Source organism: Camellia sinensis, chromosome 7, assembly GCF_055761805.1.
Source record: "Camellia sinensis isolate YWXY chromosome 7, ASM5576180v1, whole genome shotgun sequence".
NCBI lineage: Eukaryota > Viridiplantae > Streptophyta > Magnoliopsida > Ericales > Theaceae > Camellia > Camellia sinensis.
In genome coordinates, this window is record NC_138967.1 from 120005921 (window position 1) to 120066868 (window position 60948).

General features: G+C 35.4%; 1 long non-coding RNA gene and 1 pseudogene across 2 annotated transcripts; one reads left to right on the forward strand and one right to left on the reverse strand.

Moving 5' to 3' along the window:
- Positions 1-31470: 31470 nt before the first annotated feature.
- Positions 31471-35400, reverse strand: LOC145795283 (uncharacterized). Its single transcript, XR_014335917.1, has 3 exons — positions 35062-35400; positions 31953-32095; positions 31471-31868 (listed from the first exon to the last, which is right to left on the reverse strand). It is a non-coding gene; the product is annotated as an uncharacterized LOC145795283 (long non-coding RNA).
- An 11089-nt stretch (positions 35401-46489) lies between these two features.
- LOC114297636 (tricyclene synthase EBOS, chloroplastic-like) lies at positions 46490-59795 on the forward strand (annotated as a pseudogene). The gene is made up of 7 exons (XR_014336800.1): positions 46490-46609; positions 48691-48958; positions 52010-52382; positions 53788-53985; positions 54089-54227; positions 57832-58107; positions 59265-59795. The product of XR_014336800.1 is annotated as a tricyclene synthase EBOS, chloroplastic-like (transcript).
- The last annotated feature ends 1153 nt before the right edge of the window (positions 59796-60948 follow it).

The following is a 60948-nucleotide window of genomic DNA, read 5'->3' on the forward strand; positions in this document are numbered from 1 at the left end:
GGGTTAGCTTTAAAAAATCAAATATTTTTTCTTTAACTTTTTAAATGAAATTATCATTTTAAGACATCTTAAAATAAAATAATAAACCAACCAAATAGAACAGGAAGAGTGAACTTAATCCAACAATCAGGCATGGCCTTAAAAGGGCCACGTGAGCTTTGACAAGCACTAGTTCCTATGAGATAGACAATTGGAATTCTCAATATAAATTAAAATTAAACTTATAGAGAGATAAACTATGAAGGGGGAATTTATTCGTGGATATCCCCTATTCCGTCCCAAATGATACTACTATCATAATGAAGATGTGATTACCAATTTCCAAACAAAGAATCTCTCTCTCTCTCATCCCGTGTATATCCATGTATTGTGTCTCAAATAAATTAGTATATCATTCGTATTATGTATAGAATAAACTAATATATTATTTAATAAAAATATAATAATTATATTTATCTTTTTTATATTATATAAAATAAAAGTTAAATAGAAATTAGTCAATCGAGATTTTCTTAATAGTTTAAAATTAAGAAAATAAAAAAATTAGTATGAGATATTGATTATAAGGTTTCTCATTAAAAGTATCATTTTGCTTATATAAATAGGAGTATAAGATTCACTTTATGTAAGTGAAAACAATTCACTTTTTTCATCTTTTCTCAATGTAAGATTATAAAATAAAAGTTAAATGAAAGCTAGACAATAGAGATTTTCTTAATTGTTTAAAAGTTAACAATTGTTTGAGTGAGAAGTTTATTTCGAATCAAGCAATCTTAGCGGTTTAATATTTAATTAGGTCAATATTTAATTTATTTCAAATCAAACAAATTTAATTACTATATTTTGATAAAACTGCTAAAATCGTAGTTAAACCAGCGAATTAGTCAAACCGAAAACGGTTCACTCTATTGGCTAGGTCAAAGGACCAACTAACTTATTCAAAAATTAATTAATTAAAATTTTTTAATTTTATTTTAATTTTGAAATTTAAATTGTCTTGAACTAAGACATACACAACACTACAATATTAAATGAGAGTAAGATTTATATAATGAAACAACTCATTTTCTTGATGTGAGATAGTAAACTATAAGTTAACAGTTGTTTGGATGAGAAGTTCATTTCTGATCAAATAATCCCAGTCGTTCAATTTTTAAAATGGTCAATCTTGGTTCATTTCAAATCAACCAAATTTAATCAATATATTTTGATAAAACAGTTAAGATTGTGGTTAAACCGGGGAATCAGTCAAACCAAAAACGATTCAGCTTAATCAGCTATAGCGATCCCGGTTTTGCCCCAACCTTCTTTGTGTCCCGGACTTGGGTTCCGTGGTTGAATATCGTATCCTTGTCTTGTTATTCTCTTTTGACTCTTTGTATTTGAGTTTTGAATTATGTTGGGCGTGTTTGGAACAAGTTAGTTGTTAATTGGTCTAGAATGTTGTTGCCCAGATTTTGGCTTCTTCGCTCGAGCGAGGCTTCTTGCGCTCGAGCGAGCCTTGTGTAATTTGCTTCTTCGCTCAAGCGAGGACTAAGGGTCTTCTGGTTTCTTTCCCAGATGCAGTTTTTCTGGGAAGATGTAAGTTCTTCGCTCGAGCGAGGCTTCTTGCGCTCGAGCGAGCTTTGTGGAATTGTTTCTTCGCTCGAGTGAGACTTTTTACGCTCGAACGTGCGTCTACGTCGATGGTAGACCTGAAGCTTTGCATTTTACGCTCAAGCGACGTTTCTTGCGCTCGAGTGAGGTTACTTGTTGTGTCTGGTCGCTCGAGCGACAACTCCTTCGCTCGAGCGAAGGTCGCGTATATCAGTTCGTAGTAGAGATATTTCACACCACTTTTGATCTTCTTCTTCCCTAAAAACCCTAATCCGGCACCTTCTCTCTCTAAAGCGCTCTCTCTCTCTCTCTCTCTACAAATACTCCATGGTTTAGGGTCTTTCTACCCTACTTCCTTTGTTAAAAAGATAGAGTTTTGCGTGGGCTTCCTTTTGATCCAAAAATGGTGGAGTTTGGTCATCTTCAAAGTTTCTTCGTTCTTCTCCTTTGAGCTTCTACACTTGAGGTAGAGATATTCTACTCTTTGATATGGGTTTTGACCTAGATATTTGTCATTTGTATAAATGGAGGGATTTGGGAGTGATTTGGGTAAAGGTTAAGGTTTGGGCTCTAAACTAAAGAGGAGTTTTTATGTTGATTTACCAAGCAACCTTGGGGGTTTGTGTATGAGGTTCTTTATTGTTGAAATGGTGAGATTTGGACCTATGGGTTGATGTTTTGGAATAGGGGGAAAATTGCCCTAAGTTGAGTTGAAATAAATATTTATGTAAATAATGAAATTGGTTTGGGAATTATGAAATTAGGGGAATATGTGATTGAATGGTGTAGTTTGGTTTGATAAATCACACACCTATGAAAAAGCTGATAATTTAACTGTTAATAGATTTGTTTATCTATTTAGACAATATCTATTTTGGGCTATTGATGGAGGATAGGTATGATTGTTGTAAAAACTGCATGAGGACTAGGTAAATTTGAACTAGTGATGTGAATATTGTCATTGAATATGACGGATTGATTAAGTTGTTGAATATGTGAATTTTGATAGTCATTGTATATGACATGCTTTTAAATACATTGTATATGTATCGTTGTTTGGGAGGAGATATAGGATGTACTCCATTGTTTGGGAGGAGATAGGGGATGGACTCCATTGATAATTAAGTCGGCCAGAGTGTCCAGGGTGAAAGTCCCGAAATTATGCATATATGGGTGCCGATTCTCTCGGATGTGATTCCGTAAAATGGCAAGAAAATGGAAGTGTTGAATAATGTTTGTTATTGAAGTGTTGATAAATGAATTGTAGTCTTGTTTTGAATTGTTTAGATAACAATGAACTATGTCAATGAATTGATTTGGGTAAATGAATAGAAATGGACCGAAATACGGATGTCGATATTGATTGGTCATGAAAATGGTGTAAGTTGGTTCACTAGTATTGAACATTTATCTGATGCTGATAGCTTAGTTAATTCTCATATATTGTTTAACATATCTCTATTGGGTTTTGGCTCACCCTACTTGGGAAATCATTTTCAGGTACAGGTGACATGCCATCTCTAAAGACATAGCTTGGGAGGCTTAGGGGTTGAAGGCTCCACTTTTGTGATTTCTTTTGTGTTGAATGTTTATTCAAGCCGAAGGCTTTACTTGTATAGAAACTAGACTCTTCTTTTGTTGTAACCAAGCGAAGTCTTGGAAAGATATAAGCCCTTAGGGCACTTATTTTGTTGTTCTCAATTAGAGTTACATGCTATAGTTTCAAGATGAACATCGATGAAAGTGTAATGCATGTAATATCTTTTGTAATATTAACTCTGATGAATGAAAATATAACATATCTATGATGTCTATAGATCTTGTGAATGAATGATTATATTATATTTTGAGGGCGTTACAACTTGGTATCAGAGCATACCGAGTTTGAATACTTTGGGTAGGTGGGAAGTGGTTAGTACCACAATGGGTTTGTCTCGCTTGTTAGAGACTTAAGTAGAGACTTAAGTATGATGTTATGTGCTTATATGATAACATATTTATGTGACTATATGGGTATGAGATTTAATTTCTGGGATGTTAATCGGGTCCATAGGTTTCTGGGAGTCTTGCTGGAAAGGCACTTGATCACTACCGTTTCTAACTAGAACTCTAGCGACGACACGGGACGGTCATTATCCGAAAATGAAATTCGTATGTGTTTATGTGATTATGTGCTTATGTGGAGTGAATTACAGTCGTCCATCGTATTAGGACGCGAGTGAGACAGCTTCAGCACATTTGTAAATGTGTTAATCTCTTTGTTACCTTCATTAGGATGTCAGGACGAGGTCGTGGCAGTAGGCGTGGTAGGCCTAGAAGACATGAGATGCCTCCATCGGATGAGATTTCAGCACAGGAGAAAGGAGTGGGTCAGACCAATGTGGCCGAGCCAGTAGGTCAGCAGGCCATGGGTGCCTTAGCCCATGAAATGACTAGAGTATTGAGGGAATCTATGGACATTCTTAGGGCTTAGAACCAAGCCCAGGCCCATGTAGCTGAAGCAGGGCCCTCTTTTCTGAAAAGGGAATTCTTTCGGTCGAATTCGGACGGGTTTTTGGGTGACCCTAAGGAGCCACTGAAGGCTAATGAATGGCTGGAACAGATGACGAAGATGTTTGAGATGCTCGGCATCAAAGACAGAGGTTTGAGGGTGACCTTGGTGTCCTTCTAGCTGAAGGGAGACGTGAGTCCGTGGTGGAAATATGCGCGAGGGCGCATTGGTGGGACTTGGGAGGCCTTTGTTGAAGCTTTCCAAGACAAGTACTTGCCTACTACAGTGAAGGAGAAGTTAAGAGATCAGTTTTCTCAGCTCAAACAGTTGAACACACCAGTGGCTGAGTTTAAGGCCGCATTTACTAGCTTTTCTAGGTTTACACCAGAGTTAGTGGCGACTGAGGAACGCCGTTGTCTGGAGTTTGAAAAGAAACTGAGGACCAGACTCATGTTCAAAGTTGCTGGGGCCATGATTAGGGATTATATGCGCCTTTTGGAGGCTGCAGCCCATCTTGAGACTATTATGCATGCGAAGGAAGAGATGATGAGAGGCTCCAAGAAGAGTCAGGATAGTCAGGGGGACGGTAAGAGGCAGAGGAGTTCTAACCCTCAACAGTCCCAGGGAGCGCATTCGAGATCTACCTTTCCAGTGCAGAGTTCGGGTTCTGAGAGAGGTGGTCAGGGAGACGTTACTTGTTTCAAATGTGGTCAGTTGGGCCACAAGTCTCCAGCTTGCCCACAGAGGGGAGGAGACCAGCGAGCAGCTTCATCTTCGGCTTGTTCTCAGGGCCAGAGTTAGGGCAAAGGCCAGCCGCTCACTTGTTATCAGTGTGGGCAGGCGGGGCACTTGAAGAGGTTTTACCCGCAGTTGGGTGGCACACCTGGTGCGTCTGGTTTGAGGCAGACACAGAATCACCAGCCAACGCAGTCAGCACAGGCCTCGAGGGCCAATCAGGGAACTTCTTCGGCTCAGTCAGTGCAGCAGTCTTATACTCCGAGAGGTGAGTAGGTTGATCAGAGACCTACGGGACATGTGTGTGTTATTACCGCGACAGATCTTGTACCGGCTCCATCAGTAGTGAGAGGTACCTTTTTGTTTTGGAACTCAGTTGCTAATGTATTGATTAATACGGGTGCATTCCATTCATTTATTTCGTCTGCATTTGCATCTGTTTTAGGGTTGGAATTGGCACAGTTAGCATCTCCTATTTGTGTTGTATCACCTATTGGGGGAGAGATGGTTTTGAAACAGGGGTGTTGGGGCTGTGATATAGAGGTCGTCGATCGTCGGCTCCCCTTTTCTTTTGTGTTGATGGATATGTTTGGTTTTGATGTTATTTTGGATATGGACTGGTTATCGTCATACCAGGCTGTTATAGATTGCTACCGTCAGAGGGTTACTGTATGTACCGTGAGCAGTAATTGTTTTTATTTCTTGGGAGACCAGGTGGATAGAGTCTTATCGCCGGTATATGATTCACGTAGGCAGAATGAACTTAGTTGTCTTCTTGCTAGCTTTACGAGTAGTGAGTGTGATGAGGCCCAGATTGAATTGCCAAGAGTGGTTTGTGAGTACTCGAACGTCTTTCCCGAGGATCTTATTAGTTTACCACCCCACCGAGAGATTGAGTTCTCTATTGATCTAGTGCCTAGCACGGCATCGATATCCATGGCACTGTATCGTTTTGCACCAGCTTCGTTGCGCAAGTTGAAGGTTCAGCTCCAAGAACTACTAGATAAGGACTTTATTCACCCTAGTACTTCGCCTTAGGGTGCACCGGCCCTCTTTGCTAAAAAGAAAGATGGGACCATGAGACTTTGTATCGATTACCGAAAGTTAAATCAGGTTACGGTTAAGAACAACTATCCTATGCCTCATATAGATGATCTGTTTGACCAGTTGAAAGGATCCCGTTGTTTCTCTAAGATAGACTTGAGATCGAGTTACCACTAGTTGAGGATAAGGGAGGAGGATATCCCGAAGATGGCATTTCGTACGCGGTATGGCCATTATGAGTTTCTGGTGATGCCTTTTAGGCTAACCAATGCACCTACTGTATTTATGGACTTGATGAACTGAATCTTCCGAGAGTTCTTAGACCGTTTTGTAGTCGTCTTTATAAATGACATTCTGATTTACTCACCATCTGAGGAGGAGCATGTGGAACACTTGCGAGTGGTGCTTGAGGTGCTTAGAGTCCATAAGCTATATTCTAATTTCGGGAAGTGTGAGTTATGGCTGAAGGAGGTTAAGTTCTTAGGCCATGTAGTATTTGGGGAATGGGTGACTATAGATTCATCCAAACTTGAGGCAGTGCAAGATTGGGCACAGCCTAAAATACCTTTGAGATCCATAGTTTTCGGGGATTGACCGGGTATTACCGTCGACTTGTGAAAGATTTCTCCAGACTAGCTTCGCCTTTGACTAGATTGATGCGAAAAGGGGTCAAATTTATGTGGAGTGAGACTTGTGAAAAGTCATTCCAAGAGCTTAAAGTTAGACTTACCACTGCTCCAGTCTTGATTATTTCGGAGAGGGGTTTAGGCTATTTAGTGTATTGTGATGCCTCACGACAGGGTTTGGGTTGTGTATTAATGCAAGAGGGGAAAGTAGTAGCCTATGACTCATGGCAGTTGAAAACACACGAGAGGAACTACCCCACTCATGATTTGGAGTTAGCAACTGTGATTTTTGCCTTGAATATTTGGAGGCACTATCTATATGTGAGAGGTTTAAGGTGTTTTCTGATCATAAGAGTCTGAAGTTTATGTTCACACAGAAGGACTTAAATTTGAGGCAAAGAATGTGGATGGAGTTCATAGAAGATTATGATTTCGAGTTGCATTATCATCCAAGAAAGGCCAATATGGTGGCTGATGCCCTAAGTAGGAAGTCCATCAGTAGTGTAGCTTGTATAGCTATCCGGGAATGGGAGATGTTGGGTGCTCTTGGCGAGTTTGATTTGCATTTGAGCGAGTCTGTTGAGTCTGCAGCCTTGTTTCCTGTAGTCGCACAACCTACACTTCTGAACTGGGTGTTGGAAGCACAGAATGGTGACTTTGAGGTAGAATCCCTCTGGGAGAAGATCTCCAGTGGGAAGGTAGAGAAGGGTTTGACTGCGTATCCCAACCTGAGTGTGAGATACCGTGACCGCTTGTTTGTACCAGAGTCTTGCCGAGAGGAAGTACTCCGAGAGTTTTACTATTCATGCCTTGCGGTGCATCCGAGAGGCACCAAGATGTATCATGATTTGAGTTGTCAGTTTTGATGGAGGGGTATGAAGAAGGATGTGGCAGTGTTTGTATCGAAGTGCCTCACTTGTTAGGAAATGAAGGCCGGACATCAGAGGCCAGCGGGTTTCTTGCAACCCTTGCCTATAGCCGAATGGAAATGGGAGCATGTCACGATGGATTTTGTTATGGGTTTTTCGATGACTCAACGGGGTAGTGATGTCATTTGGGTGGCAGTTGACCGGTTGACCAAATCAGCGCATTTTATTCCTATGTGCGTGAGAGATTCAGTAGATTACCTTGCTGACTTGTATATTCGGGACATAGTGAGGTTGCACGGGGTTCCTATGACAATCGTTTCGGATAGAGATCCACGTTTCACAGCTAGGTTGTGGCAAAGCTTGCAGAGTGCCTTGGGCACTAGATTGACTTTTCGCACGGCTTACCATCCTCAGACTGACGGGCAATCCGAGCGTACTATTTAGATCATTGAGGATATGCTTCGGGGCTGTGTCCTTAACTTTAAAGGGTCGTGGGAGAGACACTTACCCTTAGTAGAGTTTGCCTACAATAACAGTTTCCAATCGAGTATTGGCATGGCACCGTTTGAGGCCTTGTATGGCCGACCGTATAGATCTCCAGTGTGTTGGGCTGAGGTGGCTGATGCACCTTTGTTAGGTCCAGAGTTGGTTCGGGAAACGACGGAGAAGGTGACACTTATCCGTAAGAGGTTGGTCACAGCCCAGAGTCGCCAAAAGAGTTATGTCAACCGTAGAAGGAGACCTTTTTCATTCGAGATGGATGATCATGTCTTTTTGAAAATATCAGCTAGATTGGGTTTGATGAGATTTGGGAAGAGTGAGAAGTTATCCTCTCAGTTTATTGGTCCTTTTGAGATCCTTGAGCAGATTGGGAAGGTTGCATACCGTTTGGCGTTACCTCCACAACTTTTTGAAATGCATGACGTGTTTCATATTAGTATGCTTCGGAAATATGAGTCGGATCCATCACATGTGTTAGATTGGACCGACTTAGAGATAGATGAGGATGCCTCGTATGAGGAGAGACCGATGCGAGTCTTGGATAGGCGGGATCAAGTCTTGTGAGGCAAGACAATTCTCTTGGTCAAAGTGTTGTGGAGACATCACGGTGTTGAGGAGGCAACTTGGGAGCATGAATTGGAAGTCCGAGAGAAATATCTGGACTTATTTGTTGATGTTTGAGTGTATGTTGAAATTTTAGTTTTGTTTATAAACCATAAAAACATTGTATATGTTTTGGATTTTGAAGACATTGTAAATGTTGAATGCGTTTCTGGAATGTAAGTTTCATATGAACATTGTATATGTTGTTTGAGTTTTGGAAATGTAAATATATTATAAACATTGAATATGTTTGGGAAAAACTTGAAAATTGTTAAATTTCGGAATATGCATATTGGTAATATATGTTGAGCTATACTTTGTGGAAATGATCTCTTGAGAAGGGATAGAATGACCGGTGGTCGGGTCATGATAACGAGAATTGACTTGTAATCACTTTGAAAATGGGATAATCAGGATTTTGAAACTTGTACTAAAATTTCGGGGACAAAATTCTTTAAGGGGGGGAGGTTATAGTGATCCCGGTTTTGCCCCGACCTTTTTTGTGTCCCAGACTTGGGTTCCGTCGTTGAATATCATATCCTTGTCTTGTTATTCTCTTTTGACTCTTTGCATTTGAGTTTTGGATTATGTTGGGCGTGTTTGGAACATGTTAGTTGTTAGTTGGTCTAGAATGTTGTTACCCAGATTTTGGCTTCTTCGCTCGAGCGAGGCTTTTTGCTCTCGAGCGAGCCTTGTGTAATTTGCTTCTTCGCTCGAGCGAGGACTAAGGGTCTTCTGGTTTCTTTCCTAGACGTAGTTTTTCTGGGAAGATGTAAATTCTTCGCTCGAGCGAGGCTTCTTGCGCTCGAGCGAGCTTTGAGGAATTATTTTTTCGATCGAGCGAGACTTCTTGCGCTCGAACGTGCGTCTGCGTCGATGGTAGACCTAAAGCTTTGCATTCTACGCTCGAGCGATGCTTCTTGTGCTCGAGTGAGGTTACTTGTTGTGTCTGGTCACTTGAGCGACAACTCATTCACTCGAGTGAAGGTCGCGTATATTAGTTTGCAGCAGAGATATTTTACACCACTTTTGATCTTCTTCTTCCCTAAAAACCCTAATCCGGCACCTTCTCTCTCTAAAACTCTCTTTCTCTACAAGTACTCCATGGTCTAGGGTCTTTCTACCCTACTTCCTTTGTTAAAAAGATAGAGTTTTGCGTGGGCTTCCTTTTGATTCGAAAAAGGTGGAGTTTGGTCATCTTCAAAGTTTCTTCCTTCTTGTCCTTTGAGCTTCTACATTTGAGGTAAGAATATTCTACTCTTTGATATGGGTTTTGACCTAGATATTTGTCATTTGTATAAATGGAGGGATTTGGGATCGATTTGGGTAAAGGTTAAGGTTTGGGCTCTAAACTAAATAGGGGTTTTCATGTTGATTTACCAAGCAACCTTGGGGGTTTGTGTATGAGGTTCTTTATTGTTGAAATGGTGAGATTTGGACCTATGGGTTGATGTTTTGGAATAGGGGGAAAATTGCCCTAAGTTGAGTTGAAATAAATATTTATGTAAATAATGAAATTGGTTTGGGAATTATGAAATTAGGGGAATATGTGATTGAATGGAGTAGTTTGGTTTGATAAATCACACACCTATGAAAAAGCTGATAATTTAACTGTTAATAGATTTGTTTATCTATTTAGAAAATATCTGTTTTGGGCTATCGGTGGAGGATAGCTATGATTGTTGTAGAAACTGCATGAGGACTAGGTAAATTTGAATTAGTGATGTGAATATTGTCATTGAATATGACGGATTGATTAAGTTGTTGAATATGTGAATTTTTGTAGTCATTGTCTATGACATTTTTTAAATACATTGTATATGTATCGTTGTTTGGGAGGAGATAGGGGATGTACTCCATTGTTTGGGAGGAGATAGAAGATGGACTCCATTGATAATTAAGTTGGCCGGAGTGTCCAGGGTGAAAGTCCCGAAATTATGCATATATGGGTACCGATTCCCTCGGATGTGATTCAGTAAAATGGCAAGAAAATGGAAGTGTTGAATAATGTTTGTTATTAAAGTGTTAATAAATGAATTGTAGTCTCGTTTTGAATTGTTTATATAACAATGAACTATGTTAATGAATTGATTTGGGTAAATGAATAGAAATGGACCGAAGTACGGATGTCGATATTGATTGGTCATGAAAATGGTGTAAGTTGGTTCACTAGTATTGAACATTTATCTGATGCTGATAGCTTAGTTAATTCCCATATATTGTTTAGCATATCTCTACTGGGCTTTGGCTCACCCTACTTGGAAAATCATTTTCAGGTACAGGTGATATGCCATCTCCAAGGACATAGCTTGGGAGGCTTAAGGGCTGAAGGCTCCACTTTTGTGATTTCTTTTGTGTTGAAGTTTTATTCAAGCCGAGAGCTTTACTTGTATAGCGACTAGACTCTTCTTTTGTTGTAACCAAGCGAAGTCTTAGAAAGATGTAAGCCCTTAGGGTATTTATTTTGTTGTTCTCAATTAGAGTTACATGCTATAGTTTCAAGATGTACATTGATGAAAGTGTAATGCATGTAATATCTTTTGCAATATTAACTCTGATGAGTAAAAATATAACATTTCTATTATGTCTATAGATCTTGTGAATGAATGATTATATTATATTTCGAGGGCATTACATCAGCTAAGTCAAAAAGCCAACCAAATTTTGTTGTGAATGAATGATTATATTTAAATTTTATTTTAAAATTTAAACTATCTTAAACTGAAACATGCATAATACTATAATATTAAATTAGAGTATAAGATCCACTTTATATAAGTGAAAAAACTCACTTTTTATTTCTTTTCTCGATATGGGATTGTAATTATTTTAAAGTTAAATATTATGAGAGTTTTAAAATTTCATACAAATTTTTTCTTTTAAATTCAAAACGTCCATGTAAGATTGTAAAATAAAAGTTTAATGGAAGCTAACTAATGAAGATTTTCTTAATTGTTTAAAATTAAGAAAATCAAAAAAATAATTAGTATTAATTATAGGTCTTCTCAATAAAAAATTTCTTTTGCTTATATGAATGAGAGCATAAGATTCACTTTATATAAATAAAATAAAATAAAAAATTTCTTCCTTTCCCGATGTGAGATTGTAAAATAAAAGTTAAATGGAAGCTAAGCAATGAAGATTTTCTTAATTGTTTAAAATTAAGAGATTTCAATAATTTATATAAATTGGAGCATAATGTTCATTATATGTAAATGAAACAATTCACTTCCCCTCCCCCCGGATTTGAGATTGTAAAATAAAATATAAATGGAAGCTAGCCAATTAGAATTTTCTTAATTGTTTAAAATTAAGAAAATTCAATAAAAGGCTTTTCTATTAAAACTCCCTTTATAAGATTTATTTTATATAAGTGAAACAACTTACTTTTTTTTTTCCCGATGTGGGATTATAACACTTTATATAAGTGAAACAGCTCACTTTTTCTTTATTTCTCGATGTGGGATTGTAATTATTTTTAAGTTAAATATTATAATAGTTTTAAAATCTCATACAAAATTATTTTTAAAATCAAAACTATGTGGGATTGTAAAATAAAAGTTAAATGGAAGGTAGCCAATAGGGATTTTCGTAATTGTTTAAAATTTAAAAAATCAAAAAAATGAGTTTGAGATATTGATCATATGATTTTTCACTAAAAATCTCATTTTACTTATATAGATGGGAGCATAAGATTCATTTTATATAAGTGAAATAATTCACTTTTTCTTTCTTTTTTCGATGTAGGATTGTAAAATAAAAGGTAAATGGAAGCTAGCCAATGAGAATTAGAGAGGTATAGTTTAGGTTGATGAATTTATCATACTCGATCATTTTGTAAACTCATATGCATGTTAAAAAAAAAAAATCAAATTCATTCCAAAGTCATATTCATATGATTTTAATGTATTTATCTTTAATAAAAATATATGATCTATTTATAAAATTATATATATTATTTATTTTTTAAAATTAAATACAATAAAATTACGCAATTATAAATGATAGTCCCTGTAGACACCCCATTTTTGACCGACCTTAAGACTCAGACGTCATCGATTGAGCGCTCGGTGATTGCGTATGTTGTGCTCATTTCCAGGTTTCGAAGTTCTTGGCTGAGAGCCTCGCCTTCGGACCTCGGGACCCTTTGTACTTTGACTCAATCCGCGGACCAAGTTTTGTTTTCTCTTCCCGGAGGAAGGGAGAGGTCTTGTAGACCATCTCTCAATGGTCGTAGGCTACTTTTCGTGGTCGTAGGCCACTGTTCCCATTTGGAGACTAATTTCCGATTTTCGGAGCGGTTGGCCATGCGCCTCAGCTCGGGACCGCTTAACATTCTCCGTTTGGCACGATTTTTGGAACACACCTCGTTTCCTCTATCTAGAGGGACACTGTGGTCCGAGAGACCACTTTTGTGATCATATGCCACTTTTTTGTGCTCAACAGCCAGTTTTCGAGGCCTTTGGCCGCGCGTCTTGCCTCCCGAACTCTCGTTTTGCATTCATGTTGGTTCGTTCTTGGCACAAACCTTATTTTCCTTGTTTGGGAAGTGGTACAAGGGTGGAAAACTAGCTTTTTTCCTTGGAGATCACTTTTCTCCCCGCCAGCCGATTTTCTGGTTGGGAAACTGGTTTTCTTGGTTTTTGGGCCACATTTTCTGGTTTTCCACCCCACCATTGGCTTTCTTTTAGTGTGGAGACCACCAATTCCCCTGGCCGACCACTTTGTTTTCTGGGAAGCCACTTTAAGTGGTCGGCCGACCATTACAAGTAGCAGGCCGACCACTTTAAGTGGTCGGCCCCTTTCCTCCTGTTTTGTCAGACTGTGTGGATGTCAGCTGTGCCAGTTGGAGGGCACAGACTGTATCGTGTATGGAGGGATTGCATCCATGTTTAGCTTCTCCAAGAAGCTTGAACCTTTGTTTTTTTCTATGAGAGAGGGACTCCCTCTCCTTTCCAAAGGTTCTGAAATTTGCTTAAGGCAAAAACATATATCTCCCTCTCTATTCCTCTTTTGTGGCTTGAGAGTGAGTGTTCTTCATACATTTTGCCTACAACCCCTTAGCCAAGCCTCTTAACCTTGGACCTGAGATGCCATAGGACTTGTTTAGGCTTCCTAAAGTTGGTTTTGGTCCAGAGAAGCTGCTGGTTGTTTTGTTCTTCAAGGGTGAGACCTTTAGCTTTTTTAAAGCTTTGTTGTAGTTTGTTTATCTAGCCTTCTTTGCATGCTTTGTTTGGCTTAGTTTCAACTATAAAAAGCTTTATTTTCTAGTGTTTCAAATGTTTGTTTAAGGTCCTTTTGGTGCTGAGGGTCATCTTCCCTCTTGCATGCCCTATTTGGCCTTGTTTTGTGCCATGCCATAAGGCCTTTGAGTCAACCCTTGCATGGCCTTTTAGCCACTGAAATTCAGTGGATTTTCAGTGGTTGGCATGTGGTTTTGAAGCCCTAAATCAGAGAGGGGTGACCGTCTCTCTTTTGGTCTTGTTTGCGTGCATTTTTGGCCTATCAAATGAGCATATGTTTTCATACTTTCAAGGCTCGGTTCAGGCATTTTTTTGTGACTTTTAGGGCCTGCCTAGACTCTATCTATTGCTGGTTTGGTCACCTTAGGTTTGCCTCTTGCATGTGTAGAGCATGGTTTTCAGACCCGGACCGGCCCGGCCGGTCGAACCGGGAACCGGTCCCCTCTCCGGTCCGGAAAACCCTCAAGACCCGGGGTTGGCCAAAAACCGGTGTTATTAGTGAAAACCGGAATAACCGGTGGTCCAACCGGGAAAACCGGTGAACCGGCGCCGGTTCGGTGGACCAACCCGGTTGATTTTTTTTTTTTTCGGTTTTCTTTTTTTTTTCTTTCTTTCTTTTCTTTCTTTCTTATATATTTATATATATATATATATATATATATATTATATCAAAATTTTGACTAAAAATTCTTACTTCAAGAGTCTCCTCTCATGAGGAGGAGTCTCATTGGAAGCTTGAAGAAATAATGAAAGTCTATTCCTATTTATAGGAAAACAATTGTTCAAAGAGAACCTAAAAATTGAATGTGGGATTCAATCAAATTGTTTGAATCATATTTGATTGGAGGGAAAGTTGAAAATTTTATTTCCCTCCAAAATTAAATCTAGCATTCAATCAATTTGTTTGGAGGGAATGTTAAATTTTTTTAATTTCTTTAAAACTAGTGACTTTTTTTTAACAATTATGACTTTATTAAATATTATTAGTAAATATTATGCAACACTTTTTTTTATTATTTCAGTAATTATATATATTTTTATTTATTTATAATTTATAATTATAATTTTAATTATATAATATTAATTATGACGTCACGGTTCGACCGCTTCGACCCGACGGTTGAACCAGTGACCCATCCACCCGGTCCCTTTTCCGGTTCGCTCACCGGTCCGGTTTTCAAAACAATGGTGTAGAGCAATCCCTTTTGTAGCTTATCAAAGTAGCATATCATTCTTGCGTGTATTGGTCATATTTCAGTAGGTTTTTGGTCATCATTTGGCTTCCATGACTCTATTTTCGGCTGGTTTGGTAGCCTCTCACATGCTTCATATGCTTGTAGTGCAAATCATGTTTACTAGCTTAGAATGCATGATGTTTTGGCCCTCTATTCTAGCATATTTTGGCCATGCTCCAACCTGGTTTTGTTTATATTTTGGGCTGCCTTAGCTCTGTGTTGAGGCCTCTGGGTTGAAAGATGCTTGCCATGCATGCTTGTAATGTAATAGCCTTGACTAGCTTCGAGTTTTGAAGTCCCTTGCATGCTTAACTTGAGGTATTTTCATGTTTTGGCATCATTGAGCATGATATTTCAGAGCATATAGGGCTGTCATACTTCCATGTTTTCCACTCTTTAAGTGCCCTTGAGAGTTGTGCTTTTATACCCTATTTTGTGAGCCATTGCATGAGCTTCATTTTTGTGCCTTTCAAACCATTATCCCAACTCATTTTGCTACTGTTTCGGGCCTGCATAGGGTCTGTTTGGAGTTGGTTTAGCCATTTGAGCATTGCCTTGCATGCCTATGGTGTAATACACTTCACTAGTTTCAATGCTTGAGCCATTCAATATGCATTACATGAGTTGTTTGCATAATTTGAAGTCATTTTGTATGCCATTTCAGAGCTGAAACATGTGTCATTGCACTCTATATTTCATCCTTTCAATATGTTTGGAAAGTTGTGTTTTGTGCCTTAGACTTGGGGCCGTTGCATTGTGCATGATCGTATGTGTTTTGATGCCTTATTTCCATCATCTATTGGCCACTGATTTGGGTGTGGCTGAGGCTCATCTATTTTGGTTTAAGTCCATTTTGCATTGAGTATGCCATTGTAGTTCATAGCATTGAGTATGCCATGTCGTCGCATGATTGATCATTGCATTGTGCATGCCTTGTTCATCTCATTGTGTATGTTAGATTCTATGTGCATTATGTATGCTAAGTGCCATGTGCATTGAGTATGCCATTGTTAGTTCATAGCATTGTGTATGCTAGTTGCATGTTTGCATGACTTAGTTGCATTGCATTAAGATTGCATGCTAGAGTTGCATTGGTGCATGCCTTGTTTGTTGCATTGTGTTTGGAATAGGGGTTAGTCCAAACACGGGAAACGAGGGATGTTTCATGCTTGAAATGATGAAACGTGCCTCGATTCTCGGTCGTCGACACTTTTGACTATACATGGCGGAGTTATTGGCTTTAGGTGTTTGTATGTGCATTCATTTCACATTGAGTCGTGCAATTCGACTCCTCGGCCATCATGCATCGAGATGCGTGATTGGTGGCCCGAGGGTCAAGGACTACACTCTCTTGAGCTTATGCAATGATGGGGAGAGTGGTCGTGCACATATGTGTTGCGAATACTTTGCCATCTCTCTCTCTTGCCTTCTGTTACAGAAAGCCAGAAACCAGGGGCAGAAACTGGTCGGCCGACCAGATTTAGTGGCTGGCCGACCACTTTTTCTGGTTTTTCACCACAAAAGTGGTCGGCAGGTGGTCTCCAAGGCCAATAGCTGGTCGGCAGCCCTCCCACAGATTCCCAGGGTGGAGTTTCAGCCTTCTGGAGCTTTGTGCAGTGTTCTGAGGTCAATTGCAAACAGAGGCAAGTCGGGGCGTTGCGAGGGGTTTCCGAACAAGGTGACTCGAGCATGCATGCATCCTTTGTCATCCAAAGCAAAACTGAGGCAGCCTACATCACATAGTTTGCATGCTTATTTAATTGCTAACTTAGTTAATTTGTTAATTAGCTAGAGTTGTGTAATAATTAGCTGTAACTTGTTATTCTTTTTGTCCTGTAATAACTAGTTTAATTAGATTAGCTTAGAATAGCTAGCTGGTTCTGTTTTATTTATTTGGACCCTCCGTCGAGAGGACCAACGGTTGTAAATAAGTGTGCGTGTGTGTGATGCATGTTTTCCAACCCCACGTCCAAACCATAGGGGAGTAAAGTGAAGTTTGCCGTTTATTTTAATAATTCGAATCATTCATAATATAGAGTTCGTCGAATAAATCATTCATAAAAAAAATTAAATTAATTAAAAATTTGTAGACCACAACAACACCATATTTATATTTAAGAAAAATAAACGATTAGCATAATTTTAATTTTATTTTTTAAAACAACAATTAAGGCTTGATCACGAGACTATACTTCTCTGATTAATCTCATTTTTTATATGAATGATATGTTCGAAAAATCATCTAATATGAATAATTCAAATTATTAAAATATAATTGAAACAAACCTTCCGAAATATAATAGCACAGTACTATCACAACACTCACTTCAAATCGTGATGGTCTCTATTGAAAATGGTGACCATTGATCCACTTTTTAATAGAAAAAATGATTGGGAGCTCTAATAAATGAGTTCTAGGGAGCTTTAATGGAGGTGGGCCCCATCGTGATGTGATGTTTTGACCTTTCCTATTCTTTTCTTCTTTTTTTTTTTGATTTTTTACATCACTAGAACTGGGTTTAGAGCATTACCTCTAGAACTCTCAATCATTGCTCTTTTAATATTTCAACTCATTGCTAAAAAGTCGAGTCGTAAGTCATGATCAGTAGTCACGGGTGGGCAATCACACATATTAGGGGTGTTCGCGATTCGGTTACGGTCAGAGAACTTCCATTCCATCATGCGTCTGTTGGATTGGCAAATTGAAAAAAAATCAATCAGCATCCGTCCCCCGGATTGACGGATGCAGATTGAGCAGCTTAGTGGATGGATGCGAATTGATTTGGCTATTTAAACTTTTACAAAATTTGAACATAATGCAGCAATTTGTCAACTTTTTTTTTTTTGAATAACAATCTAACTCAACATAACCAAAAGATTATTAAATAAATTTTCAAATACCAATAATAAATACATATAAGAAAATCATACATTATCAAAATTATTCCATTACTTTTTTAAAAAAAAAAATGACAAAATTAAACCTTATATTTTTTACACAAAAATACCAAATATTAACACTTGCCATTTGCTAAAATGATTTTCAAATTGAAACACAACAAAATATCTAACTTCTTTTTTAGTTGAAAACACAAACAAAATATCTAAATAAATTGAAAACACAAAGTCTTATAAATTACTAGAGGTGATTGCTGTTTGACGGTTCGGTTGCAGCAAAATGAACATCAAATCCGCCGTCAGTCCAACATTAGACGGATTGGAAAAAATCAATCTGTAACCGTCCGCTCGTCATTACGCATCCGTCCAAAATGTGACTGATCGGTTCGTTTCGGTCAGTTTAAACGGATCAAAATATCTGTTGCTCACTCTTAACACCTATATGTTGATGGGGTGCGTGACCCATCAAGCGAATGAATACTTTTTTAAGAAAAAGGAAAATTTATTTGTATTTTTAATATTTTATTTTATATAATTTATATATTTAAAAAAATTAAGTGATGCCATCGAATGAAAAAAATAATATATATTCAATACATAATACTATATGTCGTTAGTATCATCATTTAATAATATTTTATCATTTATCTTCTCACGTAACTGTATTATAATAATGGAGTTCGTCCCCTACATGTAGTTTTATTATTGGTAAATAAAAGTATCAATGGTGACATGTTCTCACCATGACAATGAATTTGTACTCTGTTTGGTAAACATTTTTCAAAAAATAGTTTTTAAGTTTTTGATTTTCGTGAATTTTTTAAATATTCTTTTATTTTTAGATTAATGGGAGCTGTTGGGTGATCAATATTTAAAGTATAAAAATAAAAAAAAAAAGTTATATATATCAAAGTGCACAGTAAAAGTGTGATTTAGGGAGCTAGTCATTATTAATTTTGGAGTATTAAGGATTGAGAATTTTGAGAACGAAATTTGTTTATGGGAGATAAACTGTGAAATCTCATTTTTTTAGGTATTAAATATTTTAATGCTAGCATTTATTCATAAATTTCTTTTTACCTACTTGTATTTCACTTAATACGAATTATTTTCTTATATTCTAATAAGTCTTATGAGTGACATAATTACTAAAATATTCCTAATAATAATATAGTGAAATGCACATTAATATTTATATTGACAGTGTGAATATTATATGTTGTGAAAATTCACATTATTAAATTTATTTAATATGAATGTTCACATTATCAAATTTGTAAGAGTTCAAAAAATATTTGTAAGGATAAAATTATTCATAAAATACCTTAAATGTGATAAATTAAGATTTGATGGATCAAATGTCCAAAATAATAGGGCATATTGAAATACAAGAATATCTTATGGACTAATTAGGATACAAGTATTTGAAAGATGATTTTCTAATAAATTTCTTTAATTTAATTTAGATACACTTAAAAATTAAGTTATTTGTGAATTTTTTTTTATAAAAAAATTACTAAATAGAAAAAAATACAAAAAAATTTAGTATATTTTTCACAAGTATTTTTATTTTTTAGGTGCATCTAAAAAATGTCTAAAATATAAAATAAAAAAATAACTAAAGACAACAAAACCCAAAAAACAAAACACAAAAAACTCGTAGAAACTCAAAACCATATAGAGTCGACTTTGCCCTTAGTATTGAATTCCATTATACTCTCCTTCTAGTAAACTTATAACATTAGCGTTCGATATTTAAGTTCAAAATTTTAGTTTGAACACTCTGTCTGGATGTCCATTTGTAGATTTGTTGAGCCATTAAGCTCAAAGTTAAATCTTTTGATGCTATAAGAGCATTAACATCAGCTTCTCTACAATAGTTTTGAAGTTATTATAGAGGGCATCATCATCAGATATGTGATCTATTAGACTCGCTATACCCTTCGTTTATTTTGCCAACACTATAGTTCTTCCCCTGATGAAGCGAGTCACTGTTTATCGCTACAACAAGTGAATTAGGTGTTACCGGATGTCCGGCCGGTCAACGGCAAAATTTTTTTTTTTTTTTTGGGCATTTCCTTCCATTTTACCTTTATAAAGGAACATAGGAATTGTTTGGTTGACAGCTCATTAATTTAATAAAAAAAGAAAAAATAACAAATACAATAAGAAAATAATATTTTAATAGGATTGAGTTAGAATATAGAGTTTGATACAGTGGGTACTAAAAATGTGACTAGCTAAAATAGGAAAAATAACTTTTTAAGTTATAATTTGACTAGAAATTTGAAGAGACTGGTGTGGATGCTCTAAGGACAACAACCTTGTGATTCTATTTGTTCAATTGTCAACTATTCCTTCACATGTCATCTATTTTCCAAATGTCAATTATTTGTCTGTCCACCTCATTTTTATACATTTTTTTAATAAATAAGAAATTCTCTTTCTATGTTTTTTATATTATTATAATTTTAAAATAAATTATTAGTATTCAAGTAAGAATTAAAATAAACTTCAACAAAAAATTAATAGCATATAGTATTTTTTTTCTTTCCAATAATTATGTAAAGGTAAACTATGTTTTACAAATTATAACCCTATAGTATCGAGCAAGTTGTAATCTGAATTTTTATAATTTTGATTGTAATGCATGATTAAACCTTAAATTTTTTAAGAAAATTTACAAATTAGTGGTATTATCAAAAAGTTATTACAAATTATTGAAAATATTTATAACTTTAATTATTAATATTTATAAAATTTATCACTCATCTATAATATTTTTTAAAAACTTATACTGAATTGAATTTTTTTCAAATTTTTCATTGTTTTCAACTAAGTTCAATCATGAGAAATTTGATTAGAACTAAAAAGATTAATAAAAATTGGGTAAATTACACTTACCTCCCTTGAGATTTTTGACAAATACAAGGACCTCCCCTGTAGTTTCAATAATTACAGAAACTTCCTATATTTTAATTGACAATATGAAGGTTCCCCTATTTTTTGACTGTCGTTCACACAACTAACAGAAATTGCTGATGTCATCAAAGATATACGTTGAAATGTCCATAATGCCCTCAAGTGTCTTGTTAAGAAAAAGCAATACTCAAATTCAAACAAGTAATACCCAGTTCAATTGATTTTTCAAATCTCATATATATGAACAGATACATGTATATAAACACATGCAAACATATTTTGATTCCTAGCAAAGAAAATAAAATCTAATTAAATTAATTTCTAAATTTTTTTAACAGATATATATATATATATATATGTACACATATTTGAACATGGGAAGAAATTTTCTTTTCTTCTAACAGATATATATATATATACATACAAATATAAAAACATAAGAACAATTTTTTTAACAGATGTATGTTTATATATATACATATGTTTATATATATATATATATACAAAAATGCTAGAGATCTAAAAAGTTTTACCAAATGTTTCATATGGGTGTAGGACCCATATGGAACCCACATTGTGTATGGGTCTCACACCCATATGAGACATTTGGTAGAACTTTTGGTAAAATTTTTGAGGTTCTAGCATTACTCAGATACATATACACTCGTTTGGATTTTCAGCAACGAATTGAAACCCAACAAAGAATAGCAACTTGTTTGGATTTCCAACCTGATAACTCATTGTTTGGATTTCCAGCAAAGAATAGGAACTTGTTTGGACTTCCAATAACTCATTACTTTCTCTTTAAACATTTTCCCAACAACCCATATACACAAATATTTATATATACACAAATCAAAAATTAAACATTACAGAGCACATTCTAGATCTACACTAACTAATCTAAAGCAAAAATTTAAACTTTCTTACACTAAATTAGCAAAAAAAGACTCAAATACACAAATATATATATATATATGGAGAGAGAGAGAGAGGATTGGTGCCCCTAGATTTTGAACCCACTGGTGTTTGGAATCTACATTCAAATGATTTAAAGCAAAATTTTCAACTTTCTTATACTAAATTAGCAAAAAAAAGATACAAATATATATATATATATATATATATAGAAAGAGAGAGAGAATTGGTGCCTTTGGATTTTGAATCCAGTGGTGTTTGGAATCTACATCCCAACGATCTAAAGCAAAATTCTCAACTTTCTTATACTAAATTTGTGACGCTCCAAAATTTGAGGACATCATAATAAAGTTTAAAACTTAAAATCAATTTTATTAATTAAGAATCCTTATCAATGTTGTCACCAAATTTACCATCATCCATTAATTAACAACACAAAAACTAAAATTTTTTAAATTACAACTCCAGTCAAACTTAAAACTTTGTCTTAGTACATAAATATATATAAAAAAAAAAAAAAAAAAAACTAGAGAAAAACTAGAAAACTCAGAAAAATGGTTCATGGAACTTTGGCACGCTTCAAGCTAATCAGGGCTGAATGTTGCATTCCAATACCTCGGTGTTTCCTTCGGTTTCTTCAGTACCTGGCATGAAACGCCAGGGCAACGGGAATACTAATGAGCGACAAGTTCAATAAGATACTACAACCCGAAATACCCACCCCAATAATAATACTCACAATTAATGAATAATGCGTAGTAACAAAATAATAGGTAGCATTTAATAAGCATAACAAGAATGCCATCAGTTGAAATAATAACAATAGATAATAAATAAAAAAATGACAAACAGAAGCAGTATTTCATCATAAGGAAAATGCCCTTCTTTTTAAATTCTCATAGATTTAGTTTATCAGATAAGTTTAAGTAACTCCCTACGGAGCACTATTTCCACTCAACCGCTAAGCAATGGCCACGGGCAATTCTGACTCCCCCTTGGTCAAATATTCAAATATTACTTGCTGTAACTACCAATGATGCCCACGCACTAGGGTTACGTACCCGAGTTGTGACGTCACGGTCTGCCCTAAGGGAACGGTCCATGTTGTGACACCCACACCACTAACCTTATATCACTTACGCCGATAAAGAGCCGAAATACCTTCCCGTGCCATGTTAGGATTTGCAACTCACTTGCGCAAGATTCTAAACCGGGCTCGCTCCATCACTTTTAATTTTTAATGTATCATCGGTTCAATTTCATGTTTCTTTACTTCGTCGAATTCACATTTTTTTGCATATGGGAGTTTTAGTTTGAGAACCACAGTGACATAATGTTTATATAGCACAACACAATCATATATGGCAACCAAAATAAATGTGATAAAGTGTCTTAGGAATCATCACAAGATTTCTTAAGAATTCACACACTTCTTTTTTCAGCACTGTATGGTCAGACAAAAAAAATATAAAACCCTTACCAAACGAAGTTCAACCATTATAATATTTTAACTGGTGCTAGTTTATCGAGTTAGGAAAATATTTTGAGAAAATACCAGGGCTAAAAACGATTTTAAAATGGAGAAATAATTTTTGGAAGAAAACTGATTTTCTGGGATAGTGAGTTACATTAACCTCCAGCACAGGTGTTTTGTGTTCGAAAAATAAAAAGGGACCTCAAACGGTGTCGAAAAGAGGCATGGTTAGAACAGTTTGCTAAACTTTTGAGTTTAGAACATATTTCCAAAAGAGTTTGAAGACTAAAAACCAGTGGAAGATGGTCAAATAATTTTTATAAGAAAACTGGACAGATTCTATCACATTTTGGAAAAATTAGTGTTTCTATCTCAATGCTTAATAAAAAATTATGAAACCAGCGGAATTTGAAAGGTAACTTAAAAATCTAACTTTGCTGATTCGAAACACTTGAAAATTCATTCGGTGGAATAAACGGTGACCTGGTAAAGTCAACATTGCTGTTGCCTCCAAATAACAATGAAGTTAAAAATATATTTAGGCCATGAAACGTTGTCAAATAATTTTCTTCAATATTCTAGCACCATGAAAACATGTTAAACTAACTCCAGTAGTTTCAGATTTCATGAAAGTGTTATCATGAGTTTGTTTAGGGTTTATTCAAAACGGATTAAAAATCTGATTTGCTGGAAATTCATTAGTTTGCGAAAAACACACTTTGTATTCACCACGAATAACATGCAAGACTAAAAAAAAAATGCTTCTTGCTATTATTCCCATGTGAAACTCTAATCCTTCATATTTACTTTCATTAGTGATAAAAGAAAATAATATTTATGAAGAGTAAACACAGATTCATAAGCATGCAAGATTAATTCAACAATGGAGAATATGTGAACATATGAGGAGCAAAATCAGTAGCTAAACCATCTAATCCATACTTGTAAGAAGGACAGAAATCACATAATCATAAGATTATCATTCTATCCAAATGTAACATGCATTGAGCATTTGTGTATTATCAATACACACTCTTGCATATTTTTAATATATAGATTTAGTTAAGAAAAACATCTAAGGGAGGATAGGGGTTGAGTATTTTTACCTCAAGAACTTTTACAAACAATTCTCAAAAGTTGTTGTGAATTGGTAACCACCAAGGACCCTCTCCTCTTCCTCTCATTTTCTTTTCTTTTCTACTCTTTCTCTCTTGTTTTTCTTTGCTTAGCCATGTATCTCTAAGGTGGCTAAAGATGGGGTCCTTATATAGGAGTTTGGAGGCCTTTTTCTTTTCTTTTTTTTTTAATTATTATTTCATTTTTTTTTATTCCTCTTGGCTTGAGAATATTACCTACAATGTACAGGTTAAGGTGTGGTTGGAAGCACACTTTAGCATGCATTGGCATATTTGCCCAACAGCCTCCTTACTTGGGAAGCCTCCCCCCCAAAAAAAAAAAAAAAAAAAAATTTGATTTCATTTTTTTTTTTGGGTCCAAAAATAAAAATCAATGAATATATATATATATATATATAACCTAGTCACTAGATATTTTGTTCTCTACTATTTTCTAACTAACTTAGTTATTATTTGATTAGCTCATTTAGTTTCCACAATTGTATTTAGATACAAAAATTTAATCACATAAATAAATTTATTTAAATGAGTTTAATATTGGTATTAATCATGATGCTATTATCATTATAATTTAACAGTTTAATAATCACTATTAATTGACTTAATATTATAATATTATTATATGTAACTAAAAGACTTGAGATTGAACTAATTAATCTCCATGGGTTAATTTTCTTGTACACAAATTATTAATGTAAAACTTTATACTGAACAATTATACAGAATAATATATTTTAAGAATTAGATTTGTGTGATCATAAAAGTGACGACAACGACGATAACGACAACGACGATAATAATAATACTATGAAGATAAAAATTGCACTAAGGCCTCGTTTGGGAACAGGCTAATTTAGTAACTTTTTGGCTATTTGGCTAAAACATGAGCTAAAAAAAACTAAGTTGTTTGGGATAAACTTTTTGGCTTTTTACGAAAAAAATGTAAAGAAATAATATAAAAAATGAAAGTTTGAAACTTGACATTTTTACCCTTGCACGGAAATCGAAGCCTGGGAAATGGAGACGGACGCAACTACTGTCCGTTGTAGCTGCCCGTTTTTTATTTTTATTTTTTTTTTATATGACAATGTACTGTACACTTTTTGACTCATGTGCAACCAATGTCAAAGTATCACACGTGGCCACGTATGTAATTGGAAAATCAGATTCCTGGTTTCTATTGTGATGTATTGTTTAATTATTATTTTTTTTTTTTGTGTTCTTTTTTGTTGGGTTTTTGTTTTTTTTTTTTAATTTCAAGATTTTGACACCAACAGATATGCAACATGTAGGCCTTGTTTGGTTCACAATTGGAAAAGAAATGTAGGGGACATAATCTACAAATATTATTTGGTTTACTAGTTTTGCAAAAAAAATTCAAAATCATTTTCTATGTCCTACACATAAATCAATCATTTTTTTTCTTCGCTTTCCTTCTGAATCACTTTTGTCTCTCACACACATCCACTCAAGTACAGACTAATATACAATCTTTTTAAATTCCCACACTGGGAAACTATTTCCAAAATATAAAACCAAGCAAACCAAAAAAATTTGTAAATGCTTTCCCCAATTTTTTTTTTCCTTTTTTATAAATTTATCCCCCAAAACCAAACCACACACACCCATACTCTCAAAAATTCTCAATTTTGTAAACTTGGTAAATTTTCAATTTTTTTTTTTTAAATTTGACATAGGTGTCCGGTCCACACACATGGTAATTTCTTTGATGTCCACAACATTTTCGAAAACAAATTTCGTAATGAATAACATTGACACTTTTGTTGGTAATGTTTGTGGTGTTATAGATGAAACTTGGAAAAGAAAATTTTAATTATTGTCAATTTGCAATATTGGAAGTGGTTTATTTGAAGATTTTTCAAATACATTAATTTTTTTATTTTATTTCTGAAATACTGATTTTTATTTTAGTTGGTTGAAGACAATTTTGTGCCATGTTTTTTACGTGATGTAATTGGGCAAAATTATAGACTTTACAGTTACTGCATGTAATATGTGTGACGAAATTCGTTATGACAATCCGTGAAATAGGGATTTCGCATAAACCATACACGCATGCAAAGTACGACGATTTCGAAAGTTTTTTTTTTTAAATTCGTACATCTTCAAATATCTAAACAGTTTGTACGTTATGCATACAAAAGTACAAAACAAGACATTAGTGACGGTTTTCACAAAACACATACTACGGAAACTATTTAAAAGCAGTCATGGTAAACAACACTGTCCGACTACCTACCATTGCGCCGAATTTGGTATAACTCAGCCCTTATCCGATGATGCACCTCCGCCATTTCAACGTCCTCGTCTGTAGCCACGACGGCTTCGTCTAGGGCAGCCAAATCTGCACGATCGGGAATATCGGCATACGTGTACTCCGCCGCATTTCTGACAGCAGCAATGGTTGCATCATCCTCGCAGTTTCTACGTATGAAATTGTGTAATGCCATAGATGCAGCCACCAATGGCACCTGGATTCTACGAAAGTCAAACCGAGGCATGTTGTGTAAGAATCTCCACCGCGACTTCCAAGCGCCAAATGTTCGCTCAATCACACTCCGCAATGAAGAGTGGGCACGGTTGAACAACTCATCACGATTCCTCGGCTTGTGACGTTGAAAGTGTGGTTGGTGATAGTGGCTGCCCTTATATGGTGTGAGAAATCCCTTCTTATTACTGTATCCACTATCCACTAGATAATAGCGACCTGTGAATGTGTACATATTAATACATGTTTGTTTCACGTGTGGGCAAACAAATTTAACAAGTTATGGCATTGAACAAATAAACTGTGAGTACATGCCATCCACTGCAGTTGGAAAATTATATTGCGGATCCTCTGTGACAATGTTTAAAATCCGGCTGTCATGCATGCTACCCTTCCAACCACATGACACAAAGATGAAACACATATTGAAATCACACACTGCCAAAATATTTTGAGTGTGGCAACCCTTTCGGCTAAAATACGGGGCTGCTTCCGACTCCTTTATGCACGCTGGCACGTGTGTCCCATCCAAGGCACCTAAACAATCCTACACAATTCGAACAAGTAGGCAACGTATTAGTACCATGATTTGAACATGCATTATAGCCGCGCAATTTTTTTAAGTCACATCTTCGTAGAATTAGCGGAAAAAAAACTCGAATTGTTGCATTTTTTTCGCACCTTAAACGGCAAATACTGTGGTTGGGTCTGCAGGTGGGGATCCCTTCTGTTTTGGAAATCTGTGGGCGGCCGACAGTGCACGACAGTAAACTTTTTCATTGCTTTCAGAACATTATGAAAATGGTGTGATATTGTTTCACCGGAGTGTTGGAATCTTTCTTGAAGCTCGCGGTTAGGCAAGTTTTTTAGAACATGAATGAAGATTGCAACACTCTCCTCAACGTGCAAGCCGTGCTCCCGCTCAGGTACATGCAACCCGAAGTCGTTCACTAGTGTGGCACATAAACGAGTAAAAACGACTTTGGGCATGCACAGTTCATAGCGAAATCTGCCACTGTGTCCATTATACATTTCCAAAATCCATGCCCTCCCCGTCAAGATGGACGTCCGACATGGAACTTTAAGCACATGCGCCCTGTAGTAGTCGGAGGCAATCCTGTATGCTTCAACATAATTATTATTCATTTCAGTCTGCCACTCAATTGCGAGCGCCGTGGCATCATCACACATTTCCTGCATCCGTGCATCGGTGTCATTGTCGCTTTCCATGCCTAAATCATATAACTTCAAATAAAATCAGAAGCATAAAATGACAGACTACTGCTCTGCCAAAATTAAACATGCAAAAATTAATTTTTGTTTGGTCAACTGTAAAAGTTGTCAATAACAGGAGTATTATGCACAAATAATCCATTTATTTCATTTGCATAAATTCCTCTTAGACCTTCTATTGTATTAAAGTAGTTCTGTTAGCAATGGTGAAATCGTGAAGACATTTACTTGATGTATAAATAAGCAATTTTTTTTTTCCTTTTTTTGACTAATAAGCAATACAGAAATTGCAACGAGATATACAAAAACACAATGTTAAATTAAAATATACAAAAATAATAACTTAAATTATTTTGTTTTTTTAGTACCTTACATCGGGTTTAACTTCCAGTTTTTAAGTTGAACGCTTCAGTAAACTGGACATGTCTCTCTATAAGTAGCAACGCTTTTGTTCAAATGGTCCAGTACAGCTGATTTACAACCACTGTTTACATAACTACGAAGCTGCAAATTGGAAGAGTGTAATCAGATTCATGGTTTATTGAAATTTAAAATTGTAAAATCCATAGCCAATACCCAACCAATGCACATCCATAATTAGAAAACCAGGCAAAGAAAAGGAATAGCATAACCATCTCCCTACCAATTCTCCTTACAAAGCATAGTTGAAAACATCATGTCATTAGCAAATACAAAACGAACATAAGCGCAAAGAAGTCCAACACAAAGCATTTTATTAAAACGCAGCCCTTTAGCAAATATAAGCGAAGTCAAACGCATAAGCGAAAAGAGGTCCGATACATAACGCATAAGAAGTCCAACACAAAGCATAGTTAGAAACGAAGTCCTTGATTGTGCAATATGCTTGCAAGAGTTGGAACTGCTGTCGTCCTCTCTTTGTCTTGTTGCTTCACCTGGAGCCAGCCGATAATGCCTTCATCGGAAGGAATACTCATAACCATCTCCCTATTATTGGGCACCTCCATAAGGGAAATACCGAAATGGAGCAGTGGATTAGTTTGTTCAAGTCCTTGAATTTCATAAAGACGTCCGACAGCTTCGGCCATAGTGATACTTTGTCCACCGACAACATGGTTAATAGTGAGTTCCTTACTTTGTGTCTTCACCGTATTCACCAAATCATCCATGCTTGTTGCCAATGCTTCTGCCCCGGTGATTCGCTTCTTCTGCATGGCTGTGACAGATGAGTCCCTCCTTTTGCTGCCACTACCGGATGCAGTAATGTTTGCAGATTTCATTAAGTTTGCAGTTTCAGAGGCACCCAATTCATTGCTATCCGTAGAGAAGTCTGCACTATCAGACTCCCCTTCCACCTCCAGCTGGTTCCACATCTCACTAGACGTCTAAGCATTTTTTCCCGTTGTCGCAGCCCCCGTGAAAACACGACGCATTAATTCCTCATGATCCAACCTCTTTGTTCTAAACTTGCAACACTCTTTGTCAACCTGTAATACAATACAATGGGAGTACACCATTACCAAAATGAATAACTTATGAATCTGGGAATCTGTGCATTATGAATGAACCAAAAAAATTTTAAACTACCAACATTCAGCAAGTATTAATGAGGCATTATGAATAACAGATTTGTCTGGATAGTCCTACTCAATAACAGATCTGTCTAACTGCCTGGGCAATTCTATGATTACACATTGCTAACAGGTAATAAAAATTTATTAAATTAAATTTGTTATAATCTGTCCAGACAGGGATTATGTCCAACAGAGATAATCTGTCCACACATATTTTTTATATAAATCTTTCCAGGAATATAATCTGTGCAGACATATTTTTGATATAATCCATCCAGACATATTTCTGATATAATCTGTCCAGGAACAATGTTCAGCATAGCAATGTAAAAATAATATTCATAATAGGGCATACGTAATGGAAGAGTTGATCCGCAGAAATGATCAAAATTGCATATACGCAATCCCACAAAGTGACAAATACATAAAACCCAGCTGTTTCAACTTCCAAAAACTAACAAATTAATAAAACCCATAATTCAAAGTGCCAAAACCATCAATACTATTCTGAATTCTCAGATAACCCATTTACCAAATCCAGAAATGAGACAAACCAAGATGAAACAAGGCCTAAACCCCCCCCCCCCAAGCCGAACCAATAAAACCAACAACGCGATGTAAGAGGGTTCTAGTGGACAGATAAGGGTTCATATAATCTGTCCAAGAAAATTTTACTGGACAGATTATTATAACAGATTATTATTTTTTTTGGACAGATTATTATATGATAGCAAAGTGAAATTGTAATTCCCCCTCCCCCCCAAGCCGAACCAATAAAACCAACAAGGCGATGTAAGAGGGTTCTAGTGGACAGATAAGGGTTTATATAATCTGTCCAGGAAAATTTTACTGGACAGATTATTGTAACAGATTATTATTTTTTTGGACAGATTATTATATGATAGCAAAGTGAAATTGTAATCCCCAGGATCTTACAGGATAGGCTTCTAAAAATAGAAGCATATCTTCTCATCATTCATTACACATTGCTGGAGTTCATTACATCAATGACAAAAAATGGGGAAAGCAGTGAAACAGAAAAACACATGATGATAGATCTAATTGTGAAAGAAAAATGAAGGTAGAAATCTGAGACGGTCTAGGCAACCCCAATGTAAAAAGTGAAATCAACTCTTGACAATTATACATTTCAACATTACTGAGATGCTGAGGAAAGTTTTCAAGAAGATCAAACAAAGGTTTTAAAGAAAACACATGACATGTCATGCCAAAACTAGTGTAACCACAAAGTGAGCATCATTATATTCCCTCAATCAACATTGAACTGTACATATATCTGGTACGAGGTTCCCGAAATTAGCCAGTTTAGTACTTCAGATGTAAATAGTCGTTGTTTGGTATGCCTACTAGAGCCGTATAATCAAATGTATTTGAATTCAACATGACTCTATGAATACTTGAATTGCAGCAGATTCAATTTCAACGACATTATGAAACACAAAATTATGTAAACATGAGTTCAAGTCGTTACCTTCTCCATTGTAGCCCACCATTCATCCGACGCATTAATCAAGCCAGTCTATTGATCGAACCCAATTCCAGTTGGCCCTTTGCGACTATCCATTAGCTTCGACCATGCACGCCACTCTGCCTTTAGTTGATTGTACCTATTTTTTAGTTGTTTCATGCTATGTGTCAACCCAGTCGCTGCCTCCAAAGTCTTTGCCAAAGACCCGTACCCATTCGGATTTATTGACATGTGCGGCCTGTTACCTGCGTCTATTTCCTTGACAACAAGTTCCAAGTAGATACGTGTGTTCTCCCAATCCCAATTGGCTTTGTGATAAGGTTTTGGGCCCTTCACTTTCCCCGAAGGGGTACGAGAGCCGGATCGAGTTGAAGCCATGCGACTATAGAACATTATAATTTGCATTACTTATTAGTTTGTTGTGTGCATTACTTGTAGTTGTGTTAACCATATGTTATTATGTTTGTCCAACACATATGCAATAGTAAAATGACACGGATAAGTAATATATTACATAAGGAAAGCATAGTACGGTGACAAGCAACACGCGGATACATATATCACATACGAAAACCATAGTACAGTAACCATCTAAACACTGATACATATATTACATACGGAACAACAAGATAACGACGATGATGGACAAAAAACATGTGACAATTTTAAGTACACGCAAACTCTGTTCAATGTCAATCAAACGCGCCTCAAAACGACGAACATTGTCTCTGTCATTATCAGCAGCCGTTTGTCGGCCATATTCGTCACACCACCCAATCCAATTGACACATGGCTGAGGTTAAAAAAAGTTATGAAATTATTAGTGACGGTTTGACAAGGTAATAATCCCAAAGAAGGTGAAGGTGCTTGTACTCACCACTCCACGAGGGCATTGGTAGTACGCACGTCCTGGATTTTTGGCGGACCGAGAAATCTTGACCACACAATGCCCGTACCCACAAGCACACATAGGGCCTGGTTGTGTTGATGTCGCAGTGGACATAAACGAGGCCATGTAGTCTGTGATGACGTGTTCGATGACATGGCAAGCACAACAAATCAGGTAAACGGGTGTGACATTTACGGTATGGGATAAATGTATTGTGTAAACAAAACACAACATTATATTTACAAAAGGGAACATATATTCTTCCATTTTGAATAGGATTGCTTCCCTAGCCATTTATGTGCAAGTGGTTGAATGCTAAGAAGCGCAGAGATGAATATGGGAATTTTGTAAAAAACTAAGATACCGACAAGACAAGACAGAAATACAGTAAAAAAATCTTTTTGTTTTTTTTTAAAAAATTTCCATTGCTATGTATATAAATATCAATTTAGGCGAGACTGATATAAAAGGCATTAATGTATGTAGGTGTATTTTTACTTTCTCAGTTTCCTCTCTTTGTTTTTATATATTTTAGTTTGATCTTAATGCATCATGGTAAATCATATAAAAAATATCACAAATATGATTTGAGGCATGTTTAAACATGGGACACACGTATCTGTGAACTGTCTAGTTAAAAAAAACAAATAATTCATTCCACGTGACGTGTCCAACACAGAGATGTATCCCTAGCATGTTGGTGCCCCATAAATTTGACACAAACACATCTATTTTGAAGTGTCAGTACTTCATAAGTTGATTGAGTTTTCAAGTGTCTCAGACTTTTCCTTGTCTTTCATAATTTGAACATGATTTACACTTGTGCTTTGTTATGACAGATTTAAAACCAAGAAATTAAAATATTAATCATGATTCACCATACAACAAGCAAAGAGCTTGAAAATAAAAGTAAAAAAAAAAAAAACAGAATCATGGTAAACCAATAATACCAAAAGAGCACATGACACACATCAGAAGAAACCTGTTTGATAGCCATGCACACATACTGATGCAATTAACCTCTTTCAAATGGGAGAAATGAAAAATCCTCAATCAATTACCATGCAGAAAGACAACCATTCATCACGTTGGAATGGCCATGCACACATACTGATGCAATTAATCTATCACTTTAGGAAACATTGTGCTGGGGCATCTATCTGGGCAACATTAAAATTTGCAATCTCAAAAAACTAGCTAAGTATGAAGGCAACATGATAACGTAAAATCCCACCACAGCATTAACCATATATTGATAGCATTACAAGTCAAAGTCATCCTTGGATTAGCAGTTTTATTGTATTTAGAACAATGTTAATTAAGGCATAACCACAAGAAGCCAACTAATATTTGTCAGGAAATACAGTAGTTAAACAAAGCCAACGCGATTTTGAGGTCAATATATTAAGGCAACTATGTACCAAGCAGCACAATGGTTTGCATCAACCAACATGGCGATTACTAAAGACTGAAGCAACTCAAGGGAATGTCAAACTCATACCAGGATTTTTTTGAAACTACGAACTTGTGTATTAGATTAGAAAGAAATAGAATGTTATGTCATGTTAAAATATATGCACATTTACATATATATGTATGTACATGTGTATTAGATTATAAAGAAATAGACTATATTCATGCATATGTATATGCATAAAGATCTACCAAAAGTACTTGAATAGATGTTACACAAACATCCTAATCATGGAAATTATGCTCACCAACTTCACAGTTATACAGCTACTAAATTCATGTCTATGTTCCATCTATTTAGCAGTTTCTAACAATCGTATCACATTTCCATGAACACTATGAGGCAAGCGTGAAGCAGAAAAATGAAAAATAAGAAAGCGTCAAGCAGAAAAATGAAGACCTTTAAACTATTTTGTGAATTTAAAATACAGCTCCATGCCCTTACCTTAAACAGATAACCTTAAACAGATTAAAAATCTTAAACGCATGCAAACAGATTACAAATTTTAAACAGATTAAAAACCTTAAACAGATTACCTAAAAATATAGCTCCATCAAATGCATACATTACCTAACCTTAAATAGATGACCTTAAAAAGAAATCTTAAACAGTTTAAAAATTTGAAACAGATTAAACATTTGTGAAAATTTTAAACACATAAAAAACAACATTACCTTGAATCGTATGATTCGTATGATTTGTATAAAAAACAACATCACCGAGACATATGGAAGATGAGTTTGTTGTAGAAATTCGTATGATTCGTTGTTTTCTAGTGACAAATTTTCTTTTTTCTTCCCCCTCCTTTTTCATTATAGGGATTGAATCCACCTTACTCAAAAGATTAACAGGGACAACCAGATTGCCACATAAACAAAAGAAAATGACCAATTATTCACCCACTTTATTGTGATGTGTTCGTAGAAATCACAATGGTGACATTTGTAGCTAATTTTGCACAATTGTAACCACAGAGACAGACAGAATACTTCAAACTTGTTCTGCCAAAATACAGACTACTTCGTCCTATTTAGGGGGCTTTCTTGTTAGGGGAAAATTAATCATAATACTTCATCGTATTTAGGGGACTTTGTTGTTAATCCCCCCAACAAAAGCGTTGTAATTTTTGGTTTTAGAACACATAATGCGTATAAAATAGGCAACAGTTGATACACACACACACAGCGACAAAGACAAACAGAGAGCGAGAGGGAGAGAGGACAGACTATTCACATATACAAAAACCAGAGCAGAGAAGTCATGGTTATGAGATCTACACCCCCCCACCAACGGACAACCCGCAATATTCTCTATTTCTGGTACGTGAAAGAAACCCTAAAACCCCCAACATAATAGGCCAATTTCTGAAAAAATTTACCCAACTCGAACGTTGAAGACAAATTGGAAAACGACAATGGTAAGATAGAGCGACAGACACATACACACAGACAGAGAGAGCGCGCGCGCGAGAGAGAGAGAGAGAGAGAGAGAGAGAGAAAGAGAGAGAGTTCATACATACATACAAACCAAACAGAGCGTACGACGGTTGGAAAGCCATAGCGAAATAGAAGCAAGAGAGGCTGAAGAGAGAGAGACAGAGAGTGAGAGAGAGCGAGAGCATACCTGCAGTTGGGGGGATCGTCGGAGGAGGGACTGCTTTTCCGTTTGCCTTGGCGGACTATCGTCGTCTCTTGGTTCCTCTTTCTCTTCGGATCAGAGCTTGTACTATGATCCAGCCTTGAACGAAGGGTCATCTTCATCTTCACCGTTTGATGTAGCTGCACAGCCGTAGCTACTACACCTTGTGGGAGAGTAGGTCTGCTGATATCCCCATCAATGTTTGACATAAAGGCAGGGGTGAAAACGAGATAAACAAAATGCAAGGGGGGCAAAACGGTCATTTTACATAACAGCTGGCAGCCTTCACGTGCAGTTAGTGTATATAGGTTTTTAGGGTGACTTTTTGGCTTTTTTGGTAACTTTTTGGCTTTTTGGCTAAAACAAAAGCATCCCAAACGAGGCCTAATTAAATAATTAAAAGTTAATTATAGAATTTCGTAACAAAATGTTGTTACGGAATTGGATTATGGATTGTTGATTACAAAATTTAAGTAGCTAAATATAATTACCAAAATAATTTAATATGAAAAAATATGGGTTCTCACAAAATTAGCAATTTGGAATCTACACCCTAATGATCTAAAGCAAAATTTTCAACTTTCTTATACTAAATTAGCAAAAAATGAGACAAATACACACACACACACACACACATATATATATATATATATAGAGAGAGAGAGAGGGATTGGTGCCTTTGGGTTTTAAACACAGTGGTGTCTGGAAATACTTGCAATTGAGGAACCCAACTCTTTCAGTTTCATTGTTGTCGTCTAACCCTTTTTTGCCTCTACCGCCGCTGTCAGACTATCTCTTTGCATCTATTGTGTTGTAGCAACCCACTATTCCCTCCATTGCCCCACCTCAGCACCTAATCTACCTCCATCACACCAGTGCTGCAACTTTGACTCTTATTCTACCTCCATCGCCTATTGATGGGTCTTCTCTCTCTCTCGCGTGCGCATTTCAATCTGATGTGATGAGAGGGCACCAAAACAAAACCAAAAACAAAAACAAAAAAAAAACAAAGTTGAATACCGAAGAGAGGAATCAAAGGGTATTTTTGTCTTTTCAACCTCAAATAAAAGGGTAATATGGTAATTTTGTATAGAAAATAACGTCGTTTGTGCAAGATTGACGGATTGAGGGAATCTTGATATTGTCAGTTAAAGTATGATAGATTTTTGTAATTATTAAAATCACATGGAAAGTTCTATATTTGCCAGAAACCTCAAGGAAGGTGAGTATAATTTTTCCATAAAAATTTAATACAACAGTGATATTGGTAATATGTAATATGACCCACCAATAATAAAAAAAAATGAACCTCACTTTCCTTTGACCGCAATGGGGTGGTTTGAGAAATAAGTTAAAAATTAACTTTTTTTTTGTCCTTTTTTAAAAATTTTTTATCCTTTTATACGTAAAAAATATAAAAAATAATATAATTCAAAATAAATTAAAAGTTAAAAATTAATTTTTAACTAACTTTCTAAATTACCCCAATGTCAAACGATGCAGAAGTCACGTGTCTGTCCAAATCTCATAAACGTGTCAGACTACAGTGCGGACCCAATCGAAATGAATGAATTTATAAAAAAAAAATAAAAATGTACGTTTCAATTCTTTTTTTTTTTAAAAATAGTTACAAAATCATGAAAAATTTTAGAAAAATGTTTGGGAGCACTAATTAGTGCTCCCACTAATTAGGTGGCAGTGAGTCCTGCCATTAATGATGTGATGTTTTGGTCTTGAAATTGTATTTTTTTTTTTTAACTTTTTTTAATGCATTAGTGCTATTAGTGGTGATATTTTTAGTGGGATGAATCATTGTTGAAAATTTTATAACCGCCACCGCCACGCTCTGGCACGGTTGCCTCCTTCAGCCACAATCTTAGGTTGCCATTATGGTCTCAGAATGAGAAGTGTTAGTCCAATTGTGAGGGAAGTAACCCGTTTGTTTTGGGAGATAGAATGGAAGGGATTGATAGTGAGGGGATTAATAGTGAGGGAATTGATAGTGAGGGGATTAATAGTGAGGGGATTGATAGTGAGAGAATTAATAATGAGAAATTGTTAAATTATTTTTATATAAAATAATAAAAAAAATAAAAATATATAAAAAATTAAACATTATATTAAAAAAAAATTCCCCAAATATAAAAATAAAAAAATTTCTAATCCTCTCACTATTTTCTAATACCATCTCTACCTCCTCCTTACCAATCCCCCTTCCAAGGATATTAGTAATACCAAGGGACTAAAAGTCTCAAAACTATCTCTGTAAATAAGCAAGGGCATTAGTAATACCTTAGTATTACTAATCTCAATACCCTCCCTATAGCGTAAAACAAACAGGGGCTAAAGGAGTATTGAGAGAGTGAGTGTTGAGAGAGTGCAAATCATGAGATATAGATTTTTTTTGAAAATTGGATTAAAAGTTCAGTTGATTTTTTTTTTTTTTTTGTATGCTTTTAAAAAAATTAAAAGATCAACTTACTTTCTAAAACAGGCCATAAATATAATATAAGATAAAAAAAATAAATGAAAGCTATTTAAGATTTGTTTGGCATTGACTAATATAATCAATTTTTTGTGGTGAGATTTTTTTAGTTTCGTGTAGTTTTATTTTCTTTATTTTTTTTTTTTACTTTTGTGAGAAAAAAAGTGTAATAACTATGGGTTGGATGTGATATTTTATCTTATTAACTTATTTAGCTTATTTTGTCATTTTATGTTTTTTTAATCCCAAAATAATGGTCAAGAAAAATGCCTCATACACCCACTGGGGGTCGACCCCCAGTGAGGTGGCACTTCATAATTGGACCCAAAAAAAACTATTTTCTTTTTTTTTTTTTTTTTTTTGGATTTCGGCCAGTGGGGGCGGGACACCTCACTTGGGGTACGACCCCCACTGGGGGTATGCAGCACTGTTGAATAGTCAAACCAGAGCTAAGACGAAGAGGAGGAAGTAAGGAAGAGAGAAATGGATACAATACAAGTGTGGCTGAAGAGGGAAATGAAAGTTTGCCAAAATAAGAGAGATGAAAAGTAGTGAGAGAGATAGAGATATGGCTTCGTTTGGAGAGTTGGTTATTTTAATGGGTTGGTTTTTTGCTATTTTAGTAAGTTAAAATATTTATATGTGGAAAGATTGTTAGATTTTTGGGTAAATTACACTGACACCCCCTGAAGTTTATATTTATTACAGTTCTTCCCTAACCTTTTGAAAATTACATCACCTCCCCTGAGGTTTAAAGTTTCATTATAGATTCCTCCCTCAGCAATTTAATTTTTTTAAATACCAATTTTGCCGTCACTAGGTAAATTACATTGACATCCCTCACATTTTAGAAATTACAATCTCCTCCCTAAGGTTTAAAGTAGCATTACCAATTGCCCCATTGGTTAGTATTAGTTGGAAAAAAAAAATTCATTGAAAAAAAAAATTCATTGGAAAAAAAATTATTTGAAAAAAAAAATTAATTGAAAAAAAAAATTTGTTAGTAAAATTTTTAAATTTCTGTTTAAAAATCCAACGTAAGCTCATTTTTCTCATTTACGTTTTTTTTCTCAAATTTACAAATTGAGATAACCATTTATAAACCAAAAAAATTATCAAACAAGTTTTTATGGCAGTTTTTAAAATTTTTGTAAATATAAATTGAAAACTGAAAACGAAATTGTTACCAAACAGACTTCAAATGGTAAAATGTTGTAAAATTAACCAATAATTAAATAAGCTACCAACGTAAGAAATGACTTATTAAAAGATTCTTAGGTTATGTACTGTTTGATTTTTAGAAAGAAAATTTTAAAAATTAAATATTAATTTGGTTAAGAAATAAAAAAATAAAAAAATAATTATCATTTTTATATAATTTTTATCTTTCGAGTGGTTAAAAATAATTCTTTACAAATTAAATTGAAACAGCCACATGTATGTATATAACCTGCCCAAAAATTAAAATGATAATTATTTTTTATTTCTTATTTCTTAACCAAATTAATTTTTAATTTTAAAAAAAATTCTAAAAATCAAACCATACATAGCCTAAGAATCTTTTGATAAATCATTTCTTATGTTGGTAACTTATTTAATTATTTGTTAATTTTACGACAATTTTACCATCTGAGACCTATATGGTAACTATTTCGTTTTCCGTTTTCAATTTATATTTACAAAAATTTTAAAAATTGTCATAAAAACTTGTTTGATAATTTTTTTAGTTTATAAATGGTTGTCTCAGTTTGTAAATTTGTGAAAAAAAAGTAAATTAAAAAAATGAGATTACGTTGGTTTTTAAACAAAAATTTAAAAATTTTACTAACAAATTTTTTTTTTCAATTAATTTTTTTTCCAATTAATTTTTTTTTTCAATGAATTTTTTTCCAACTAATACTAACCGATGGGATAATTGGTAATGCTACTTTGAACCGTAGGGAGGGGATTGTAATTTCTAAAATGTGAGGGGTGTCAATGTAATTTACCTAGTGAGGAAAAAATTGGTATTTAAAAAAATTAAATTGCTGAAGGGGAAATCTGTAATGAAACTTTAAACCTCGGGGAGAGATGTAATTTCCAAAAGATGAGGGGGAACTGTAATAAACATAAACCTCAGGAGTGGTCAGTGTAATTTACCTTGGATTTTTTTATAGTTAGATGTGATATTTGTGAGATAAAAATGAAATGGTTATGAATTTAATATGATATTTTATATTACTAACTATTTTAATTTATTTTATCTTTTTATAAATTTTAATGCAAAAAAGAAAAAAAAAAGAAAAAAGAAAAAGCGCCTTTGCCAAACCAGGCTAAAGAGAGAGAGGGAGACGAGAGTAGATGAAAGGTTTGAGGGAGAGATGGAGAAACGTGAGAAATTCAGCAGACAAAAGAGTTGGTGAGTGGTTAAATCTCTGACTTGAAGTTTTATTTTATTTTTTTAAAATTTATTGATGGAAAGGGTGTGAAATAGATATAAAGAGAGAGAAATGGAGATAAAATTGGGGATTGTTTTAAAAAATTGATTAAAAATTGATTTTTTAATTTTTTTAAAAATAAAAGTATTTTAGAATTATTTTCTTGTTTTTTTGTTTTTTTCTTGGACAATAAAACACATTAGTAAAATTATAAAATTGAAACTATTAAAGAAACATACCGATTACGTAATATTGACAGTAAATTACTGATTAAATGTCAAGTTGCAATAATAAATAAAAAAAAATACTATAATAGAAAACATGGGATATTATTTAAGAATAATGTTTGAGGGGCCGAAATTAGGGGCTTGAATTTGGGTCAAAACCCAAAACGACGTCGTTTTGGGTTTTGAGCCAAAAAAATTTTTTTCTTCATTTTCTTTTCTTCCTTTTCTTTCTTCTTCTTCGTTGAGTTGAACAGAGGCGAGAGAGAGAACACAGAGGCGAGAGCGAGAACGCAGGTCGTCGGCGTCCCAGTTCGTCGGCCGATCTCGCAGCTCGTCCCTCGTCGCTCGTCGGCATCGCAGCCCCACCTCCACCTCTGCCTCCACCCGCCGCCGCCTCCGCCTCCACCTCCACCTCCACCTCCGCCCGATTTTGTTGCCCCTCCAGTCAAGTTCTTCTTCTCCTTCTTCTCCTCCTCCTTCTTCCCCCTAATTTCGAGCCAAATTCGAGCCCTTATATTCGGGCTCTGTATCATTACTGATTATTTAATCTCATTTATGATTTGAATAAAGCTTCGTAGGTAGACATTCTCACAGCTCGAGTGGCCCAAAATTTCAAAATGAGGTTGTTTTGGAATTTATTTATTTATTTTTTCTTTTCTTTTTTCTTTTCTGAAACTGGTTTGAGAACAGGAGAGAGAAAGAGATGAGGCAGAGAAATGAAGAACAAAAAGAGAGGGAGAACAAATGAGGAAATTTCCAAGTGGGTTTTGTTGCTTCTGTGAAAATTCTTGCTTCATATATCTGAATCTGGGTTGAAGGTAAATAATTTGATGATTTGTAGCTTTAGTGTTCATGGGCAATCTTTGGAAAAGAGGATGACCCACCTTTCATGGAAGCTATTCTGTAAGTGTTAACATCAATTTTCTTGATTTCGAACTCGTAACTTGAAGCTTAGGTGAAAATTCTGGCTATTTGATAAAGTGGAGTTGAATTTGAAGATGGGTTTGGATTGGTGAGAGAGATTGATTCACCTGAAGAATCTCGTTTTGATTTCTTTGGATTTGGGTCTAAAATATTTTTACTGTGTGGCCAATTGTTCATATTTTCTCGGCATTTTCTTGGTATAGCCAATTGTTCATATTTTCTCGGCATTTTCTTGGAAAGTTTGGGATCTCTAGAAAATGTGGTTTTACTTTTCTGTTTTAGCACGTGAATGTGGTTGTGTTTTATAAGATTCCAAACTCTCTGGTCTTTTCATTATCACATTGTCTTTGCAAACAATACCTTCTTAATGAATGGCAATGGATTCGATTCTTGTTGTGCCGCCATGAAAGCTAATGTCCACATAGTGTAAGGTAGGAGAGAAGATTATGGGTTTTGGGGGAGAGAGAATAAGGGGGAGTATGAAGGGTAATGTAAAATTTAATGTATAAAGAGAAATAGAGGAAGAATAAATTGTATATATTGATGTATTATTGATTGTTGTATGTTATCTATTACAAATGGTGAGGGGCTCCTTATATAGGAGATGTAGTGGAGTAGGTGGAGTAGGTGGTAGTGGTAGGTGTGTAGTAGGTGGTAGTAGGTGGTGGTAGGTGTAGTAGGTGAAGTAGGTGATGGTAGGTTTTAACAGCCCCCCGCAAACTCAAGGGGGATAGGAACTAACCAACTTGAGTTTGGAGAGAGTAACAAAACAAGAAAATAGTCTAATACATAAAATAAAAGAGGATAGGAGACACTGTATGGTCGTGTCAGACCGTTGGTGAAGACACTGGATGGTTGTGTCATAACGTTGTAGAGGACACTAGATGGTTGTGGCAGACCGTTGTAGCAGATAAAGTTTGGACAGTTGACGAGGTCATGCCGGACTGATGTAGATGCTAACCGGAATCAAGGTCGGGACAGTTTTATGTGGTCATGCCGGACCGTTGGAAAAGCTAACCGGAATCAATGTCGGGACAGTTTAGGGGGTCATGTCGGACCGTTGGAAAAGTCGCACCCTCAAAAGGTGTGCCCAATCTTTCAAAAGGCGTGCCATCAAAAGGCGTGCCCAATCCATAAAAAGGCGTGCCATCAAAAGGGGTGCCATCAAAAGGCACGCCCATGTTGTCGTCTAGCACCGAGCGGCGCATGATGCGCGTGTCTGCCTTGGCTATTTAACCAAGACGGAGGCTGAGGCTGAGGCGAAGACAAAAAACTTGCAAAAAAAAACTTCTGAAAAACTCTGCGTTTTCTGAGAGAGAAACTCTGTAACACTCTGTTGCCCAGAAAATGGCCTCTTCGTCCCGTGGTCTGCTCACTCTCTTTCCAGACCTCAACGAGTCCACAAGAGAGATAACTGGTGCAGGTGCCCTTGAACCTCAACCAAGCGCCCCTGAGTTTGCTCCGTTGACGTTTCCGATGCGGTCTGTGGAGCAAAGAATGGCAGTGCAATCAGATATTGAGGCCAATCAATATACATTGAAGTCATGTGTGGAGACCACGACGGCAGTCACAAACTTGTCGCACCGGCTTCAGAGTAGGACAAATGAGGTGCAGCAGGTAAACGCCCAGCTGGCTCTACTCCAGCGCATGTATAAGGATGCGCGAGCAGAGATAAGTGTGCTAAAGGCGGAAAACAAGGAGCTGAAGCGGAAGGTGTCACGACCCAAACCCGGCCCTATGGGTTTAGCACCGTAACCGGCCAGTAATCCGAGATTACCGAAGGCCTGCTGAACAGTAATACAGTAAAACAGAGTACAGGGCCTGGCGGAAGCCAAAACAGTAATTAAACAATGTCCAATGAGCTGCGACGGTCTGTATGCCAAAAAGATTTTTCATGCATTCATACATACACAAATAGTACAGTCTATACAGAATTTACAGTCACACAGTACCGGGACGTAATCCCTTGATAACAGTACGGTAAACATTCAGTCTATACAGAACAGTTAGACAGCATGAAGACAGGCGGGGGAAAACAAACAAAACACCCCCAAGCCATAGCATGGCAACTCGGAACCTCGCAGTGAGGCACAAAGGCTGGCTTGACAAAACTGGAGTTACCCTGACGCTCCTAGCTCCGATCTGGTTCCTGTACACCTACATATATATATGAGCAGTGAGCTAAAGCCCAGTGAATAACATAAAGCGTAAAGGGGTTTAGAATGGATGTCCTTACAGTAATGAAAACAGTTCAATTCAATCAGTATTTCAGTTGTTCAGTACAGTAAACAGTCATATGTGGTACATCCATTAGCATAATAGTAACAGTAGGTCTTAAAAGACCGAACAGTAATGATGGCCATCCGTCAGTAAACAGTAGTGGCTCCACGAGGGAACCGACAGAGAATTCTGTCGCAGTAACAGTAACAGTAAACAGTAGGTACTAAGGATGCCACAGTACAGTTCAGAAATAAAGGACATTCATTCATTCAGTAATACCAGTTCAGTAAACAGTTCAGTTCAGTATTCAAAAGATATCAGTTGAACATATCTTTACACAATTGTTACTCACAGAGTTCGGGCTACAGTATGCTAGAGCGTGTCTCCCCAGTCGCCAACCCTACACAATTAACAGATTGAACACACTAAGCTACGTAGTTAGGAAAGATTAACAACTTAATCCCTAATGCCTCGGTGTGTTCTACATCTATATCCTCAACAAGATGTCTTAAACTAGGCCTAAGAATGCCTAGGATGGGATGAGGATGCAAAGATGTACACTTAAAAGCATTTTCAGAAAAACAGAGTTCCGCTCGAGCGGCAATGCAACAAAGGTACACGCTCGAGCGTAAACATTCCCGCTCGAGCGTACTGTAAAAGTACTGGGTGGGTGAAATCTACGCTCGAGCTCCCAGTCCTCTGCTCGAGCAGACTGCAAAACAGTGCAGAGAGATGCTGGATGCTCGGATTCCACGCTCGAGCGGCACTTCCCCCGCTCGAGCGGAAGTGCGAAATCTGGAAAACCCAGATTGCACCTCCAAGCTCCAAAACCAAGTTCAAAAGCATCAAAACTCGACCTCTTGGGCTAAATTTCCAGAAAACACATGTAAACTCATAGTTAAACATGATTCAAAACTCAATTTGAGAAATCAAAGCCCAAGGGTGTTTTATTCAAACCCAATTTCAAACCAATTTCAGGAACAATATGAACATGCAACATGCATGATCTCAAATCATTTTCAAAGCTTTAATGCTGTTTCAAAAGAGCTCAAACCTTCAAAAACAAGATGAACTCATGGAGTATGACCAAAAGATGGACATGCATGTGAGGAAACATGAACTTACAACCTTAAAACTCAAGAATGGCAACATGCATGCAACAATCAAGCTACAATTCAACATCTAACCCATGATTGGCTCTAAACTCCATCAATATGACATGAACCATGCAAGAATCCACTCAAAACATGAACAAGAAGACAATGGAGCTACCTTAAGTCTTGTATTTAGGATAGGGAAGCTCAATTGTACAAAACTCCTTCAATTCTTCAAGATTCTCAAGCTAAATCAACAAGAACAATTCCCTCTCTCTCTAACTCTCTTCTTGGTCGGTTAGAGGCAACACAAAGGCTGATGAAATGTTGGTTTTAATCAAATGCATTAAATGTAATAAGCCTCAAAAGGTTTGAGGTAGTGGCCCACTACAAGGCTAGTTTGGTAAATAAGTCCAATTCATGTGATTAACTCATTTTAATCTAATTTAATCATACCTAATCAGTTTTCAGGTAAATACACCATAAAATCACATTAATTATGAAGATCATAAAACATTAATTAATTCCCAGTTCGGCCGCCGATAAGGCCTTCAATTAGCAGTTTAAACATATAAGCATGAACAGATAATCATACAGTCAAACAGATATAATGCAATTCAGCTAACATATACTCAATCAATTCGGTTTCCAATTTTAGTCAGTCAGTTCAGTACTTTTACCAGTCCAATTATCAGTCACGATCAGTTCAGTTTTAACGGTAATCAATGTTTATCGGTAATCAATCAGTCATTAATCGGTAAACAGTATGAGGGTTGTTACAGAAGGCCACCGTGATGTTCCAATTTGGAGGTCCGCCATATGCTGCAGTGGAGGAGCAGGAGGGAGTGAATGTGCGTGGCGGTGCGGGAAACACAGAGGCAGCACCGTTAAGGGCCGCCCAGGACAGAGGCAAGAAGAAGCGACCCGCAGCAGAGTAGAGAAGAAAAATCCCACTGTGGGTGTGGTTGTTGTGTTGTTGTTTTTTTTTTTTTTTTTTTTGGTGTAGAATGGTGAGCGGGGTGAATCCCTGATATGAATAAAACAAGTGTGTTTTGCAAACTCGAATGAGAGGTGTGGTAAGGCAGAAAAATCAATTGGAATGAATGTTTTTTTTTTTTTTTTTTGTTTTTTTTTTTTTAATGTTGTAGAGTGGGTCACATGGGTGAGTGGTGGTAAATGATTATCAAGGAAAATTCAAAAATAGTGGAGTAGAGGATGGGTCTCAGCAATACCAAAAGTAGTGGAGACAACATAATGCAATAAAGAATGGGATGATGGGTTGTGTAAGTCTTTGATGGGCGGTGGAATCAGACAGCTGTGTGTGTATGGCAGTCTTCTTCCTTTTTTTTTTTGGACTCCAACCCTCTGCCGAGAGAGAGAGCTAGAGAGATAAATCATTAGGAATTTCAAACCCACCCCCATTCACACAGATCCACACAAAAAAGTAGATCGGCTTGGAGGAGATTGCTCCAACCACCTGAGGTCTGAAAAAGTAGAACGGGTTGAGGGAGAAAGCGGATTCGGGGAGAAAGGGATTGGGGTATGTCGCCGGAGAGTGTGTCGCCGGAGACATTGAAGTCCTGGAGATTCGGGAGATCAATCTGGGAAATGTGTCCTAAAAACTGGTGCTCTTCGAGTCGGAGCGTGAGGAGGTGAATCAGACGGTTCACAGTCGCCGGAATCTGGCCGGAAAAGTTGTTGTGAGACAGATCGAGCCGGTACAGACGAAACAGAGATGTGCCGGAGTCCGGAAACTCGCCGGAAAACTGGTTGTAGGAGAGGAAGAGAAGTTTCAGTGCGGTGAGGTTAGAGAGATTTGGAATGGGACCCGAGAGGTTGTTTCGCTTGAGACTGAGAACTCGGAGCTGGGTTAGGGAGGTTAAGGGTTGGAATGTACCGTGGAGGTCTAGGCCTTCGAGAACGAGTCGCGAGACTCGGTTTTGGTGACACGAGACGCCATACCAAGAGCAAGGATCTGTGGATTGGTTCCATGTGTTGAGCTTGTTGAATGGGTCTAAAGCTCCTTTGAACTCCATTAATGGCTCTATGTCTGGGTTTGAAGCTTTGAGGAGAAAGAAATTGAGGAGTATGAGAAAGAGAAGAAAATATGGCTTCGTCATTGTTGGTCAGAAACCAGAGAGAGAGGATTTGGGCAATGATGGGAAGGTGTGTGTAGAAAATAAGCGGAATAGGTTGAGGTCCGGCGGGCGGCCAAGGCGAGGCTGCCACCCGCCGGTGAAGCGGAATTACTAGGTTCTCAACCTTGCTCTGATACCATGTAAAATTTAATGTATAAAGAGAAATAGAGGGAGAATAAATTGTATATATTGATGTATTATTAATTGTTGTATGTTATCTATTACAAATGGTGAGGGGCTCCTTATATAGGAGATGTAGTGGAGTAGGTGGAGTAGGTGGTAGTGGTAGGTGTGTAGTAGGTGGTAGTAGGTGGTGGTAGGTATAGTAGGTGGAGTAGGTGATGGTAGGTTTTAACAGGTAAGGTTTTGGATACTCAGACAAGTGGAGGAGAGAGAAAGGTAGACAGAGAGTGTGAGTAGTTTTGGTTTTGGTTGCTATTGATGAGACATTTGGGGGTTTTGTTCTACAGAGAAAGGGAAGGATTTTTGGAAAGATGAGAAGGGGAGAGAAGAGATGAAAGAAGAAGACATGATTTCGGGCCACTCCTCGAGCCATAAGTTTTGAGCTACGTAACAGAGTTGTTATGATTTTTTTGTTAGCTAACACATAACGTAAAGGAAAATGTTTGAGGGCCACAATTTTTGTGGCTCAAATGGCTCAAAATTGCCAAAACGACGTCATTTTGGCAATTTTGAAGTTGTTTTGTACTCAAAACGACGTCGTTTTAACAATTTCGAGCCATTTGAGCCACAAAAATTGTGGCCCTCAATCATTGCTGTAACGTAAAATGGAGAATGAATTTATTCACATATTTTTGGAGTAGATTCTGATTTAGGATATTTTGGGAAGTGCATTTTTTATTTATTTATTTTGGTCTTTAGTGAACTTTTTTAAAAAAATTCAAAAAGTTTTAGGTTTCTAGATTCAAATGGACAAGACGAATAAGAAAATCATAATTTTTTATAAAAAAAATCCAAAAAAAATCAAGAAAAGATAAATATATGCCTAAATAAACAATCTTTTTTTTTTGTTTATTTTCATTTTTAGTGATTGTTTTTTTGGGGACTTTTTCAAAAAATATATACTTACTTTTTAGATTCGTCTCGACAAGATGGATCAAAAAAATAAAAAAAATTGACATAATTTTGAAAAAAAATCACTTAAAATAAAAAATAATTCAAAAAAAGAAGTTTTTTTTTTTTTTTTATACAAAATATCAAGCTTCATATTCAAAAATTGTAATGACTCCACCTAAATGTGTAGACCCCATCATTTTTTACCAATCACAAAATATATATTGTTTACACTCAAAGTGTGTGAATAAATTGGACTGTCACATTAATTTTTTTGGTTCTAAAAAAATAATTTTTTAGCACATTACTTATCACAAACCACAAATTTTTTTTTAAAAAAACAACTAAAAAAAGTTAACCTTAAACTCAACCTAAAAGGTTGAGTTACATCTCCACTTCCGTAGTCTTTAATTTTGCTTTGCTGTTTCTAAAATCTCATTTCATTTGTGGCCAATCTTCACCACATAATCAAACATGTAAAACTTACTTTCAGTTGTAACACCATCACTTATTATCAATTGAATAAATCTATACGTACGAATTGATATACCAATTAATATATTAACAATTGATGTGATATAATTTTATTATTTTTAAATTTTTATAATTTGTATAATAGGTGGGGTATATAGTTTTCAAATTATAATGTTATAGCATGTGTTGGTACACTAATTAGTGTCGTAATTAATTTGTGTGTGTGGCACCACCGAATAAAAAGTTACTCATCTATTCAATAGGTCAAACTTTTAGATAAATTAATAGAATAATGTTATATGTATCAATTAATATATCAATTAGTGTACTAATAGATTACGTGACATAATTTTAGAGGCTTTGAGTCTTGGTAATTTGTATAATGGATGAAGTCATAATTTTAAAATAATAATGTCATAATTATGTTAGTATACTAATTAGTATATAAAAATGTACTAATGAAGTCACTATTGTTTTTTATTTCCTGAACAGATATATTGTTTAGTCTAGTTTAATGTTAATGAATCCACTTCTCATTACTCTCTATATTTGTATTCATAGGATGAAATACATAAGCAGAAGGCAAAGAAATTAAAGGAGGAGGTAAGGGCTATGATTGGGGATGAAGATGTTAATCCATCGACAATACTTGAACTCATAGTTGACATCCAACGGTTGGGCTTGAGCTATCACTTTGAGGAGGATATTAGAAGAGCACTTAATAGAATAATGTTTGCCCAAGGAACTAATGTTAGACTAGAGAAGGGTGTCCATGCCATTGCCCTCTACTTCAGGCCCTGTAGACAACATGGTTTTGAGGTCTCTCAAGGTACTGTAAGTCCCTTTTTGTTTTTGTTCTTTGTTTTTTTTTTTTTTCAAGAAAAAATATTTTGGGAGTAGTCACTATTGCATCAAGATTGTGCCATGATGAAATGACAAGTGTTATCAACTCTGAGACTAGTACTATTTTCACAAAAGAGAGTCAATAGGAGTGTCGGTGTTTTTTACATTAAATGTTGTATAACAGACATTATGAGTTATTTGGAATGATATAAATAAATATATTTTTTGATTTTTTATGAAATATGAGTTGTAGTTGGAACCAGAGAGAGATGAAGGCACCGTTTGGGAAGAAGGTTTCCATGTTTTTTTGACTATTTTAGCCACAAAAAATAAAATAGGCTATTTTAGTCATGACAAACAAAATATCACATTCAACCCATAATCATTACACTCTTCTCTTACAAAAAAAAATAAAAAAAGTCAAACAGTCCTTCCCAAACCAAGCTTTTTAGTCCAGGCTAAAATAGCCAAAAAAGTCAAAAAGTCAAAAAGCCAATCCACTTTCCAAACGGAGGCAAAGACTCAAAACATTTGGTTTTAATTTTTCGGATTTAATTTTTAAAAATTGAGTTTTTTTATTGGGGCTAGCTTTTTCCTAATCTGTAAGCGGACTGAAAAGTACTGTTGGGTTTGTATGGGTCAATCATGGGTCTCATTTCGATAATCTGAACCGTCTAATATATAGAACTCGTCGAGTTCTATATACCTATAAAAACTCATATTGATCAGATATCGATATTACGTGATCAAATCAATTTTGTATAAAAAAAATGAACGGTAAAAAAATAAATAGTTGACCGAAATTTGATCCGATGATATAGCTATCGATATCTGATCAACGTAATATTTTATAGGCATATAGTACTCGACGAGTTCTACACATTGAACGGTTCGGATTATCGAAATGAGACCTGTAGTGGACCCCCACGAGGCCCAACAGTACCCTCCAGTCGGAGGGAAGCCCAACCTTTTTTTATTTTTCATCTTCTTTTTTGTATTTTTATTTTTAGTGAATATTTTTAAATTTTAAACAAATTTTTTTTAAATGCACCTTACTTAAATGTATCTAAATAGTAAAATATTTGTAAAAAATTATTTTAAAAAATTAATAAATACACAAAAAAAATGAACTAAATTTCCGTATTTTTTTATTTATATTTTTGGTATTTAGTGAATTTTTTATAGATTTTTTTCACAAATATTATACTTTTTAAACATATTTTTGTTAGATGTGTCTAAAAATTACGAAAAAAGTAAAAATAGAATTTTCTAAAAAAGTAAATTCTAGAAATGAAAACCAAAGAGATTTCCCTTCTTCTTTCTTTTTCTTTTTTTATTATCAATATCAACTTGGCCTCCATTTATTTATTGGGTAAATTATACTTGGTCCCTTTAAGTTTGATGACTTCTTCACTTTGGTCTTCAAAATTTATTTTTTTTCACTTTGACCACTTATATTTCATGTTTTTCCTAGTTAACTCCTAAAGTTGATTTTTGTTCAAAATTAGACAGAAAATATTACAATAACTGTCACATAACATAAAAATAATATTATTATATTAGGATTTAAGTTTGTATTAAAAGTGTGGGTTATATATAATCAATAAAGCTTCGTAACTCGAAAAAAATAAAGCTTGAATGGCCCAACCTCTCTCTCTCTCTCTCTCTCTCTCTCTCTCTCTCTCTCTCCTCTATCTTTCCTCCTATGCCTCGGTATTTTTCTTCTTCTTCGTTCTGAACTGCAACGGTGATGGCGGTGCCGAAGGGATTTGCGATGGTGGGCTCTCTCTCTCTCTCTCTCATATATATATATATATATATATCTCTGTGTATACACAGATTTAACTAGCCAATGTGTGTTAAATATGTTTGCCCATGTTGTGTGTATATATATATATATATAGATTTGTTTATATCGGCATTTTTTTTGGTCAACCAGTGTTGTGTGTATATCTGTGTATATTGGCATTTTTCCTCCCTCGTCTCTCTTTCTTTCGTCTCTCTGTTACCAGTTTCAAAGAGGGGGGAAAAAAATTTGCCAAATGTTTGGTTTTAATTTTGATTTTGATTTTGAGTTTTGATTTTGTGGGTTTGATTTTGATTTGATTTTGGATTTTGGGAAGGAATGAGAGGAATAAGAGAAGGGGAAGGAAAAATGAGAGAGAACAACAAACAACACACAGAGAGAGAGAGAGAGAGAGAGAGAGAGAGAGAGAGAGAGAGAGAGAGAGAGAGAGAGAGAGAGAGAGAGTAGAAAAAAAAGTGTAAAAAACGATGTCGTTTTGGCACTTCAAGCTACTCGAGCCATGACTTTTCGAGCTACCTAGCAGGACTGTATATATAATAAATAATTTTAATGACACATGACTATTCATGTATCATTTTCTATCTAATATTTATCTTAAATTTGTTTTAGGAGCAAACTGAAAAAAACTTAAAATATGAAGGGTCAAAAATGAAAAAAAATAAATTTTAAAGGCCAAAACAAAAAAAATAACTAAACATAAAAAGGGTAAAATGTAATTTACCCGTATTTATTTTCTACGTCTCCTTCTTTTTTGTTTTTAAAGACAAGCATGAGAGATAAAAAGAAAGTTTGACAATAATTACTCAAAAAAAAAAAAGAGTAAAAATTAAAAAAGAAAATACATTTGAGTGAAAATAATTTAAAATAATTATATTTTTATGGAGACGCAAGTCAACGCAAGTGAGAGTTGTTTCCCATACCATAATTTTTATTTGAATTTTACACACTCACTTACATTTGTAAAAAAATAAAACTATTTTAAATTATTCTAATAAAATAGTGTGTGACAAAAAAGGAGAGCATCTTATATTTATATCTTATATTTATATTGTCATGCTAATGATAGCATAAGTATTATCACTGAACGGAGGAAAACGCCTAAAAAAAATTCTCCAAATATTTCTTATACATCTCCAACTATTTTTACGTATTTTGCAAGTTCACTAAAACTAATATCATTTTTCATACATATATATATATATATATAATTTGAAATGGTCATTGTCACAGATGTTTTTCAGAAATTCAAGGACCATGACGGCAACTTTAAACAGTGGCTATGTGAGGATGTGAAGGGATTGCTCAGTTTGTATGAAGCTTCTCATCTTGCTTTTGATGGAGAAAATATCTTGGATGAGGCCAAAGTATTTACAACCAAACATCTCAAGGGCATAAAGGGAAATATTGACACAACCCTTATGCAACAAATAAAACATGCTTTGGAGCTTCCTTTCCACCATAGGATGTTGAGGCTAGAAGCTAGGTGGTACATTCAAGCATATAGTGAAAGAAGAGATGCAAATCACTTGTTGCTTGAATTAGCTAAGTTGGATTTCAACATGGTGCAATCTAAACTCCAACGAGAGCTCCAACAAATGTCAAGGTAAATCCAATTGCAATTTTTAGAACATTTTTAATGTCATATTTGCTTTTTGTAAAAAAAGAAAAAATAAAATTTACACTTTTCGTGTTATGTTCTCAAACAACGCCAACCATCCCTTAAGGTCATTTAGGCATTCACCAAAGACCCCATTTTTGTTTTATACTGTTTCAAATTTCTTACCTTTATGATCTTTGTTTTAAAATAAATAAAAAAATTTATCTTGTTTAAAAGTCGAGAAAAAATATTAAAAAATCTCATTGTTCAAAGGATCAACAAAACAAATCTATCTTATTGCCTATTCAAAAAAGAAAAGGATTTCCTTGTCCAAAGATTCATGAAAATAAAATTCTTTTTATTTTTAAGGCCTAATAGTAAAAAAGAATAAAATATTTCTAGTGGCCATAATAAATAAATAAAAAAACCAGAGACATACACAAAATTAAAATATAAAAATAAGCCTTATTATGTACCACCCAACAAAAATCATGATTGTCAAAAGTTTTTATTTTTTTATATTTTATATCAACAAAAAGGCAATCAAACATGAAGCATAAGAAAAGTGTAGAGAGTATTGAAACTAAACAAATCTATCTCAACTAGGTTGGGATAGATGAGAAAGTCCTATCATGTGCTAGCACCGCCCAAACACTAGGATCGGTTGGAGAGAATCCAACCAAATACAAGCAAAGATGGCCAAAACAGAAGCAAAAGATAGCAGCAACAGCAGCACCATCAGTCAAACCGACAATTGTTGCCTGCAAAGCAATATAGTAAGTTTGTCATTGCTATATGCTTCTCAACTCTGGTCTCATCCTGGCACAAAGAATCACCCTATATTCTACTCATTAAGTTCCTCCCAGTTTGATTGCAAATTGTCAAACACAAATTTGTTTCTAAGCCCCCAAAACTGACCACATGGCATCAAATAATATTACATCCCAGACAACCATTTTGGCTCTTTTAAAGCCCCAGCTCTGCCACCATTCAAGCAATATACTCACAGACCTTGATACTACCCACACCATATACCCCACCACTTCATGATTTTGGACCATAACCTACACACTTTCACACACCAAAGAAGGATATGCTTGTAGATTCAATATCCCTTCCCAAAAAAATATATAAATCTTCCGCTTGACCGTTAGACTCCGCTTTGCATCTGATGCAATCAAAGAACCCTGAATAATAGAGGCGGTAGACCAATATTAATTACAAAAATTTATATACAGGAAAAGGAAATTTAAAAAAAAATCCTTGTAAAATTTTGCCTGGACCCACAAAAGTATTGAGCCGCCCTGTCTCCAAATAAAAAAATAAAATAAAATCACACGAAAACTAATACAGAAACCTTGTTGAACTTAACAGTGTTGCAAAGCAATCAGTGTTGATTATGTTTTTTCAGGTGGTGGGAGGATATAGGGTTGGCAAACAAGTTGAGTTTTGCTAGGGACAGACTCATGGAATGCTTCTTTTGAACCTCAATTCAGTTCCTGCCGAAAGGGGCTAACGAAGGTAACGCTTTGATCACCACCATTGATGATGTCTACGATGTTTATGGATCGTTGGACGAACTAGAACTGTTCACAGCTGCTGTTGAGAGGTAAATTACACAGGAAAAAGAAAAAAAGAATTCCTCATATTTATATTATGTTTTATTTTGTTTTTTATTTTATGTCATTTCTATAATGGCGTTTACTTTACAGATGGGATACAAATGTTGTGGAAACACTTCCAGACTACATGAAGTTATGCTTCCTAGCTCTTTACAACACTGTCAATGAAATGGCTTATGACGTTCTTAAACAGCATGGGGTCAACATCATCCCATATTTAACTAAAGTGGTATGTGTGTATCCACACACATCACATACATGTGACATTCATATTTATTTTTTAATATCTACATAAATATTAGAAAATTTTTATTCTTTAAGAAGTTTTGTAGAGAAATTATTAAGCTCGAATGATACAGGTCAGCCACTTTTTAAAAAAGATTAATGATATATAGGCCGACTTTATACAATTTAAAATTAATTCATGTGTAAGTACTTGATTTGGCATTGATGGAACCCACTGAAAGTAGGTGCCGATCAGGCATTAAACTTTAGGTTTGAATCTCCATATGTTACATGAAGGATTAGGATTCTTTCACGTTTACATTTCAACATGAGAGAACTTGAGGTGCTTGTGGAATCAATCACACGTTCCGTTTCAATAATTTGAACCGTACACTTTTTAGGATTTGTTGAGTAGAATATTCATACAAAAAATTAAAATGATCAGATATTGATAGCTATATATGTTTGAATAAATTTTGTATTACAAAAAATGGATAGCTATTCTTGAAATTATATTTGTCGTCAATTTTTTTAAAACAAATATGATTCAAACATATAGATACCGATCTAATTATCTTATTTTTTGCATGGATATTCTACTCAACAAGTCCTAAAAAGTAAACGGTTCGAATTATTGAAACGAGACGTGTGATTGACTCCACAAGCCCCTCAAGTTCTCTCAAGTTGAGACGACAACTTAAAAAAAGGCAAACCCTTACATAAGGTACATAAATAAATAAATTTAAATATTTTAAAGAATTTTTATAAAGAAAATAATAAGAATTATGTGTTAGTGACATTTTTTTTTTGTTATAGGAAAATCCTCCCTATGTTCCCGCAGGTCCAAGGCAGCGCCCCTTGCAAAGATCACCAAGGTGTCTTGTTAGCCATTCTGAGCAAGGAGACTATAACTTGGGAACTTATTCCGACCTCCCAAGACAAGCTCTACTTAAGTCAGGACTCGCACAGCTGGAGAGTATTTAACCCACACCAAGTGCTGATTAGACAACTTGAGATCCAACCTCCTAACCAACTGTACTTTGCCCAGAGAATTGACCCAGGGGAAAAAAAATTGAACATGTGATCTTGAAGTTTAAACCCCAAATCTTAATCATAATGCCACCCACCCTTGGGTTGTCAGTGACATTTTTAATAAGAACAATGTTGTGCAAGCCAACTTTACATTTAAAAACCAACACATGTGGGAGTACTTGATTAGGCACTGATGAAGCCCGGTAGTAATAGTACATCCTACGGGTATTAAACTTTAGTTTTGAAAGCCTACATGTTCCATAAAATTAAAATAAATAAAGTATTCTTAAAGAATTTCTATAGAGAAATTAATTGTTAAAATGATATTTCAGTGACATTTAAAAAAAAAAAACCATAAAATGCTATGCAAGTTAACTTTCGATTTAAAACCACACTACAACAAAAACATATTTTAGTGGCATATTTTTAAAAAATATCACAAAAAATGATATTTAGTGGCACATTTTTTAAAAATGCCACAAAACGACAAACATAAAAGGCTCTAGTGACATTTCAATGAACAAGTGTCACAAAACTACAACAAAAACATACTTTAGTGGCACTACACTAGTGGCATATTTTTAGAAAATGACACAAAAATGATATTTAGTGGCACGTTTTTGAAAAATGCCACAAAACGACAAACATAAAAGGCTCTAGTGACATTTCAATGAACAAGTGTCACAATACTACAACAAAAACATATTTTAGTGACACCAAACTAGTGGCATGTTCTTAAAAAATGTCACAAAAAGAATATTTGGTGACATTTTTTAGAAAAATATCATAGAGCCACAAACATACAAGGCTCTAGTGCATTTCAATTAAAAAAAGTGTCACTTCACTACAACAAAAATGTCACTACAAAAACTTTTTATGAATATTTGCAATAGTATTTTTTAAAAAATGTCCGGACACTAGGTAGGTATAAATTACTTTTTATGGCACTTAGGTGAAAAGTGTCACAAACAAATATTTTATAGCATTTTGAGAAATGTCACTAAGCCAAAAACTTTCCAAGTTTATAATGACATTTTTGAAAAAACAAAAAATGTCAATATATTTTCTAAATTTTTAAAATGCAGTAAATGATTAAAAATAAATGAATTAAACTCAATATACACTACAGGAAAAAGCATATTCGGCGACAAAATTTCCTGACCAAAAAAATTTGGTCGTTGAAAGTATAGCTTTTAGCGACCAAAACAGCATTAGTTGCCAAAAGTAAAACTTTTTGCCGACTAAACAATTTTAGTAAAAGTCTACAATTGGCGACTAAAACTAAGTTTGGTCGCTGATTATATGGGTTTTAGTGACTAAAAAATTTTTAGTAGCCAAAAGTAAAGCTTTTTGGTGCCAAAAAAATTTTAGTAGCCAAAAGTCTACAATTGGCGACTAAAAAATAAGTTTAGTCGCCAAAAGTGGTCATTTTTAGCGCGGGAGAACTAAAATCCTAAGGTGGGAATAAAATTTTTTGGTGACCAAAATTTTGGTAGCTAAAAGTGCATCTTCGGCGACCAAATCCGATTTTGGTCGACAAAAGTTAAGGTTTTTAGCAACTAAAAAACAATTAGTCGCCAAAAGTGGTCTTTTTTTTATTTTGGTAGTAAATAGTTTATTTTACATAAATTATGTTTAATAAAATAATTATGTTTATACATATACTTTTATATTAATATGGATGTATGTACTATATAAATAATATATGTTGCATATATAATCATGTGGTGCTATAGGGGTGTAGTGGGAAGAGTGTGGTGTATAAGGTTTATGGTGTGGAAGGTTGGCGGTTCGAGTCTCCGCAAGAGCGGATCAAATTGCTCTACAACGAATTATCGTCATGAATGGCACTTGATACCGTCACGAATAGTGTCTACCATGACATTAAAGTGTCACTGAAAGGTTTTAGTCTTGATGGTGTAATGACACTTACAAGTGTCACTAACTCTTTTTTTAATGGTGTTTGATAGTGCCACAAATAATATCTACCATGACATTAAAATGTCATTGAAAGTTTTCAGCCATGATGGTGCAGTGGCACTTGCAAGTATCTACCGTGACACTCGTATCTACCATGACACCGATAGAAGTGGCACTTGTTCAAAATGCCACAAGATCAAAAAAATGTCATTAGAAGAATAGTTTTGTGACACTTTCAAATATCATTAAACTAAGAAAATGTTGTAGTGCCAACACATTCCATGTAAGAGTGCCTGATTAGGTACTGTCTAGGTACTGATGGAGCCCATTGGAAGTAGCTCCCAATGAGGAGCTTTAACATGCGTTGGTTTTAGATTGAAAGTTGATCTGATTTCCATTTTTCTTTTGAAAATTAAATCATCATAAACTCTTTCTTTACAATAATACTAGTAACATAGAAAAAATATTCTGAAAAAGTATCCAGAAAATTACTCAAAAAAGTGCCTCTAGCATTTTCCTTTTCTCTAAAGTAATATGATTAACATTTGCTGCATTGTGTTAAATTAACATTCTATACAATTTTTATGTTTATATTATTTTACTTTAAAAATATAAAAATAAATTTATATTGTTATTGTTACCGTTGTGTGTCACAGTGGGCAGATTTATGCAAAGCATTCTTGGTGGAAGCAAAGTGGTGTTTCGACAAAGAAACTCCAACATTCGAGGCATACCTTGAGAATGCATGGCGTTCAGTATCAGGGGTTGTAATACTAGTTCATGCCTATTTTTTGATGACTAAAACTATTACAAAAGAGGCACTGGATAGCTTACAGGCATACCATAGTCTTTTAGAATGTTCATCCATTATTTTCAGACTTACCAATGATTTGGGTACATCCAAGCTATGCAAAATGAGATCTACTCGAATGGTATTACAACAAGGTAGTTTCATTGTTAGTTTAGGGCAATGATCTTCTATACCCAAATTTCTATGCCTCTGTGTTAATGCAATTCAGTCGCACAATTGTATCTCAAAAGTTTTATACTTGAGATTCTTACCATATTGTGCAATCAAGAATGTATTGAGATGAAACCCAATAATTTTTGGGGCCACAGGCAAAATTTTAAAATGATTTTATATATTTTAACAAAAATTATTTTATTTAAATTTCATTTTCTTACATATCTATTCTTGTAATTAAGGTTGTTTTTACCATGTTATAACATTCAAGATATTAGACTTTTATTTTTTTATTGGTTGAAATAAATGAGGACTGTAAGATTATACCATACAGAGCACGCCGAAGACGACAAACCTGACCAGAGGGATGGTGAAGGCCAGGAGGAGGACGCATGTAAACCTCCTCAGTGAGATGGCCATTAAGAAAAGCATTCTTAACATCCATCTAATAAAGAGGCCAAGAACGAATAGCATCAACAGAGATCAAAGTACGGACAGTAGTCATTTTGGCAACAAGAGCAAATGTCTCCTCATAATCAATACCATACTCTTGAGAGAAACATTTGGCAACTAGACGAGCTTTGTAACGCTCAAGAGAACCATCAGAATGAGTCTTGACTTTGTAAACCCATTTGCAACCAACCAGGTTCTTATCAGCAGGCAAAGGAACCAACTCTCAAGTACTAGTTTTTTGTAAAGCAGACAACTCATCCTCCATAACTTGAACCCAATGAGGATCTCTGACACTCTTCAACAGACGATGTAGGGTTTCGTGACCTGCTCTGATACCATGTAAGATTTCTGAAAGCTTTTTTGTATATTCCATTGTATCAAAGATTACAATCAGACCTTAGATTATATAGCCCTAAATCCTAAACCAAAAAGGAAAATACAAATACAATTATAATCATGCCTCTAATAGGACTCTAACACAATCAGGCCTCTAATAGGACTCTAATTTGTACAAAACACACAATGATATATTCTATATTCTCACAAGGACATTACGTGAACTTTTAAATGGCCTTAAGGAAGGGTCGGCGCTGTAATTACAAAAGAGTGTTAATGCAAAATTCCATTTCGTTAGTTACTTAACATTAACATTCCTGTTTGTCTATGTGATAGGCCGAGTTGGAAAGAGGTGAATCGGCAAATTCAATCTTGTGTCACATGAAGGAGAATGGAGTTTCTGAACAATTTGCTCGGAAGCATATAAGCAATTTCATTGATGAAACATGGAAGAAGATGAACAAAGATCAAGTAATTCATTATCCATTTGAGAAATCATTTGTTGAAACCACTATTAACCTTGCTCGGATTTCCCAATGCACGTATCAACACGAAGATAGGTATGGATCTCCGGATTCTCAAGCAAAGAATCAAGGCTTATCAGTGATAATCGAATCCATTACTCTCATAGAGAAACAAAAGTTCATAAAGAGCTGAGCCAAAGCCAAGAAAAAGGAGCTGAGTCAAAGTCAAGAAGAGAGCCCAGTCATCTCAACAGAATTAGTTAGGCAATTATAACTAGAGTTAGATTGGTTTGGTTAGTTGTAATCATAGTTAACTAGTAGGCATCCTTTTGATAAATAAAGTACAAACTCTGTAATTGTGATTGATTGAATAATATCTTCTATAGAATTAGTTTTCCTTTAAGTTTCTCAGCATGCTATCCTATCTGTAGCATCTGTTCTGCCTACAGCTCAGCCTACTACACACCATCCAACTCATCCTGCTCATCGGTCTGCAGCTTTAACTGTTGCTTTGTCTACAATTTAGTCTTTTCACATACAACAGCTTTACCAGTTTTTGCTGTCCCTTCTTGTCTTTATATTTCTTCTTCTCTATCTTCTCAGATCCCTATTTCTTTTATTTGTATTCATTTTCCTACTCTCCCATCTAACTTTGACTCTATTTCTTCTACTAATACTCACCCTATGGTTACTCGGTCTAAAACTCATCATCTTACTTGTTTCCTCACTTCTACTGATCTCGCTTCTTCTGATCTAGTTGAGCCTCAATCTTATCAAGAATTTGCTCAATCAGCTCCCTGGACTGTTGCCATGGTTGATGAATACATAGCTCTAATGCGACGAGGAACTTGGTCTTTGGTCCCTCTTCCTTCTACCAAAAAGGCTATTGGTTGCAAATGGGTTTTTTTTCTCAAGCAATATTCAGATGGTACAATTGTTCGATACAAAGCCAGATTGGTTGCCAAAGGATTTCTCCAAACTGAAGGTATTGATTATTTTTAGACCTTTAGTCCAGTAGCAAAGCAACCTACTATTAGACTTCTCTTATGTTTAGCTCTTCACTTCAATTGGTCCATCAAACAACTTGATATCTTCAATACTTTTTTTCATAGTGTCTTAGATGAAGAGGTTTATATGCATCAACCTCTTGATTTTATTGATAAAGAGCATCCATCCATTGTCTGCAAATTGCAAAAGGCTCTTTATGGGCTCAAGCAAGCTCCCAAAGCTTGGTTCTCTACTTTTTCTACATTTATTCTCAAACAGGGCTTCTAGGCTAGCCATTGTTGTAGACACACCATTTTTGACCGACCTCAAGACTTGGACATCATCGTTTGTACACTCGATGATTGCGCTTGTTTGTGCTCGTTTTGAGTGCCCGAAGTTCTCTGCAGAACGCCTTGTCTTTGAGCCTCTAAACCCTCTTTGTTTTGTGCTTGTTTTTGGACCAAACCTTGGTGCCACTTGCCTGGAGGGGGGAAGGGCCCTTTTGGTCACTTTTCCCCCTTGTCGGCCACTTTTCCCCCTTGTCGGCCACTTGAAGTAGTCGGTCGGCT